This window comes from Parus major, chromosome 11 (assembly GCF_001522545.3).
Source record: "Parus major isolate Abel chromosome 11, Parus_major1.1, whole genome shotgun sequence".
Classification (NCBI taxonomy): Eukaryota; Metazoa; Chordata; class Aves; order Passeriformes; family Paridae; genus Parus; species Parus major.
Genome location: NC_031780.1, coordinates 12,882,584 through 12,954,672, shown reverse-complemented (window position 1 = coordinate 12,954,672; position 72,089 = coordinate 12,882,584). Strand labels below are relative to the sequence as shown.

The 72,089-nt window shown below is 36.5% G+C and overlaps 2 long non-coding RNA genes across 2 annotated transcripts in view; both read left to right on the top strand.

The window, feature by feature from the left end:
• LOC117244990 overlaps positions 1-1,030 on the top strand; it is a 16,020-nt gene extending 14,990 nt beyond the window's left edge. The window contains exon 3 of the long non-coding RNA XR_004499053.1: positions 979-1,030. This is a non-coding gene — a long non-coding RNA (uncharacterized LOC117244990). The remainder of the gene's footprint in view (positions 1-978) is intronic.
• A 36,258-nt stretch (positions 1,031-37,288) lies between these two features.
• On the top strand, positions 37,289-45,952 carry LOC117244986. The gene is made up of 2 exons (XR_004499047.1): positions 37,289-37,380; positions 45,751-45,952. It is a non-coding gene; the product is annotated as an uncharacterized LOC117244986 (long non-coding RNA).
• The last annotated feature ends 26,137 nt before the right edge of the window (positions 45,953-72,089 follow it).

Here is a 72,089-nt window from a genome sequence, read left to right as displayed (position 1 = left end):
AATGCTTCCATTTTTAACTTATGACAATAATAGAAAGATACTTTTTGACTCCTGTTATTTTTGTTGCTAATAGCTGAGAGCCTTGCAGAGTTTAAAAATATCAAACCTTGAACAGCTTTTCTCTGAAGAAGCTCTAAGGCATGCAATTTGTTTGCCAGCTGATGTTTGCTTGATTTAAGAGCAACAACAAAACTTCTAACCCTGAAGTTAATTACATATTTTGTAAACATTTCTATAATCTGTTATCACCATATTTTGTGTGATATGACAATGTATATGCTAAAACTATGAATTTAACTGAGGGAAACCTTTCCAATTTCTGGCAGAAAGCATAACCCCTCTTTTTCTGACTCTGCAATGTGTCAAAGGGACAGGGCCTTAATGTTTTATGCAAGCAGAGTTCTGACTGCCTGAGTCTGGAGACAGGTATGCCATACCTGGTGATAAAATGCATCTTTTGTGAAGTATGTGTGTGACTGAGGAGCTTCCTGGGGAGGATTTCCCATTGTTCAGGAGAGGATGCTCTTGCATTGGCATCTTTCCCACTGTATAGTCCCATTTTGTGTTCCATTCTGCCAATTCCAGTTGGCTGCACATTTACTAGAGCTACATAATTTTCTAATTTTCCCTGGTCACAGGGTTTTGTAACTGGAGACAAGTCAAAGTAGTGAAGTGCTCAAACAGCAAGAGAATGGGATTTTTTAATTTAGTAGGGACATTCTTGCTGTGCTTTTCTGTAAGGTAAAGCCTGTTTATCATTCACTTCCCCCAGCTTTCTCCTTGACTTGAAAACATGTATGGGCAAGACCTGTGTGTATTTAAATGTACGTAACCTCACACTGTCAGCCTCTCAGAAAAGAAGGAATTAAACAGAACAAAATCTCTAATGATTAACAGTCACTATCTTTAGTGATTCACTTCTGATGACAAAGGGTAAAGCAGTTGGGTTTCTTGTATTTTGCTTCCACTTTCTTCAAGGTAATTGCCTCCCAGTGAAGGTAGCTGAGCTTCAAGACCTAATTTCTCCCAGTTTGCTACCAGGTTCTGAAAGACTTGGTCTTCAGAAATTATCATTGGGCACCAGGTTCCAGTACATACAGATGCTCTGGTTTACAGAAACAAAGGTAATACTTGTGCTCAAATTCTGGGTGACAGTGCAAAGTTATTCATAGGAAACTGCTGTGGTAGTTTCAAATCAGAGCTACAGGAACTCATGAGGGATGTCTTCCAACATCCACTTGGTCCATACACGAGGTAGTAGCATGAGAAAATGTGGTGGATAGTAACTACTAGGAGATTTTTCCTTCATTACCAATTTTGTGGGTCATGAAGTGTGTAGTCCATTTCAGATAAAGGACTGATGTGCACAATGTTATCTTCAGTAAGTTTTTGGCAAAATTGGCTTTATTAGCTGTTTCTATATTATTAATATTCAGCAAAAGAATTAGGATTTCATCTCATCCAATGTAGAACTAAAAGTAATTTTGTTGACTGTTAATTCTTTTATCAGGTTATGCATCTATGATATTTTGAAAACATAAAACCTAAAACAGCTTCAAAGCAAAAAAAATATTTGTTTGGACTTTGTTTTAATCTAAATACTGTAAGAATTATTTCACAGAACTTAGTCCAATATACCAAGTTACAGAAAGAGATAATGCTGCAGGTAATGCATATTTTGTATATACATAGGACCTATAGCTCTGAGCATGGGATTCTGCATAGAAATCTTGTGTTTATATGAACCCCAGGGATGCATACACACATCAAATGGACTGTTTCCTTCTTTCCAGAAATAGTGCAGAGACTCATGACTGGTGTCTTACAGACCCAGGACTGAATATTGTACATTAAACTATACTTATAACAGTGATTTGCAGAGGCAGAGTCATAAATGCAGATCCTGAGTTTCTGAGTTAAGTTTTTGTTACAAATCCCTACAAACTAGGGATGAGAACCTCTCTTGAAGGAATTATTGACTTTATGTTGAATCTTGCCGAGAGCAGAGCAACCACAAAGTTAGAGGAGTCTCAGTCAAGCTGAGAATTGATAAAGCAGAGCAAAATGCTTTTCTGCCTTACCAATGATCTCCTCTCCTTGGCTGCCTTTGCAGTTCGTGGGGGTGTGAGCTCATCCATTTGTACACCAATGGAAAGATTCCCTGCTCCCAGGGAGTGGAAGAAATCCATAACAGTTGTGTTTTGGCTCTTTCACTGCTCAAGGGCAGAATTTCAAGTACAAAAGAATGCTGCTTACTTTTATTAGGACTAGTAAATAAATGTCTGGATTGTAATTTTGTTTTATCTGCAGAAGTGCTGAAATTTTGACATAAGCCCAAGAAAAGAGTTCTAATGCTTTTCCATTCTGACAACTCTCTACAGTTTATACAGGGGCAGTGAATGTGAATATATAGATTTATAATCTAATTTCTGTGAAGCCTATGGCTAGGGAAAGTTGAAGTGTTGATGTCACCTGTTTCAATGTACTGAGTCTGATACATCTCTGGTTTTGTATTTTTTCTGAAGAGGTCTTGTAAGGATGATTTCTTGGTGCCTATGCTCTGCACACAAAAGGGCAGTTATCAAGCACAGAGTAATTATCTGGAGCCTGTTACAATGCTGACTCCCAGTTTTGAAACCAAGTGTATTTTTGAACAATTGACTGAGAAGTCCCTTGCTCTGTTGAACCAGGAGAAAGGAGAAGCCATGAAAGTAATAATAATAAAAAAAAACCAAAACAAAAGAACCCAACCAATCAAAGAAAAAATCACCTTCTGTTTCATCATCAACTTTTCCATCCTTAGTGTGGAGGAGATTGCAGAGACAGGAGAGGTCAGCTTCCAGGCCTGCTGTCCTCTTAGTGTCTGATAGCATGGATCCCAATTAATGTCAGTTCTGAACGGGACTTTTAAGATGTAAATTATTTTATACCCAAAGCTGCATATAATATAATATTATATTCTTTCATATAGGTCATCTAAACAGCTGTTGAATTCTTGAAGCTTTCAGCCACTGCTGATCTGAGTCAGGTCTGAACTGATGACCTGCTGATGAAAACCTAGAGTCAGATTTCAGTCCCCTGAGTCATTTAGACTGCCTGCAAATGCATAATTAACATTTAAGATGCAAGTCTTTTTTTAGTAGCAGGAGATGAGCGATGAAGGTGGCCAGTGTTTAATAGTCTAGATCATCCTGATATAACACTGTAAAGAAAATGTCTGTACAGCTGGAAAGTTCAAACTTTGATGTAAGAAAAACAATGAGCTACAAGTCAATCAATATTTCACTGAAATAAATTTCAACACTTTATTTTCTTAACACTGTTTGTTAAAGGATTAGAAGAGAGAGGCATAGGGTAGTTAGGACATTCATCTGAAGTATTGGAAATGTATTCCATTCAACTTACTAAAACAAGGTTCCCCACATCTTAGGAAAGGCCTTCTAAACACACTTACATTCTGTATAAGAGACTAGGAGACACCACTCTCCTACATAGGCGTCTCTTCAAAAGATGGAGTTCATCCTTGTGTGGAATTGTGCTTTTGGTTCTAATTCAGGATATTTTTGCAGGAGGACGATGAACGTTATGCTGTTTGAGCAAAGATGTACTGTAATGAGTTGGCCAATGCCCTTCCAAAATAATGTTCACTGCATCAAACCAAGTTCATTTTAAAATTTGCAGTGATGGAATTTAATTTTTAGCATCTTTTGGGAGGCTTTCTGATAGACTAAAAGATTTCAATGTCACTGAGGTTTTGCTGATAAACACAGTATCTATATATTCTCTTAATATTATCCTATGACTCCTGATTATATTCACCCAAACTTTTGCCCTATTTTTTTTAATGCCCTTTAATTTTTTAACACATTTAATGTGTTTGCAGACTTCTATACCTGCAGATTTTCATCACAAATCATGAACAGTAATGGCCATAAACAGAGACAAAGGCCAAAGAAAGTTATAATCCAATTTCACACAGGAAGAAATGTATAGAAATGTGTTAGGATAAATGAGAGACTGTGAAAGGCTTGCTGTTTACACTGCTCAAACCCCTCCGAATCCAAATAGGACTGCCTGCCTTGTCAGCTTCTTTTAGATAGAATTTTTCATGTTGAAGTTGTAATTAAGCTAGAAAGATCCTTCAGCAGGGATATGATAGCAGATGTTTTTGGGTGAAGTTGTGTTTGTCAGACTCTGGTTCCCAGCTGGTGAGGTGCTGTGCTTGTGATGAGCCTGTGCAAATGAACTCTACTTGCTCTTACTTGACTTTAGGAAGAGGAACATTTTCAGTCCTTCTGCAGCATTACTGAGTTTAGAGTGATGGGATGTGTGTTGAAAAGGCATCTGGTCGCTTCTGGAGAGTGGGATTGTTCTACCTGTTGTGCATGGCAGTAGAGCTGCTGTCAGTGGGTGGAAATATCTGCTCCCCAGGAAAGAGGCCAAGGAGGAAGAGGAGCTCTAAGGTGGGGTAGGAATGAAAAGTTTGATCTAGTGAATTGCTAGCATTACCTGAATGTTTTGCAACTTGATTTGCAAGGAGGAGATGGTTTATGAAAGGTTTTCTTGAAATGAGCCCTTTGATTTATCTTACTTTAGTTGTGTAGGGCCTTACCCAACTAACAGACTGATTCCTGGTTGTGTGTGATGAATAGGGCAGAAAATAAGGCATCATTACAAGTGGTTTCCTCACTGCTTCAGTTATTGAAAAGCGCTTTTCTAATTTTTGGCTCCAATTTATTCACATTCTTGGCTTGAATTTATTCACATAGTCTCCTTGCATTTGGTCCTTTGGCACTATTGTTCATTAACTTAGAGTGCTCTTCTCTCAGTGATGCTTTTCTCCCCTCATATGTGGAGAGAGCCATCAACTTCCCCTCAGCCTTCATTTTGCTGGAGTGAGCGAGGCAGATTCCTTTATTAACCTTTCTCAAGCTCTTCATTCACCTTCTCAGTCTAATGCCCTTTCTGACATGTTTCTATACGAAGTTGAACTTTTTAAACAAAGGTCGTGATCAGTATTGTAGATAATATTTCAGATAAGACTTTATTTTCCTTTCTCTCACAAAAAAGATTATTCACTTTGTACTCTCACTGAGAATGTCAGGGTTTTCCACAGGTCTGAGAGAAGTATCCCTACTTATTAGAGCATTCACTTTGTCTCCTGATTTCTGTTACTTGTGATTATATGCACAAGTATTTTTTCACTTACAGGAACAAAGGCAAAATATAAACTATTAATTTGTGAAGGATCATTCTTTGCTTTCTTTTATCTTAAATGGTATGCAAGAATTAAGCCACATATATTAATGTTATTAATAGAAAATACAAAGCAGCCATCCATGATCAGTAATTAACAAACAGAAAATTCTTAAAAAAAAATTAAAATAATTTCAGCATTTTAAACTCATATTATAAAGTGTTCAGGTAATTTTTTTCTGAATGGAAAAAAGTTAAGTTTTCACAACAATCTATTTTTAGTAAAATAGTTTTATTATTATTTATTATTATTATTTAGTAAAATAGTAAACTAGTTTTATTAAGGCATACATGACTTATGTACCTAGATTTAAGAAGAATAAACCTTTTAAGGTCATGGTATATTACTTTTAAAATGTCCTATGAAAGATAAAGAAATATAGCTCCCCACTTAGTTTCATTATATGTCATACTAGTGGAGATAAATCATAAGGACGTGAATCAAAAATAACTATAGAAATTCATAGAATTACCTGTGATATAAGATACAGCCTCCTGAGTGGTGTTGTACCTCTATTGAAATCTATGGGGTTTTCCCCTGACAGGACAAGAGAGATTTTTCAGCTTAAGTGTATCATAATTGAGGTTTATGGCTGCTTGCTGTGACAGGCAAAGTCACCACATTTAATTTACTTACTTTATAGTAAAAAAAACCCAACAAAAGGTTTGTTTTTTCATTTACATGCCTAACCAAGAGCAGTTAAGGCTTGCATAAAAGAGATACAGGATGAGCGCTGTAGCAGAGAATAGTCATACAAGATGCGTGTAGAAAAATGATGAATTCATGCAATTGCATGAATAGCTAATGTAACGTTTACTTACATAGTAAGGAAGTCAATAATACCAATAATAATGACTTCCAGATGGATTGTTAATGAATTACTATTTGCAACAGCAGTGGAATATTTTTAATGTGTCTGCTCCTGAGAAGTCAGTCCCAGACCAGCAGACCAGCACTGAGTCTTTGCATCATTTTAATCCTTAAGAAAAGGACTTTGGAAAACAGCAATAAGTAGGGAAAGGGTTAAGGATTGTGCCAGTGGTCTGGGAGTTGTACTTCTGTGGGGATATTGGTGCTTAGTTGTGTCTCATTACAGTCACAGCAGAATGAAACATGTTCTGATTGTTTTTATTATTTTCCTCTGATGGTGGAAGCATTCTTCTTTCTCTTAATTATATAATGTTTCATTATATATTCCAATTGTGAAGAAGAGGTCTGGACAGTAAATGCATGTAGAGAGAAAAGATTTGGTCCACACAACATAATTTGTGTAAATTTAAAAAAGTCCCTTAATACCAGGCTTTTTCAAGACAATATTTACATTGTATCAACTGTTTCTATCAAAGATAGAGCTAAGTGATTTCAGGTACATTTGCAAGTGCATCCTTTTTTTTTTGCTAACCAGTCTTATGTCAGTCCAGATTGTCTCTGAAATGAAGCCTAAACTACAGAATGCAAGAATCCTGCTGTTCTTATCCTTTCTAGATAAAGACCAGCATCTGAGAATCTTTAATGCTTATTAATAGGAAAAGATATTAAATATAGTCCTCACCTTCATGTCCTGACTGCAGTGAAAAAAGGTCAGTGCTGAGCTGCAGAGCTGACACTGCATATTACACCATTATGCTGTAAACAACTGTACACAGGTTTACTTGAAAATTGTAGTATTTAGTTTGCTGCTTGAAGGAGAAAATATAACACCACTAAGAAGAAGCAGACATCAGGTAGCAATTTCTTCTATTTGTTCTCTTTTATTATTGGATGTATTTCCCCCATCCCCATATTTCAAATATCAGTTGAAGGAACCATAGTTAGAAAAACATGGGCATCATGCCCCTTCCAGGTTACACCTAAATATTTGTGTACAAGATGCAAGGGCCAAAGAGGGAGCCATCACTGACTTTCTACAGTTTAAAGTCATTTAAAATGAAGCTACCCTGCGTAAAGAAAGGTTCACCTGACACTGAAAAACTGTTTTTCCTAGAAATAAAATGTCTGGGTCTTTTTCAAGTACTTTTGGCAAATGAAAACCTCTATCAAAGAATTTCAGACAAAGAATTGGACTAGATGTGAATTAGACTGTGAAGGTGTGTAATGTAACCACCTATATTTGCAAGAAACAAATGGAAAAAACCCAAGAAATGACACCAAATAACCTTCTCACCTTCTAGAGGATGTTTAAAGCAAATTCTCTGCCAAGATTTCTTGCAAAATTTGTGCAGCCAATGCAATACCACTGGCTTCAGCAATGGTGAAACACTAGTGCAGTCTGAATCATCTAAATTGCTTTGCAGGAGTGTAAGAAACGTACTGATTAAGCCCTTACAGGCTCTCAGCATTGGCATTGCTCTAGTTGGTGAAATTAACAGATACAGCAGGTTGTAGAAAATGTAGTCTGGTGCAGCTTTTTAGTGTTAAAGCAATTTTGGAAAAGACAAACCCTGGTTTTAATGCAAGGAGTTTAGTGCATGAATTGTGCCAGGCAGCCAAGAGAAAGAAAAGTAATGATTTCTGGGCTGCAAGCACATGTTGCTGGCTCCTGCTGAGCTTTTAGTACTCCAAGTCCTTCTCCTCAGGGCCGCTCCCAATCCTTTCTCTGCCCTGCCTGTTCCTGTGGCTTGGCGTTGTCTGCTCCCAGGTACAGGGCTCTGGCCCTGCTGAATTGTGTGAGGTTCTCCCAGGTGCATCTCTCGAGCCTCTCAGTCCCCTGGCCAGCATCCCTTCCCTCCGGTGTGTCACCTGCACTGCACAGCTTGCTGTGCCTGCCTCTGGGGGGCTGGTAAGGTCCCTGCCTCGCCGGTGTGTGCTGTCTCTAGCTCCTCCTCTTTATTCCCTGTGACACATGTACTTGCATAGTCATTGAAGCTGGACTCCTGATGAAGCTGACCTACTGGCTAGAGTTGCTGGAATTCCTCTGTGATGTCCTTCATGTGCTTTCCTGCTGATCTGCAATCCCTTTCCAAGGTCTGGGCATCTGTTGCTGGTGTTGGCATTGGACTGGTGGGAGTTGAATGGATTGAGGTGCTCCTCAATTTCAAAATTCCATTTCCTTCTAGAGAGGTTTACATTTAGCTACCAATCCACTGCTGCTGGAGTTAATACAGTCCACCAGAATCTATAAGAGATTTCTCTACCAAATTGAGAAATATGGAAGATATGGCACAGATTTGCCCAGTCTGCCTGTAGTTATGGGAGAAAAATAAGTACTTTCAGAAGGTGATTAACATCACCTTAGCACAGAGATCTCCAGTAACATACTTGACTCTGGAGGTCTTTCTCTTGTTCCCCTTCACCCTGTCCTCTCTGTTAACTTCAGGGGTAATTACAAAACTAGCTAAACTCAGATTCCTAAATCTCAGTCAAATTATCTGACATGTAGCTTTAGAGAACTTAGCATTTGGTATGTAGATCATCAATTACTTCCTGAATTATAGTGTCTTGGGATCAACTGAATAGAAATCTTTACTTTTCCTGAAGTTATGTCAGATTTTTGCCATAACTTTTAAGAATTCTTTCTTCCCTTGAACATTTCCTTTTATTTAAGACTTCCCACCAAACTACTAATTGGACTATATTTCATTTAGCTTATTAATTTATGGACATATTGATATCAAAATTTGCTCCACTATTTGAATTTGCATAGTGATGCATGCATGAGATTTGTATGGTTATTATGCAATAATAAGTTTTGTATTTCCATAATTATGTCATAAGCAATTCTGCCATGAGTAGTGTCAGTGAAGTCAAATAGGAATGACATTACAGTCATAAAACATGAGAAAAACACTTGTCTGCAATAATATTAGTAATGACCTTACAGCTTCTGTGTCCCAAGTGAAAATGGGTTATTGCAAACTGCATAGTTTTATGCATGCTATAAGTGGGTTTATTAAAGTGAGTTTTTGATTGCAAGTTTTCCATAAACACCATTGCAAAACAACATGTTTATGCTTTTATTGAAACATCTGAACAAAATTGGAGGAAGCTGAAAATTTCTGTGATGAACTTCAGTCAGCCCAGATCATGATATCCTGAGTTGTTGTGAAGAAGATAGGATGACATTTAGTAGTGTTTGTGTTTTGTTTTGTTTTTTTTTTTTAATTTTAATCTTCTCTCTAGCTGATACATAAAACATTATCTGTATCCCTTTCTCCTCCCATTTTTCACCTTTTGCTACTTTACAGAAACCTAGTTGGAGATGGGGTTTCTATTCTTTGGGGTAGACCCATTTGTAATTTAAGAAGTTGTACAGGCAGCGCTTCCAGGCTTATACATGTTTTTTGTTTCTTGGAATATGAGAATGCTCTCTTCTTTAGCCCAAAGGTTGGCTTAAATGAAATAAATCAGAATGCCAGTGTTACTCTGTTTTTCTTTTATTGTTTTCTCTTTAACCTTTTTTACAAACACCAGAAAAATAGAAATGTGGAGGCTCTGCTAGCAGTCAACAGGTTTTAGAGAGAGAAGGTGAAGGGAGCAGGAAATGTTTAATAAGAGTAGGTGAATAAACAGCTGACCTAAACATCTGAGTGCTCCTTTCACACAGGTAATGCAGACAGTTTATTTTCAATATTGTTACCATATCAGATCACTGCTTGCACAAGCATATTTTATTATTTATTTTTTCTGTATTATTTTTGTTTATAGTTCTGCACTTTACTTTAGTGTTTTCCCAGAATAATAATTTGTTGTTATGAATCAGTAGCATTTGAAGGTCATTTTAAGATACAAATATGTTATGTAATGTAACAAAATAGAAACTAATTTTTAGTCAAGTTTATTTTAATTGCACATATTCATTTACTTGTCTGTAAATCATTACCCTGGTTTTGAATCTTATGCTGTATCTTTATCTTTAATATACCATCTTTCATTATCAAATGACTATTTGAATATTATAACAATGACAGTCCCACAATTTTTATAATGAAAAGCAAGTGTGATAGAACACACACTTAGTCAGATGTTACTTGAAAAGTCAGTAATGATGATGCTATTAGAGATGTTCCTGTTCAAAGAATCAAAAAGTATCAGAAATCTTCTGAGCTTTATTATCAACCATACTTAATTTATTCTACACAAAGATATAGAAAAAAATACAATAAAAAGACCAGTCCCTTTGAGATTGTAAACAAATATGGCTGGACAGGTCTATGTTGCACAAACATGAGAATTAACGAATTTGCATGTTCACACATGCATTTAGTCTCAACAGAAACAAAATTGTTAATGCAACTGATCATGTGTGTTATTGTATTATGATCATTTACTTCTACATATGAAATTGGTTATGCTGACTGAAAAAATGTCATTCATCCACACCTTTGTCTATTGTCTGATTTTGCCTCTAAGGAGCAACCTATGTTTTTAAAGAAATGACAAATTGGAACTAAGTGCATATTTCTCTCAATGTTCCAATAAAAGCTTTTTGAACCAAGGGCACAGACTGCCTGACCAGTGAGCCGTGTGATAAAGCACAAACAGTGCAGGAAATGAAAACCCTGGGAGTAGCAGATGATGTGGGCAGGAGGCACAGGTATTTCACTCAACTCTATCTGGTTCACTCCCCAGGCTCTCAAAGAAAACTTAAACATTATTTACTCAACCATGTGCTAGTTAAAACCAATATTTCTAGACCATCTGTTCAGGAAGATGACCTCATGCAACTTTCTGCCCCAACATTACGTCAATGTAATTCTGACTAATCAATCTCTGCTTGATCACATTGTCTTACCTATAGAGAAGAAAAAGGTCGACTTAGATTTAGCTGGGTATTTCAGCATCATTTTATGAAAAAAAAGTAAGACCCTTAGTTGTGATAAAGTAGCTTGGCTCTCCTGGATGATGAGAGCTTCTCTGAAATGTGCCAGAGGAAGGGCTTGGGCCATGTATAGTCAATATATCAAACTAAAATTTTGCAATTTTTCAGTGTGAAATATGTTCTTTTTCAAAACACTCTTCAGAGATATCTATGTTTGTGTCTTCAGGATTTTCTCATATCTATCCTTTTCCAATTATGTATTCATATTAAAGTGGGGTTGCTTTCACAATAACATACTGTGGTGCTGAAAAATGGCTAAAATCCTGCACACTACTAACTTTTCAGTGTGAAGTGCAATTGTGCATTGTGGACCTTGTATGTCAAAATGGCTGTCGGTTATAACCAAAGAATCTTGTAAATAAATAAATTACAAAGTACCAAAACAGTTCCTGAATGGAAAGAAGTGCAAATAATGATCAGTGGTTTTCCAAATTCCGTGTGTGAGTGCTTGGGTTTCTAGTTTAGCACCAAAATTGATGCCTGATGAGCACCCAGATTTGAGCCAGGAGTTTTGTGATCACTTCTACTTCATCTAACCAGGTTAGTGCTGGCTATTTAATCTGTGCATGTACTCAATATCTAAACTGATTAGAAAATAGTCATTAATTTGCCTTTTCTCCATATTTTATATTCTGCTTGTTTTGTCAGCTCCAGTTTAAATGTATGTGCATGAATCTTACTTTGATGAGGAGGATTTGATTCAATGTTCCCCTTGAAATGGTGTGAAAGCCTGGTTAGACATTCTAGCACTGAACATGGTTTTACTGAGTATTTTCACATGTCCCTGTCACTTCTGTTTATTCATTCACACCTTTGCTCCTTTCTGATATAGTTCCTGTTTGTTGCCAGGCAACTCTGGCTGTATTATGCAGGTTCTGCAGTACACCCAGAACTAAATGGCAGTGCACTGCAATAACTGATGGTAGGCTGTACTTTTTTCTTAATCACACCATACCTTTGTTTTCCAACTGTTTGTTTTTAATCTGAAGGTTGAAAACTTTCCAGCAATGTACTCAACAGAAAAAGATTGATCAGGAACACAGTGAAATATGGAAAACAAAATGAAAGGCATGTTTATATTTAATCATGAATCTTCTAAAATACCTTTGGGGTGTGCCATTGTCTTTTGAGACATTGCTTTTTTGATGTGTGTTTTCACACTTCTCAGCGTAACTCTCTGACATCAGATTGTTAGTGGGTATCAGCAGTACCTAGAGATAGGCAGAGATCCCATGGGGTTGAATAACCTTTTTTTATTTACATTGTTGTGGAACTTGAGGCACAAAAAGGTTGTGTGTATATATTTTTATAGCACTGTGATATGTGGTGACTGGGGTTGTTCTATCCATTAGAGCTATAAACTTCTTTAATCAATCTGAACAGGGCATTGCGGGGAAAATATTTTGTATAACCCTGGAAAGTCTAAAAAGACAAATAAGAAGGGAAATTTACAGTTGCTGTCAATGAATACATGTCTAACGCTGAGGAGAATAAATCTCACACACAGGAATTCATTTACATACTATTAAAGTTGACATGTTAATATCAAAGCATTAAAATATGTAAATAGCATAAGCATGTGCAAAATCCTAATTACTGCTTTACATTATCAACTCATTTGCTCTCTGATATTTTATGACTATTCAGCTGTGTCAGCAAGCAATTATAAAAATCTACTACAACTTGGTGGTGGTGCATTTCTGTGTATTTCCTTTTCTTTCCAAAAACATTCTTCTAGTCCTGGAAGAGAACAGCATGGAAAAGACTCATATTGCTGAGTGTCCTTTTTGCATGAACAACATATGCTTTGAGTTTCTAGCGGTTCAGTAGTCTTTCTTTTATACTGCTTACCCAAAAAGGCAGATTTATTTGCAGGCTAATGAGAAGTGACATTTCTTACGCTCTCTGCTACAGTTACAGTGCAAATTTAATCCATTGCAGGTGTTATATCATTACAAAATAAGCTGGAGGCATATGAGCACTGAATGAAAACTTAACAGTTATTATCAGGGAAAAAGATGCTTCATTTTATAAAGCATTGTAACTTTTCAGTCATAAAGTCTTTACAGCAGGGAAGAAATTTGTCATAAAATCTGTACTGCCAACCTGTAATAAGACAGTCTCTTTTTTCCCCTCCCAATAACTTCAAACAGCTATTGAAAGCAGACAGCAGTGATGTGATATTTCTTGATTTTGCTAAGTGTCTGAATTTTGATCATGCTTTAAATTAAATGGAGACTTCTTTGGCAATGTAATATTGCTATTGTGGTGCGTCTCTTGATTTATAAAAAGCAACATTTCATATCACAGCGAATTGAGATATATCCGATTCTGTTCTGTCAGTTCTTTAGTGATGTTAAAGAGCTGTTGCATAGGAAAAGCTAAATCACAGAAATATAGCATGGCATTTGTTGGAAGGGACCCCAAAATCATCTGGTTCCAGACCCCCTGCAGTAGGCAGGGACACCTTCCACTTAGACCAGGCTGTCCTATTCAACCTGGCCTTGGACCCTTCCAGGGACGAGGCAGCCACAGTTTCTCTGGTCAGCCTGTGCCAGGGCCTCATCACCCTCTCAGGGAAGGGTTTCTACCTAACACTTAACCCAGACCTCCTCTCTGTCAGTGGGAAGTCATTTCAGCTTGTCCTGTCACTCCATGCTTTTGTAAAAAGTCCCACTCCATCTTTCCTATCCTGCTTTCTTCAGGTAGCTGCAGCTAGGTCACCACAAACCTCCTCTTTTCCAGGCTGAACAACCTAATTTGCTCAGCTTTTACTTGTAGGAGTGATGCCCCATCCCTCTGATCATCTTGGTAGTTTCCTCTGAACTTGCTACAACAGTTCCTTCCTGCAGTTCCTAGACTTTGTATAGAAAACGTTTCTGTTAAAACTAGAGTTTTGTATGTGTTATAAAACCATATTAGAACCCTTATTGGAAAACTTACTTTTAATTTTAAAATTTACTTTTTTTTAAATGCATTCTGAAATTATTTTAATTATTACATGGTCATTAGAGGGTTTCTGTAAACTGCTCAGTTCTTTTTGCTTTTCTCTGAGTAAATATGAAAGGAATCAAACTGTGGAAGATTAGAGCTGTAATCTGAACCTATGGTATTGCTGTGGAACTGATGTGGTAAAGAAAATAAAGGGAGCTAAGAGATTGACAGGAACAACTTCTGTTAAAGAGGAAGTTGGAGTCAAAAAATTAACACAAAGCTATTTTAAGCCCAGGGCAGATTACAAGATTCAGAATTTATTTATTCTATGGCATTTACAACCTTAAATGCCATAGAATCTGCTGCATGTACAGTTATAGCATGAAGTTTGTACTGTTGCACATCTCCATTTTTTAAAAGCCCTTGAAGCTTACACACAAATTTAGTCACTAGGGCTCAGAAATGAAGCCCAAACAATTTTATATTGTAGCCATCATCTCTTCCAGATTAGATTTCATTTTAACTGTGGCAGTTTCAAGCTCAGTTTTCCTAAGAGCACAGATGACTTCCAAGGAATTCCATTTTGCATCCTGCCAGTGGCAGGGTCCAGGGCGTGACACCCAGGTGGCCCCAGCAGTAGCCAAGTGCCTGTGAGCTGTGCAAAAGTATCTCCATGCTGTGCCTTGGAAATTTCCTCTCCAGCCTGTGACTGCCTCTTGCCCCATGCTCCCTTGGTTTGCTCTCCTCAGTTGCTGGCTTCCTCTGCAGAGATTTTGATCAGCCACTGTTTCCACTGATGTGTTATTTTGGTTTCTCTGTGTGTTTGCGTTAGGGCTGCATTCAGGTCTCCAAGTAACGGCTCTGTGCCATTTTTGTGCTTAAGTGCCAGAGAGCTGAGACTGATTTAGATGCTTGCACTCAGTTTTGGTAGACCTTGTGGGCCAGTGCAGATGATGGAGAGAGCATAACCAAAAATGATGGTTTATATTCAGATACCTGGAATGTAGTTGTGCCTTATGATCTCAGGTAACTCTCTCTATAGTTCTTTTAAACATATGTTGTGTTGGAGAAACTAATATCCATCCTTTTTCTGAGAGCAGTATTCCAAACAAAGCTTATTCCTATTTTAGATCATCTGAAAATACTGACTTTAAGATATATAATTATCTATTAGTGCAATAAATTAGTTTATTAATAATAATTTTTCAAAGAATGCTATTTCAATGGGATGAAATTCTCTACTTGTTGCTACATGCTGAGCTTGACAAGGCATTACAGCTGCAATGAGAAAGTGCAAGAAAATTTCAGTATTTATTTTCTACTTTTCAAACCTTTTGATTTTAAAATTAAAAATTACCTTTTCAATTCCAAATTGATACATTTTACAGAATAAGTGTAGGAAAATAATTATAATTTTAAAGCAGCCATTTCACTTCAGGGCAAAAAAAAGATTTCTGATAATCAGAATTTATTTCCATTTTATGATTCAACAGCTAAACCAAAATACACATCAGCTGCTTCATTTCTTTATGCTTCTAATTTTTTTACATTTTGCCTTGAGGTAATACCCTGATCCGATCTAGCCTGAAATGTGTTATACCCAAGCTAAAGGATTGCATACCTTTGTAATAGAACAGAAGTAACAGAGGTATTCAAGGTTCTGCTTTTACTGACTGTAAACGAAGGGATTTCCGATTACATCACAGCACTTGACAGTAATTCCTGCTGGTGTGAGTGGTCAGTGCTGCTGGGGCAGCTCCTGTGCTGGCCCTGCCCGCTGCTCAGCGCATCCCTCGGAGCCATCTGGCAGCGAGTGCGTGCCCGGAGCCAGCACGGGGCCACTGCTGCTCCTCCTGGCCCGCCATCCTGTGCTTTCCCTCGGCTTTGGCAGCAGGGACGAAAGAAATTCTTGCCATCCATCCCTCTCTCTGCTCTGCCACTGTGCATGCTGGAGGGCGAGTGGGGTGTAGCCTCTGCATCTCAGCTACTTGTAATGGAAATAATTGTGGGCGGGTTTTGGTGTGGATGAAATGAGAATTTTTCCTTTTGTCCTTCAGGAGTGGAATAGAAGCTCAGTAAATTCAGAAGAATATATGTTTCAGCACCCAAAATGAGGGGGGCTCATTACAAACACATGGAAATCTATTTTGGGGGGAGGTATAGATTATTTGCTATACATTAAATGCTTTACACATGCAGTGGTTTTCTACACAAGTCTCAGTTCATGTTTCAGACTAACAAAAAAACCAGTGCCATTGTGGAGATAAAGGGGGACAAAAAGTGATGATGAGGTTGAAGATGGTTATTTTATTCTCTAAATGTGTGTTCCCAGCTCTACATACATCAAAAGGAGCGAAATGGCAAGACTGTAACTTAAATACATGGGAAGCATAGAGTTGAAACATACTGGTCAGAGCTGAGGAAGGGAAGAGAAATGAGAAGTCCTTTATTTGCTTACTTTAAAATGGGAGCACAAAGGGGTGCCTACTACTTGTATATTTTTCCCTCTCCCAGCTTCTTTAGTACAGTATACATACAGGAATAATTGACTGGGGTTTTGATACTTGATTGTTTTACACACAGACCTTTCTTCCCTCCCTTTAAAATCCCCCATATTCTTAAATAGAAAGCTACTTTTGCCTCTGTGCACTCTTATATTATTTTGAGAGGTCTTATTTTTCTGTAGTAGTATCCAGATGGAAAGAGTGTGACTTCTGTAATAAATAATACAAATGAGATGCTACCAAATGAAAAAACCCTGGAAACTGGGGAAAAAAAGACAGCTTGAAATCTCCCCTGAAGTCATGCAGTTATAAAACAAATATTCTCCACAAATATATGAATTATAGATAGAGTTTGAATCTTTGTTGAAGTGGTTTTGGCTTTTCTTACCTCATCTCAAGATCTCATATTAATAACTGCAAATCTATGTGTAGTTAGGTGTGTAAATATATACCTGGACCAGAAGAATTATCATGGGGAGATGGAATTTCTCATACAATCTTGTGCACATCTTGGGTTCCACTCGTCATCCATTCCAGACCAGATACCGTTTTTCTAAGAGTGCAGTTTTACCCCCTCATTCTGTCTTATAATACAACACTGAAATGTTGTATGTTTGTTCAGTTGCTCAAAATCAGAGACCTCACCTGATTTTGTGGAAAGGGAAACAAGTCCCCTGACTTTTGTAAAGTATAATATTTGCAATGCACTTTGGTGATAGCAACTAATTAATTACCTGGTTTTGAGATTAGGTGGGGATTATTTATATGCAATGGATATGGGCATGGAAAAATAGCTAACTGAAGCTACACAATAATTCAAAAAGATTAAATTTGCAGGGCCTTTGTCTCCAGTTCTGTGAGAAACTTGTGCACATTCTAAACTTTAGGTATCTGTGTCCTTGCCTGTTCAGTAGGCTGTGAAATGCTGTACTGTGAGCAGCATGTATCTCGTCATACTCATTGTCTCCTATAAAAAAATAAATTAAGATATCACTTCTGAAAGAAAACCAAGGTAAAATCTTCAGAATTGTTGTATTGGGTGTATTAGGAACAAATCCCCTCTGACAATGCTTCATTGTTTGACCTTGCTAAATTTGTTGCCTACAACTCAAAAATAAATGCACTGTGAACTGCTTTTTGGCCTTTATCTCACAGAATTTCTCTATGGATTTACCTGAATTCAGCTCAGTGTTTAGTTCTGAGTGGATTGTAACACAGATAAATGCAATTTAATGAAAGAGAAATTGTTGATCTTCAGTAATAATTAGCAATGTGTCTTTATATTAGTGGGTGAAGTGTTGCAAATAAGTTAGTACATGATGCTTACTAGGAGAAAATTAAAATAACTCGTGTACTACACAGCTAAATGGTGTCCAGCTGGGTGTTTCTTCCCATGCTGAGTTAGCACTGCATTTTGCTTTTTTTAACAGGTAAAATAAAAGACTAGGTTATGAAATTAATTTAACTGAAATTTAATAAAGAAACAAAATATATTTTTTTATGTTTTAAACTATGAAAAATACATGATTGTTTTTAATAAGTGTGTTTGTGTTGGTCCAAGAAGGGAATTGAAATTGTAATTAGTTCTGCTACCATATACCCTGAGATTTTTAAGGGAATTCTCCACTGGTTTCCTGCTATTTGGTTAGTGACATTACTGTGCTTGAGAAGAGTGACAAACAAAGAGGGATTTTAATATTTGTATGACTTAGCCTTACTATGTGGTGTTTATCTTTTTAGCTTAATCTTAAGATCCTGAAAAAATACTTCCCTTGCTGTTGTAGTTGGAAATCCTGCCTCCTAACTCAGGGGTTGGTAGTAAGATATTATCTTGTCTGCTTCCAAATGGTTGTTGCCAAAAATAATCTGTTGCCAAATGCATAAAAAACCTCTTTATGTATAAAACCAGATTAGGTGATATGAGCAAGGATGCAGATGAAAGATTGCCAGGTGAAAATACTAATAAAAACTTGGTGGACTGAGTTACTGTCTTCAGCTGAGTTACTTATTTTCTGCTTTTTCTGGATAATTTGACATTTTTTCATATGGGAGCAGATATGGCAGGAAGTCTTGTTGCTCTTCAGTATGTGAGAAATTGTATAACAGAACTCAATGTTTTGATGCAAAGGGTTTTTTCACTGACACAATTCAAAAATTTTCCACAACTGTGCCTTGAAACTTGACTTTGTTTAACAGTCATCTTCACTGTAGTTACAATTTGATGTAGAAATAACAAGGAAAAACAGTTCAAATCCTTTTGTGGATTTTTCTTTGTATTTGAGAGGTTTGTGCATACTTGGAGGCTGGAGAGATTTCCAATGAGCTTCTGAAATTTTGGTCGTTCCAGTTGCGTTTTGCTTTCACTTATAGTTTGTGTGAGAAGGCTAGACTAATTCTGTCTAAAATATGTCTAATAATCCTGAGGAAAAAACAGTGTAAAATATTGTATCACACAGTTTCATGTGTGTTTTCAGTGGTAAGAATCTTTCCTTGATATATGGAATTTTTTAGCTAAAAAAGAAGGCATTCAGGTCTGCCAGTGAAGAAAGTTTGCATAATATCCTGTTGTATTCAGTTCCTAAACAACATTGAAATTCTTCAAAGTGATGAAGTAAACATAGAATTTTAGATATTTTGTAAAAACTCACTGAAATATAATTTGGAGTTTATTTCCTCATTTTGCTGTAAGAGTGTAAAACTTTGCAATGATTTATGATCATAATGATCAGCATTCATGAAAATTCACACATACCTAATGTGTGATGATTTTATCCTGTTCTAAATTGCTGTCTCCCATAATTCATCATTTGTTTTAGGTCAAAGATAAATTACAATTAATATCATCTGTCTTCACTAAAGTGTAGATTTTTATGCCCCCAAGCAGTAGAATCCTGAATTCTGAATTCCAGTGGTGCTCAGGAACCAGATTTCTGCTTTACTGATGGTGTATCAATTGTACCAATTGTTTAATATGAAATGCAAACACCTATTAAACCTGGCTTTTATTTTTAACAGCATGTTAACCCTACAACATGTACAGACTATAAATAATACATCTTTTTATTAGCTAATGCAGTAAAAATACCCAAATCCCATTTTTTTTTTTAATCAAACCCCCTGGTGCCTGGCTGCTGTAGCCTGTACCTTACTGGATTGTTTGATGCACAAGCAGTGCACTGGATGGCCTTGGAGCAAAGAGCATCTTCCCTCTTTCCCACCCTGAGGCCACATAGTGCAGGTCTGCACTTTTGACCAGCATGGCAAAGGGCTTTCTGTTTCTGGGAAACTACAGATATTTTCACCACTTTAGAAATAGTCAGAAACATCTATTTTTGCTTTTCCATGACTTTAACTAGGTATGAGGTTGCTAAGATTTTTTTGTGAACAAATCTTGGGTTTTGTATATCAGCTTTAGTTTAATGGGGGCCATTGGTTGCAGTATTGCTGAAAAGGCAATGCTGTTTTAGCACTGATGCTAGTAGCAGTATCGACATTAAAATAAGTGCAATCAGACATGGTCATTGTTAAATTATCTCTTTTGCTGTTGGTCTTAGAACAACATTCTGTATGAAAACTCAGTCTTTGCTACTGATACATGAACTCTTTTAGGGTGAAAACCAAAAAAAATTATAAGAGACTTTCATACTAATCAAACTGTGGTGAATCCTGAAAAAATTTGCAATCTGGCCTTTGAATTCTGCATTTGAATATTTGCATTCAACATTATTAGCCCTGCTCACTAGTAGGCTAAATTTAGTTCATGAGTATGGATCGGGTCTGTTATCTAAATGAGTAATTCTTTGGTGACAGAAACTGTAAGATCACACAAGGAAAGACAAAGATATTTTTATTTATTTTTTTACTCTCACTTCATCTTTGCTTACTGTAGATCTCTGCTGGGTGTTTCTTTCTGCTGTTCCACAGTTTCAACAGGTCTCTATTATTTGCAGATTTAGGCAGAACAGCCTTTCTGGCCATAAATCCACATACCGCTAAACAAGTTGTAAATGTACATAACCATGGAGGGAAGAAGCCTGAAACTCTAGAAGTTGTGTTTTGATGATCTGTTGGCATGCTGCCTCGTGCTGCAAGCAGCTTGCCAGGAGTTGAAGGTGCTGATCCTTTTCTAATCTGTAGAAAAATTTTTCATACTACTCATCTCCAATTATTAGTAAAACAAGAAAAATTGTTAAGAATTAAATAAGTCATGAGAAATTGTGTGATATAAACAAAGTTAGAAAACATTAAAATTGTTGAAAGAGAAGAAAAATGTCTTCTGTTGATTTACTACAGAAGCATGAACAGATGTGATAGTCGTAATGGCCTTCTGTAGAATATAAAAACTAAACTGCCTTTTCTTCTGACAGTTCTTAAAGTATTGTGAACTGTGTTTAGGGACAGCAAGAAGCAGATGAAAGAACTTCAGCTGGAGGTGGTTTAGAGAACAATTCCAATACAACTGTGTGTCTCACCTGAAGGTAGAGGCACAGAAAGTATAACTGATGCTCTCAGCATTCTAAAGATCTGGAGCTTCAACATCTGATTACTGCTTTCTTTATCTGGACCTTCTGCTATGAAAGTGCAGATAATTAACCTTGTTTCAATTAAAAAAATGATCACTTGAACCAAGTGCAACTTGAAATGCATCTGCAGCCCTCTTAACCAAGGCAAGCATTTAACAACATTGCAGAAACTTTGCTCTGAAAGATGCTGAGCTGCTCTGCTTAATCATATCTGTGGCTTGAATGGATCTAGGAAACAAGAAGTGGTTTTGACAATACTTTCTCTGAAACATTTCCTGAATACTCTATCTGGTTCTGCTTTGTGGAAATACAAATGGTTTCGGAAATCAAATCCATTTATTCAGATTATTCAGTAGCTTAAATGCAGCTTCTCTCAGATGCCTGATTGTGGACACTGGGTTCAGTTTGTCTTTTTGAGTGCATCTGATGGTGGCAATGTGCTACATTTTTGTATTTCTCTCTTGGGTTTCATTTTCTCTTAGGTTCTGCAGATAAAATGTCATTTGAGAGCAGGCAGAGCAGCAGAAGCCAAGCACTGTCTGCTTTGAGAGTTTAGAATACATGCAGACATGAATGATAGCTGGTAAGACCTTAATAAGTATCTGGGGATGTGTTATTGCTCTGGAGTGTTCCCTGGACTTTGGTGGCAAAATCCTCCAAGAGATGTGTTTCTGGAAGACAGTTTGTGTCCAAAAATTATATTTACACAGCTCCACCTTCTCTAATCTAGCTTTGAGCGTGAATTATACCTTCCTATCCGTTTTCCCTGCCTAACATCTCATTCCCCAGTGATGTTTGCCTTTGGCAGGATGCATTGCCCAATAAGCCACTGACCTGTACAATCTCTTTTACTTTAAAGGCCACCATCAACACAGTCTGAACTAAAAAAAAAATAAAATAAATCAACTTCCTGAACCCTGAAGTACCAGAGAACAGAAACTCAATCAGCTCTTTAACTTTTGTTGCTGTGTAAATGAAACAAAAAACTGTGGATGTGTGGTAATACCTTTCCTGTATACCTTATCTTATGAATTTGGTGGGACTTACTGTGCTTTGGACCCACTGACCTCTTCTTTCTTGAGTGTTTTTTTTTGGAATGAAGAGTTGATTTCACAGGGCTGGTTTTCAGTCCATGGATTTTTCTGGCCAGAAAGTAGCCACACTTTCAGACATGAATTTCTGGTTTTGTGAGCATTGTTAACTTTGGCTTGAAAGTTATGTCAGAATGATCCTTAGTTCAGACACAGTTTAGTAAAACTTTCAATAAGGGAAAAAGAAAAAAAAAAATAAAAAATTGAAAGAAATAGAAAGAAGAAAGGCCTGGCTGGTGTCCTTATAATCATGCAGTGTCCATGGCTGGGAGCAGTGGTTCAGCCACAGTTTGGCAGCTGAACTGCAGAGCCTTGTTGGACTGAAGCTGCCTGTGCTGGACTACAAAAGACTTAATTTATTTCTTCATATTCCAAAGCAAATTCTTTGTCTTCAGTGGTGTCCCAGGAATGTGTGCATTTGTTCCCAAACTATAGCCCTGACACACTTACCTAGTTAGGTAATGGCTTTCAATGGAGTCATACAAAACTGAAACAGAATAATTTTCAATTTTATTTATTTGACACTGTATGATATCACTGTAGCTGTTCTTTCTATTCCACTCCTTCAATAAAACTGTAGACAATACCCTACAGGAAACTTTTATACATAGTGAAAGGGCTTTTATTTTTAGAAGACTATAGCTCTCCACTTTGTGGTCTGCCTGTTAAAAGCAAACAGTTTAGAACACAGCTCAAACCAAACATTGAATACTGGCTATTCCACCCTTGATCCAGGGGCCATTGGTTTCTGCAGTTTAATCTGCTACATTGCGCAGTGGAAAATTGTTGTTATGTTTATATATAATATATTTTAAAATAGTAATTCTGCTGAACATAATGGTAAATAAAACATTTCCTTACAGGGATTGAACAATAGCTGGGTCTTAGCATAAAATCAATCTGCATGTCTTTTGCAGACACCTGACTGGGTGCAATGGAGGGAGATGGGATAGCAGCAAATCCTGAGCAAACACTTCTCTAGAGGTGGAGGGTACAGGTTTGTCCTGGTGTTAACGTGGTTTTATCAATTTGGTTCAGATGAAATGGGAGAGAAGAGAACATTGTGTATGAAATACTGCATTGGTATATTTGGGGAGGAAGTGATGAGGGACAGAGTGAAAGCCTTGAAACTTAAAACAGGAAAAGAGACATTGGGAGGGAGAATGAAGAGTAGTGGCAAATCCCCTGCTGTTTTTTTACCACATGTTGAGAACATAGTGCCTTGGGTCTGGGTCTCAGAAATATTTAATTTTAAACATGTTTTTGCTGTTCAAAAGAGCATAGTGCGTGGTATTTTTACAGCAGATCTGTGTTTCTGACAATAATTTAGGTGAAGCCAAGACACAATATATGGGTGTATTTTATGGTGCTTTTTCAATTTCTGCTGGTTTTTTCTGTTGTGTATCACATGGTAATATAGGATTCCACCATTTCTTCTGTGACACCTACAGAATCCAGTCTCATGCTTCCCCTATGTGGTGTGCAAAGCAGCACAGTTCAGTGGAAATTTTGTTTTAAATGTTTGTTTATAGCAGTGATAGAGGGTAAGATGTAGATCTAAGTCTGAAAAAATGTCAGATTGTTTTGTGGAATTTATTGTGGTGAAAGGAGGTGAAGAGCACAAGAAATTGAACTTGAGAACACTTTGGATGTAGAACAGTTCATTGCAGGGCACAGCCCTTCCAGTGGAAGGTTGGACTCTTGGACATTGACATTTCGGGGTGCAAAATAATTCATAAACATCAACTCACTGCAAGAGGAAAAAGGGAATTTTCCAGTCATTTGTTCTCCTTTGTGGCATTTTAATTTGTCATTACATCCATACTTCAAGTTGTGGTGGCAAATGTTAAAAATATTTACATTGGAGCTATTCCGGTGGATGCCTTTACTGTCCTGAATTTTGCTAAATCAAATACATGAATATTTAATATTCCTAAATGTTTCTACAAAGCCTATAGCCACTTTAAGGGTAAAATTCAATTGCCTCTGGCTCACACTGAAGAGAAGCTCCCTTTTGAAAGAGCTATTCTTAGAAAACAGTGCTATAGAGCATGGAGCAGTGGAATTGCTATGCATAATGTTAGGGCAATTTCTTTTTGCCTTTAGGTGATATGACCAGCTGACATTTCAGCACAAGGATCCTTCAGAGCAATACAGAGAATTTGATGTGACAGTGTCTCTGAGTCAAGCACTGAACTTAAAAAAGTATTCCTTATGTATGTAACATATGTACTAGCCTCCCATGTAATCTAAAAGTTTTCTCTGGCTTGTTTCCACATGTAGTTGTCTCTTTTTTTTTGTCCTCATTTTTATTTTGACTGGTGCATACTTAAATGATCTCACTTCCCATGCACACACCACCCCCTGTGCCTGCACTTTGCAGGAGATATCTCATGTGTCGCCGTTTCTGCTTCCCCACCTCTCGTGTTTCAGTCAGGTTGATTCTCTTGCCAGGACTGTCAGCTGGGGCAATACTGCAAGTGCAGGAGAGCTAGCAGCTCCTTGCTTCCGAGAGGGTGACAGCAGGAAATGTCACAGCCTGTCCTCATCAGTTTGGATTAAAGCTGGGTGGAATATTCGGCCAATGCACTAAACACAAACAGAGCATGTTGGAAATGTGCAGTTTGAACAGTTACATCAGCAAAGGAACTGGCAAATAAGTCTTTATGAAGAAAATAATTAGACAACCTGAGTTGACTCTCCCTAAATAAAAAAGTTTTATTTTGGTGGGTCTTTTTGGTTGGTCTTTTTTCTTTTCCTTTTTTTTTTTCCCCTCTGAAAACACTCTTCACCTAATATTCCTGAAAACAGATAATGAAAGGAAGAAATTTTTAGGATGCTGGATTTCAGTTTCTTTCAGTGAATGGGATTTTGAAGCACATAATTTCTCCACAATGAAATCTTACCCCATTGCTCTCTTGAGTTCACAGTTTCTTAATTCCAAGACTCTCTCTGGTTTATTTGATAAACTTGATGGGTTCTTCTGCTTTCCCAGAGCAACAAACAGTTTTTCTGACTGGGGGAGGGCAGAAAAGATGCAAACCCAGAGCAGTTATTTAAAAGCATGGATTTCCTCCTTTGTGGCTTGGCAGTCTTCATTCTGGTCAACCTAGCAGTATCTGGGTGAGAAAGGGCTCTTCAGGGATTGCAGTTTGTTTCCCTTTGTTTCTTTGAACACCAAAATAATGCACAGGTGACTCCAAGTGACAATCCCTGTAGAAGAACAGATATCTGCTGTGACCTTCTAGTCAGCTCTGACTGGGTCACTAATTGACTTGGATTACAGTGTTAGCCATTTTCCATGTTAAATAATTTTTGTTATTTTTGTGTTGCATTGTAACAAAGCCACCGCTTTTTGATCTCTAAGGTGGATGATGCTGCTGTTCATAGAAGCAGAAAGTCTGAAAGTCATAAATGATCACGAGGTGTAACAATGCTGTACTGTACAGATGTTTTACTATAAACAAATGGGACAGAGCATTCTGTAAATTTAATGGCACATCACTTAAAACATCATATAATTACAGGGTGTAAGTTGGAATAAAAATTGCACCTTTGCAGGTTAAGTAAAGAATGGCTAATAAAATTGTAACAGACATACATTATACAGCATGGGGTTCATAATGAATAATTGGTAGGTTATTAGTGCTTAACAGATTAAGGGTACTTCCATTTATTACTCTGTTCCACTAAGGATGAGCATTAATTTTTTTTAAAAGCAAATTCACTGGAAACAGACAGTTTAAAATTTATGCTTGTAATGATTGCTACATGGTCCATTAAGACCACCTCTAAGTGAGCTTAATTTGTAGCAGATAAATGTACATGTCTACATATTTTTCAACGTAGTTTATGGTGCATCCTGCACAGCTGTGCCCAACTGATTAAATCCTCACAAAATTTAAATAGGAAACCCATTACATAGACAGTATTATATCCATTTATCATACACACATTTTCAATTTAACTCTCTAAGTCTTTGTGCAGGATATTTTCACTGTTTCATTAAATATGTATAGCAAGGCCATTTTCTCCTCTAGTTTGTTTTGTGCTTTTGTTTCCTGGGTTTGTTTGGATCCTCTTTTCCAGTTCTATCATCAAATAATTAAGAACTTCAGAAAATTGAACATCATCTACAACAATTATCTCAGTAATGATCCTAGATGTGACAGTCACTTAAAATCCTAGATCAAGAGAGCTCTAGAGAAGACAAGCAGGGCTATAACCAGTATGTAGGGAAAGGTGGTTGGTGCTAATACGTCACTTCTCTGTCTGAATGGATTCTGGACTCTGGATTTGTTTGGAGAGATAAACATGCTGAATGCTGATAAATGTTGGGATTACAGATGTTTCACTCCCTTCTTCAGCACTTCCTATTAATGAACTCTGGGCATCTCCTGATTTTGTTTAAATCCTTTCTAGAATCCCATTCTGAACTGCCCAAGTTTATCTTGGCTTTAGGTGTTTTCAGTTTTGGCATATAGAAATAGGATTAGAAGCATTTGTCCAATTTTAGGGAAAATTTTAAAGATCAAATTTAGTTGCTCTGAATTTGAAATCGCTCTTATGGTCACAGACTACAGAGTAGTTTAAAGCTGTTAACTTCACTTGCCCTGAGCCCTATGTAAAATAGATGGTATGAATTCCCTGTCAGTCAAATACTGCTCTGCTTGGTGCAGACCCACAGAATTTTCTCTGGATCTGGTGAAAGTCTTGTTCTTCACATTCTGTGGTCTGCTAAATTGTGCCTCTGCAACAGGGCACACATTTATTAAGGTCAGTAGAGCCTGCTCTGACAGAACACTGCAAAATAAGGGACAACTTTTGTTTAAGGTGTAGGACTAACTTTGTTTATCTGAGAATAACAATAGGGAAACAAGACGTTAAAAGAACAAGAATAAATAATACTTGTTCATTCGTGTCTGCATTCCCTTAATTAAATGCTGGAGACAGATTCTGTACTCCTCTACAAACTGAACAAACAAACAGAGCCACAAGGAAGGTGTTGACCTCCAAAATCTTCAAGAATTCACAATTTATTATGAAATGAAATGGCTGTTTAAATACCACATTTTTGGTAGGTGGCTCTGTTTTCTTCATATGTGTATAAAATCAAATTATATGGCCATCTTTTAGCAAACATGGGTATTTTAGAGAGAAATGAAAAGGATTTGGTAATTTTTCTTTTCTTGGTGGTGCAAATAGTGGCAATGACTTAATCACCTTCCAGTCTGTCTTTGAAGCCATTAAATGTTTTTTTTTCTCCCCAAAGTTGAGTGTCATTTCCTGTTCCACAGAAACACCAGAACTGCTAGGCACATGAATTAGTTTACAAACCTTTCAGATGACAGAATCTATTTTATATCCCTGTAATTTGAAATTTCAGTATATTAGAACTTTGATTATACATTAATAAAGGAAATGATTGATTTTTAAATTTTTTTTTCTGATGAAAATTCTGGTGTAGCACTTTACCAACTTGTATGACTTTTCCATAGGATTTTAATGTGGGCTAGAGCTAGTCCTGATGTTTTTCAGAGCTTTTCACACAGTTGCTCTGCTCAAGCCCCTTGTTTTGACTTCTCATTTCATTTATTTTCCTTTTAAAAAGCCAAGTCATCTCTGGGAAGGAAATAGGATTCCCAAGTAAGAACACTCAGACAGTTCCCATCTGTTCTTCCAAACATCAGCTTTGGCATAAATACAAGGGCAGACAGAGCTACATCATCCTTGGAACGTAGTGGGGAATGAACTTCCCAAGTCTTGGAGAGAGAGTGGAAATGTTTTAGGACATCTTAAGAGAAAGGAAGATGTCCTTTATGTGAGATTGTGGGGCAAAAAGAAAACACTGTTAAAATGCTGAGGAATTATTTCAGTTTTGCAAATACTCAGGTTCTCTGGGAGCAGACCCCACACCTATAATCAGTGCTGTTGCCTTGGGGTGGGGACTATAAACACTGGGGGAGCCAAATGCCTCTTGTGAAACAGGAAAGTGTATCTCTGAATAAGCTCTATGAATGTGATACTATGCACTTGCTATCTTAGAAGATTAGAGAAATGCTTAGGAACAGAGAAATCAACCCATGGAAAAACTGTCCCAGTTATTTTTTTCCAGTCAAACATCACACAGCTAAAGAAGCTGGCTGAGCTGGACAGCTCTTGAGCAAGCCATAGGTGAGGTCAGCTTGTAAAGACTGCTGTGAGGATTTGAACATCAAGACCTATGCTGCAGTTCATTCTGAGACAGCAGTTACAGAGTTAATTTTTCTCAGTAGGAATCAGCTGTGACCAGTAAAGTGCTGTTTTCATGGTCTGGATTGTAGGTGGGTTCCTCAAAATGTTAAAACATGTTTGTCATCACAGATGTGGGAATCATTTTAAAAATGTATATGATATTATTTCTAGATTTCAGGGGGAGAATGTTTTAAAGGTTAAAGAATTATAGGCAAGAAGTTGCTTGCAGGTAAAGTTTAAAAGAGGAAATCTATTAATCAGGATTACTAGTGGCTCTCCAGTATCTGGTGATTTTTTTCACAACATTGTATCATTCAGCTCTGCATGAGTTTTTTGGAGCCTGGCTTGTGATATCAAGGAATTGCTGTCTGTGAGAGTCTAGTGTTTATATAGTCACTTCATCTACATAAAAATGATATTTGTGCTTGTGATGAAACTGTTCTTTGCATGCTTAATGGGTAAACATTTCAGCAGAAGTGTTTATTCAAAAAGGCAAAACAGTGCGACTGTATGAACCTGAGGAGGTTTGTGTCACAATCTGTTATCTTGAAACCCTACCAAGACAAACTAACTTCAGGGGAGTCTGTTTTATTTTGCTGCTGGCAGCAGAATGATTAGTTGCAGAGAAATCTTAGAGAGCTGGTTGCTGATTAAAAAAATTAGACTGCTCTCTGTTTTGTACTTTCAGAGTAATCTTCCTCATGTTTTGATTTTTGAGGAATAGCTAGAGCATTAGTACAATATCTTTAAATAATCATTGCACTTGAAATTATTAACATAGCTAATTAGAGGTATCTAAGAATCTCCCTGCCCTTCAGTCTAAGGTTAACTTTTTACAATAAATAGATGTATGAAAAAGACAAACTAACTGCCTATCAGAACACAGAGGACTATATAATGTTTTTTGTAATATTTCCAGAGCAATGGAAGAATAATTAGTAAGTGGTTAGCAAAAAGAAGAAAATGACCCTTAATCTAGTGAGGATATTGAATGCAATAACATTTTGGGTCCAAATTATATTAAGTACTTAAATATTTTAATTCTCAGGTGCTAGGCTGAACTGTAACTCCAATTCCATCTTAGCTCAACCTTTCTAGTTTAAATAAATTTGTCAAAGTATGGCCAATTCAGAATGCAGCTTAAGGTGAGACTGCAGCCCCAGCAGAGTCAGAGGTAGGATCATGACTTAAAGCTGAGCCAAACAGTTTAAGCTAATTCAGTGAACAAGAAAAAAATTGTGTCAATTAAAATAAATATAGAAAATATTTTCTGCATGAGAAGGGGACAAATGAAGTTAACAGTAGTTCTTAACAGGTTTTTTTTCAATGGGGATATTTTTTATCCTCCAAATGATAACCAATTAAAATATATTCATGACAGAAGCTGACCTTCATGAAAATATATATTGTCCTCAGAAGCAGGAGGTTTGATAATCATGTAGTTACCACAGCACACATAAAACACCTGGCTTGGAAAGCACAATGAATCATGTTTAATTAAACTTTGTTTCAATTGAGTTGACTTGCAGTCAAATCGGGAAGGGCTTCCATATTTTAACAACAACAACAAAAATCTTCAAATTATAGGAATATGCAAGTACTACATCACTGTTCTAGAGGAAGCTGTGGTTAGGACTATTTAGGATTTTGGTGGCTTTATGGTGTTTGTGGTTTATATCACATTGCATTAAATGGAGGTGTCATGAGTTGTATTCTTTGGCCCCCCTGTGTGTTACATGACTTTTGATTATTCTACAGTTTTTCTTTTCCTTTCAAAGTATCTATTTTTTTTAAACCATAACTAATACATTGTGTCCAAACATTTCAAACACTGCTTACATATGGGAAATATGAAATGTTTACACATAACTCTGCAATGTGATATTAAACAGATTTAACACAGATGTAATGCAAACATAATAAAACCAAGTTCCTCTTAATTTAAGTCTCCTTAGAACATGAATTATTTTTAGTTAGATTGAAAACCGAAAAAAACCACCATTTTTTCTGCATTGCTAAGCTGTTCTCTATTTGTTTCCAAATCCTTCTTTAGAAGCCTTTTTTTTCTCCTCTGAAACCTTAGTGATTGTCTCTAATTTATTTCTTTCTGAATCATTGTCCCAGATCGTGTGCCTGCAAGGCTTAGCGAGCTGCTTGGAGTGGATCCCCCGTCTGTCTAATTTAGGGGCTCTTTACCATTGTGTGCCAACAGTTTTGCCTCTGTTTTGGCCATGTGTAAAAAGAACAATGCAGAAAGTACTTTGGGTATGCAGTGTGCATAAACAGGGCTAAAGAAGGTGATCCATAATATCTCTCTGGCTGAGCAGGGAGCTGTCCAGCTGGGACCAATTTTGTGGTGTTGCCATCCTCTGGAGTATATTTCTTTCTTTACAAGTTCTTGGGTCACAAAAAAAAATGCACAGAGCTGGTGCAGAGAAAGCAGAAGGGAGAAGAATGAAGTGTTGGCTGGGTGGCAGTGGAAGGGAAATGCTTACAGGTCCTAAACCTGTAAATTATTTATGTTTGGGCAAAAGCCACCACTCAGTGTTAAAGGTCTGGTTCCAGTCTTGCCCTTTGAATTTATCAGCTTTCATTTCCTAATTTCCAGTGACTGTGAGCTGTGGAAGTTTATGGATGTACATGCTGGCACTTAGATACCCCAGCAGCTTCTGGACACCTGCCAGCAGCTGGATATTCTGAGTAACTCAATCTGTGCAGTGGAGCAGGGCAGAGGGGCTGGTTCTGCCTGTTCCATTGGTGCAGGCACACCTGGTCACATCCAGTTAAAAAATGTTCACTGCTCAAGTCCCTTGTGGCCAGTGTCATCTTCTAAAAGCTTCTCAAGAGAAGCATATTCTTACAGAGTTCCCTTTGGCAATATGAGCAATTTTTTCCTCTATATTTTGTGGCTCATCCTTTAAGGATATGCTCTGGGCTGAAATCCTATTTGCACTATTAATTTTTATTCTGTATTAACTCATTTAAAAACATCAGATGGTCTCTAAATAGGTGTTTTATTAATGTTTTGTTAAAAAATAATAAATTCTGTTCCTGTTAAATCAGGACTCTGCAGCCTCTGCAATGTAACCTTGACATTTCAAAACTCTTTTAAAGACCTTGCAGAGCCTTCCTGATAGATTGAAGAGTTTATTGTTTTATCAAAGGATACACCCAGAGGAACTGCTGATTTTTTTATTCAAGTGCTAATGTCTTAACCCTGCTTGCACCTCAGATGTGAGTTCTGTATAAATGTATAATAAATGTATAGTGTATATAACAACATTTATATTCTTCAGAAACAAAAATGGCTTGCAAAATAATAAATAAAATAATTATTTAAAATAAATAAAATAATTAGCTTTTTCTTTTAATTATGCCTGATTAGTTCCAGTTATTTAATTTTGAATCCATTGTTTTCTCTGATTAATTTTGCAGTGTAAGTCTTGAAATCTAATGTAGTTGTCTGAATAAACAATCTGTTTGGAAGTGGGAGGTCACTGATACTCCTTAGTCAGGCTATTTTCTGCATGCAGTTCAGATAGCACTTAGAGTAGTGCAAAAGTTAATGAAAGCACTCAAAATCTTATGAGAGGAGTTCAAATGAATTTGTGCTGGCATATAGGAACTTGTTAACCCATGAAAAGTCCGTCCTTCAGCTCAGAATTTATTTAATCCAGACAGAAATCCTACTGCCCGTAGAACTTGGTGAAGAGGAGGTATTTTTCTCAATTCCCTTTTACCTAGGTATATGGCATTTCTATCTTTGCTACAAAACACAAATTTAGCTTGTTATAACACCCTCCTTGAGCAGTGATGGAGTCCCACTAAAATATATCTTCTGACTCAAAGTTTAACACTGTGCTTCTACTGCTGTAGCTGATATGTTGCTGTGAAAACTCTTGGTGAGTACTTATCTGGAATTTTTGAAGGACTCGACCTTCTTCTGTGAAGTATTAGCAACATTATGAGTTCTTTTTTAATAGTGTTTTTGTTATCTCTGCCCTTGTGAGTCGCTTTTTCCAAATGTTATAGTTTATTAGTTTGTGTTATTTCCATTGCAATTATAGCCAGAAACAGGGAAGGTTTTTTACCTTTTTAGCACATTGTCACCATGCATCATTTTTAGATCCTCATTTCTCCTTATTAAGGTTCTTTAAACCCTCAGCTCTCACTGGATATTGAAGCATGCTTATGATATAAAGTAGCCAAAGTTTCTGGAAGGATGTTGTTGCATTGGTGATACTCTGTGGTGTTTTATTGGGGTTTGTGTGTCATACATGTCATAGTCGCAATAATTGAAAGAATTTGGTCAGCTGCTCAGAGGATAAATCAGCCTATGGAAAGCACTGATTAAAACCTGGTCCCCACAATGGGATGTTCATGTGGCTTCAATGTTCTTGGAGCTGATGTGGCATTATTATTTTTTAGTCTGAGAGGACATATGGATTAAAATTGTAAACTCAAATATTAGGAGAGACTGGTCAGAATGTGTGGTTTCAGAGCCCTCTAGAGCAATCTGTGATACAAGATTATATTTTCATACTATTCAATCATATTATTAAAATATTTTAATAATATTTTATATTATAAATATTTATATTATAATATTTTTATAATATTTTGAAAATATTATAAAATTTAACTATTAAAATAATTATAATAAAAGCTGATTACTGTCTCTCTGAACCAATTCTGTCTGATTTCCCTGAAAAAAGGTGTCTATAGACCAGACTTAACCTTTTCTAACATTGTCAGTGGTATATAATTAAAAGAAAAATGTGACTATTTAATTCCCCAAGAAGAAATAAAAATGGTGAACTCTGAAGAATATGTATTTGGTGTATGAATAGTTGATTTTTCTTTTAAATTGGGTTTATAAGGCTATTGTTAGTAGTGTCATCTCCTATTTCACTGCATCCTTGAGAGTGGGTGTTTGCAGATGCACTATTACGAGAGCTACTTATTGTAATATCCTTTCTGAGTAAAGGCAGGCAGCCTGTGCTAATTGCTTTACAGAGACACTCTGTGATGTAATATAAAATGTCACTTCAGCCCTGTTCATAAAGACCTGAGTTTCCAAATGTTCAGTGCATTACAATAAGTTTTGGGTTGGGCTAAATTGCACTATTGATTTTTTTGTAATTAGGTTTTAATGAATTGCATTCACTAAAGTTTACACTTGTCAAGGGACTTCAAAGATTGGCTTGTGATCATTTAATTCATTTTATTTATTTTTTTTTTGTGTGTGTGTCTAACAGTAGAGACTTCCTGGAAATATTTTTTTATAAAAATACACCAGTATTTTTGTGTTAGCTTTTTTAAAGTCCAGCATCTACTTTTCTCCCTTATCATATTGCTAAAATATGTAAGATTATTAGAATTTGGTTTTTCCAGGAGTTGTTGAGGTATTCCACATCTGAGAAATTTGTTTTCTTATTGTTTGCTCCCCTGTATATTTTGGATTAAAGTGCTTGACCGAAACTGGTCAATAAGGGTTTTGTTGGACTTTTGTTCTTTTATGGTGGCTTCTATTTGGATTAATCTTTATCATTAGGCACTGAAAAGCTGTTTTTCCTTGTTAATGCTTAATCAAATAGCATGGCAGCAGATAATCCCCTGTTCTGATTTAGTAACACACACTGTGTACCGGGAGATTTTCTTATGCTGTTTTATTAAGTTATGTGCTTTTGTAAGAGAAACACATGTTCTACATCAGTCTCAAAATGCTAATTTAATGATCAGCTTTTTTTGTTCTTGAAGGGTCAGGGTCTGTGCTATAACTTTGTATTTATGATCCATTTCATCCTCCTAATGGAAAATCGTATCTTTTTTTATGAAGTAGTTAGATAGCTTAAACATCCCTAAACAATTAGGGATTAAGAAATTAGGGATTCTGTACCCGTTTGTGAGATTTTCCTTTCTCTTTCCCATGCTAATTTACTGTATTTTCCCCATGCTGGACAGTGGTGATGAATAATTTTGGCAGAGTGCAGTCATAGGTCAGGAGGGTTTTCCTGTGGTCTGAGGCAAGGCTGGATGGGTCAGTGATCCCTTCGGGGCAGCACAGCCTCACCTCTGCTCTGGGCAGCCCTTCTCTGTAAGGAGTGCTCGGCCCTTCACTGCACTCCCTGGGCCTTCTCTCTGTCAGTGTTATTGCAGCTTGTTCCAAACTCAGCTGAACTTGTTCTTCCAGCTGCAGCAGCGTCTCTGCCCATGAACGAGCATCTCCGTGTGTCCTGCTTGCCAAGCTCCAAGCAGAGGTGTTGCTCTGTCTGCCCAGCCCAGGAGCAACCTCCCTCACAGTTTTAGGGATAAACCAAAGCTAAAGCATCCCAGAGGGATGGGACATATCAGCTTCACTCTGCTTTATCACTTTTGGATTGGAATTTTGGGATGGAAAACTGATTTGCAATATGGAGAAACTGATGTACAAGTGGCTGGATAGAGGGACCTTCATGATATCTTTGATGCTGACCAACTCTGTGATATTGAGTAAATAAATCACTGAATCTTGCTGTGATTTTCTTCTTCCTATATACCTTCATACCTTTATTCTATATCCAATCTGCAATATTTCAGTCTTTCACACCAAAAAAGTAAATGTTTCTTAAAAGAAAATAAAAATTCCAGGTCGTGTTTTATTCTGTGTGATTTGCACTTACTTAGGTAAGAATAAGTCAAATTAGACTCAAACATTCACAATAATTCTAGATTGCTGAATTTTACAATTTCATTTTAGTAAACACATCCATTATGAGGATTTTTTATCTTTCAAAATAAATATGATACATAACTTCAGTTTATTTTTAGACTTAGCCATCCCCCTGGTGAATTTATGCTGCTCTCCTTAGCTGGGAATCTATTATGTCTTCCACAATTATTTGGGCATAGGAGCCTGAATTAGGCAATTAAAAAAGACACAGTTTTTACAACTGCACCTAAATACTACTTCTAAATTTGTGCATGGCCATTTCCACATAGAAATATGCACTTTGTGCGTGCGACTGTGCAGATTAAAGCCAACAATTTAGGTTTATGGTGTGAGTGCACCTGCATGTAAGCCTTTATTTTAAAATTTGGTCACGCACCACTTTGCTTTTTAATTAGGTTTTCTATTTTTCTATTTGACAAAAATTTGCATATCCATATATTTGCATATTTTGTATCTATTTTTAGAAAGTGTGACTGTAAATTGAACTTAGAGAATATTTAGGTGAAGTTTGGATATATCAAAATATGTAACTTATGTAAATAAAAACAGGAATAGGTGTCTCAAAGTGAAACAGGTCTGGCTAAAACGTAGAAAAGTTCTTTGCCCTTTGGCTAAGGATTAAAAGAAGTTTCAGATAATAAGAATGTGTTCTTTGTGCTTCCTCATGTTTTCTTCTGGAATACCTTTTCTTTAAATCGCAGATAATCTTGTTATAACTATCAGAATGTTTAATACTGAGGTTAATTTCCTCTCTGGCTATGAAATAGTTTGCCAGTAATATTGGTTGCAACCATGGCATGAGGCACTTGTACAAAATAGCAATAGACTTTATTTGTTGAGATATTAGCAGCTGTTTACAAGGGAGGGCTGGTAGCAGGGTTTTTTTTTTTCTTTAGAGGTTTTTTATATAATGTTAGTAAGAGTATTTGTGAATCTCTGGGGCACGACATTAAAAAAAGAGGAAATATTTGGAGACAAAAGCAGATATTTCCAGATGAGCAGCTTCCTTCTTCTTTCCTCTTTGAAATATATATTTATTTTTTTAATGGATTTTTTTTAGAGATTCCTTTCCCTGTGATAGCTTCCTTCAGTTTAAACCCATGCAGTCTAGCAGGACACAGTACAGTACCAATTAGCTAAAGTGAAAGGGCTATTTAGAGAGGGGGGGAAAAAATAGAGAAGCAACTCATTCTGCTCAGTTGGTGAATGAATTTCTAAACTGGCTAACCTTGAGTTTGTATACATATAACTTTCAACCTCCTGAAAACTATAAATATCTGGTGTCTTCCAATGAAGTGAAATATGCCAGAATGAAATTGAAGGAAGGATGGAAGTGACAGGAAAACAATGGAACAAAAAACTATGAAGAAAACCATAATTTTCCAGCAAATAAAATCTGGAAATCATAAAATTTAAAAAAGTGTTTAAGTAAACAAAGTTTACATCATTACCTTGTCTGTTCCAAAGTCAAAAAGTTCTTTACAACAAATTTCCAAGTGTTTAATCCTTTTTAAAATACCCTAAATGATGGTGTTTCACAAGCATACTTAGAAGACTATTACATGGTCAGATGCATCTAATTATCAGTATTTCCTTTTCAAATCCAGCCTTTGCTGTGTTTTGCAGCCCATTATTCCTACCCTTTGAGCCACATTAAATAGGTTTTTCTCTCTTCCCTGGGATGTTTGGGCTTAAGACACTTAAGGATACCTATGACTGATCCCTTAGCTTAGTTAAGAGAAAAAAAAACTGCTCCAATAGTAGAAGATGCAGAGATACAGCATTTTTTAACTGCTGGATATAGTCTTCCTACACTGTACTGCCATGCTTTTGAATAATATGAGGTATTAAAATAGTCACTGTGTTCCTCCTTAATTCTTGGGTTAAAGTGGATTTTTTAAAACTTGATCTTTTCAATTAACTTGTGTTACAATGGTTGGATAAGGCTGAGGATTTTCAATATGTGAAACTTGGCCTGCTTTGTAGGTTAAATATCCTCTTAACTGCTTGGTTATTTCTTCTTGATCCAGTGTCTCCAGGGGACCATGTCCACCTCATTTCCAAGGAGCAGATACTGAAATGATTTTCTGTGAGAAGTGTTGCAGTTATTTACAGTACACACACACACACACAGTTTTGTTGAGGATATAATTATTTCCTACCATCAGTGATTATTCTTTTTCTCTTGTTCTACCCTCTAGTTATCAATGTTTTTGTTTGTCTTGGAACTGCAATTTTCTATGAAAAAAAGCCTGGTTTAGTCAAGATAAGGGACCAAAACCATACTAGATTGCCAACATTCTTGAGGTAAGAAGGTTGCTTTTATCTTTGACACTTACTGATGCTCTTGTCTGCTTGTGTGTTTATACTCCATGGTGAATTGTCCTTGAAGCCCTCTCCTGTTTGAGGACAAGTTCTTTAACTGAAGACAAACAGCTTCTGCATCTCACACACATGAAGAGATTCCACCTCCCTGTCACAGTAAATTATCATGTGTGAATCAAGAGATTTTCAAAATGACCTTTGCAGGCTGCCCAGAGGTCTTGTGGAGTCTCCTTCCCTGGAGATATTCAAAAGCCAACCAGACACAGTCCTGACTAACTCTACAGCACCCTGCCCAGTCAGGGAGGTTGGACCAGAGGACCAATATCAGTGATATTTTCCAACCTCACCCCATTTGTGATTCTGTCCTTCAATAAGAAAGAACCAATTTCCTTTTTGATATTATTATTATTATAAATGTTCCCCACTTTTAGAGAATAATTTCACATAGTGTTTAGAAAATACAGTCTGAGGGAGTTGTATAAATATCATTGGCATTAGATCTGCAAGCATAAAGTAATTTAGTAATTACTGCCCCAGCATGGTTTATATTTAATATATTAATTATATTTGCATACATCAGGTGTAAATATGGAGACATCAATGTCATCTCGGTCAGATTTCATGAATCTGTGAGTCAGGTAAACATCTACAGCCAGCACAAAAGTGTCCTTAGTGACGTGATTTATCAGGACCAGGAAAAAACTGCTTCTCACAACCCTTCCCTGTTAATTGAGCCCGAACATAAAATCTACAAATGTTTGACTCTTGATCCCAAACCAAGGAATCACTGTCAGGCTGTTTGCAGAGTATACCTCAAATGTGATGTGTTTAAAAAAGCAGTAGAGCAGACAATTGAATACAACATTCCTAAATACTAGAGGTAAGGCCAACTAATTAAAGTCAATATTAAATATTATTGTTAAATCCAGGTTTTTCCTTAGTTAAATATACATGGCTGTTGCAGAAAACAATGTTATCCTGACAGGAAAAGTCCAAGGTTGTCTGCAAAATATTTCTCTTTTCACATTAATTGGTTTTTGTCTTGATAAAATTAATGGTGATTGTTAATGATTTTCATAATCACTACCATAAGCCAGAGCTGAAGTTCTATGAAGATAAGGAAGTTTGTAAAAGTAAATATGATTTCAGATGATCTTCACCTGCACCTAAGTACATTCCTCCTTTTTTAAAATTGTTCTCAAGCTGCCTGTGCCCCAGCCACTCTTTGCTGTTTGCCAGTTACCTCCCTGGGCAGTGCCACAAAGCATTAAAAACCTGCTCTGTAGTTGCAAGAGGCCACAGTGATCTGAGCAGGCAAAACACTCCGTACAGTGTCTTTTTCATTTTAATCAAAACCTGAAATACTCCAACATTAAAAACTGAACTTTTGTCAGGATGAAAGCTTTGCCTAAGCAAATGACATTTCTACTAACAAACGTATTCTAGAAGCTGCTTATTAAATGTAGGAAAGACTGGTGCAGGCAAATAATTTGAACATTATATTGGGTGAAAGTTGCACATATTTTGCTGGATCCTTAGACAAACTAATGTGAACTGCTTGTATAGGCTTGCTGGGCTTCAGTAGACACAAGGACAGCGATCTCTAGACAGTATATTCATAGCATAATTAAAACATTCATTTCAGGGATTCCCCCAGCAAGTCCCAACAGGCAATATCATTATCACTTGAACTAACTTTGCTACTTAACAAGTTTTATGTGATGAGCCAATGGTCATGTGCTCATGGTCATGTCTAATTGGCTGAACATCTGTAAGCATTTCACATGAAAATGGGCTTGAATTTACTTGTAGAATGTAATTGTGACAAATATTAAACCTGTAATGGTAATTAGGCAGTAAACTAAAGAGAAGGGTTTAAAGACTCATTTTAGATACAGATTACAGATGATGGAGAAAGCATCTGTTTTTGAAAGTCACATTCCTTACATGTGAATATAACTGCTGTAGCTATTTTCTATTCTAATGAAGTTTCTGAATTATAAATTTGTTTTTCCTGCTTCCTCGATCAACAGAGATGGTCAGGATCCTTATTCTCCTCTTCACATCATCTATCTTTTGTTTATCACATTTTACAGACTACACTTTTAGTACTTCCTTGCTTCTCTATAAGAGGTCAAAAGAGAAATTCAAATGAGTCTGGGGATAAGTAGTCAAGTCATCTAGTTCATCTTCTTTAAACTGACTTTTGTTCATCAGTTGAGGTGCTGCTTCATAGACAAGACATTCTACTTAGGCACAGAGAAACATCATCCAGGAGTAAGGTACTGATCTTCAATTTTAATGAAGTATTATGGGAGTCTTAGTCTTAAACATTTCATTTGCCATTGTTATGAGAAAAAAACAAACTAGGGCAATAAATGGTTCATCTGGATCAGCATTTTAGAAAGTTTCTTTTTGAGAAAGAAAATTATTTTTGAATTTTCAGAAGCAGTATTTACAGCAAAATAACATCCATTTTTTTATGGTACAAAAATATCTCTTGAAAAAACAGAAATTCCCACAACATTTAAAAAGTAGCTGTGTTATATATATCAATAGACATTATTTCTTAAAACTGGAAACACTTCTATCTCATTCTAGCTAGATGGGTCTCTACAGGAACTACTGGAGCTTTTTGTGTTTTCTTTCTATAAAACTAGTTAAATATTAGATGTTATTAATTGATCTTAGTTCTGAAGGTGATGTTTTCCTCTCCTGTTTCCCGTAGTATCTGCAAAGGGAAAAACACTGCCAGTATTAATGAAGGGAAAGCCAGTTGATGTAATCTTTTGTGATTTCAGTAAAGCTTTCCATACTGTGTTTTACGGTGTCCTTCCAGACCAGGCATCCCTCATTCAGCTGGAGAAGCACACGGTGTGAGCAGCTGGCCCAGAGGGCAGTGCTGAACCAGGCATGGCCACGGAGGGCATTGTCCCGCCCCGCTGGGCGTGGGGCAGCCTCACCTCGAGGGCTGGGACAGCTTTGGGGGTCACAATACAGGAAAGACACTGAGCTATTGGAGTGTCCAGAGGAGGACACGAGGATGGGGAAGGGCCTGGAGGGGAAGCCGTGTGAGGAGCGGGAGAGGGCGCTTGGTCTGTTCAGCTGGAGCAGAGGACACTGAGGGGAGACTCCTCTGAGGTAACAGCTTCTTGTGAGGGGAGCACTGGCACAGCCCTGATCTCTGCTCTGTGACAGTGACAGGAGCCGAGGGAATGGTGTGAAATGCCTTGGGGAGGAGGTTTAGGTGGGACATCAGGAAAAGGTTCCTCACCAGAGGAACTGGGCACTGAACAGGCTCCCCAGGGCAGTGGGCACAGCTCCAAACCTGACAGAGCTCAGGAAGCTCTCAGGCACAGGAGGGGATTGTGTCTGCTGAGGGACCAGGAGTTGAGCTTCGGAGTTCTTTGTGGGTCCCTTCCAACTTGGGATATTCTATCAATATCTCTGTATCCTGTGATTAAATACAGGGTACTGAAATTTATGCTTACATTTTTTTGAGAAATATAAAAAGTGAGAAATATAAAGAAATCTAAATCTAGTGAATTAGAAACTGACTTTTTTGTATGTGTAAAAAATCTGTACCTTCCTTCTGACTTTATAGCGTTGTTTATTTTAAATTGCTACTTGGAAAAACTCTGTTTTAAATCTCCAAAATTCACTCAAAGGGAAAAAATGCAAGTTCAGACCTTCACTGAAATGAGTGTGTGACCTTTGGCTTTACCTGAAGCTCACGAAGTACTTACTTTTGGGATGCATTGGTTTACTGTATCCCAAATAAAGATGTTATTATATGTCAGAGAAATTGCCCTCTAAAAATGCCCATTTCTTTCCATTGCCTGTAAAGTGATTTCAGGCAAGTAGCTAGATACAGATGTCTGTGCAGATTCAGAGACTCGGTAGACATGGGGAAATCCCCCTTTTATTCTACCCCTCCCGTTTTTCTCACTTGACTTTAAGGACTGAGCTCTATTGTTTATCCTCAATTAATGCATGAATGGAAACGTGATTTTTGTTTGCTTTCCACTTCTATTTTTAGAAAGGAAACAACGGTTTTGAGGGAAATCTGGAGTTGGATTATATTAGTGCTCAATTACACATTATTCAGATGAGGGTAAATATTAGGATTGCAGACTTCAACACAAGAATAATAGATTTTTTCTTTCTTTAAGGAAAATAGCCTATTTGCTTTACTGCCAAGCATTGACTCTTTCAGTATGTTCAAGCCTAGAAGGCTGAAAACAACAAGACAGATGTGATTCACATAGGGCTCACCAGCATGGTGCTTCAGTGTTCTGGCTTGTTGGAAAGCTTCCAGGGGATTTAGGAAAAGAACATACTGAAGAAATGTGAACCATTATTTTGCCAATTAGTTGGAAAGATGTATTTTTTAAGCATGACTCGAATTCACTTTGTTCATTTTTGCTTTCATCAAAATTTCCCCACACAGAACAAAATATTTAGTCACAGACCTGTTATAATGGTTATGTATCCATCCAAAGAATTTTGAATACCCTGTTTATTAAGCGGCTTATGTGTCTCCTAGGTGATTGTAGGAATAAAGTGGCAGTATACTGCATCACAACAAGATAAATCCATTATTACTTTAGAAAGGTAGTTGTTGGAGCCTAGCTTGTGTTTTGTTCAGGGAGTTCATTTGACTATTTTAAACCTGTAAATACTATTCACAAGACTATATGTAATAGGTTCTTCTTTTCTGGAACATGATTACTAATATATTGGCTTTGTGAGGCGCTGAAAAGGACTGCAGGAAAATATTCTTCAGTGATGCTGTTCTCCTTGCCTGGTGTCCCTAGGAGCTGGTGTCACCAAAACACAGACCAATGTGTAGGCGTTTTTTCAAAAGTGTAGTTAAGTCATCATGGTTTATGTAAGATTAAGACATACAAAGTTTTCTCAATCTTTAGATGAATCTATTAGAGATGTAAAATTTTCAGATGAAAATCAGGAGTGATTTTACAGGGAGGACCTTCCAGGCTTTCGACATAGTAATAAAATATGATACAAAGCAGCACGGTGTCAATAAATCTACAGGATAAAGGTCAGGTTTACATTGATGGACAGAGCCAGCAAATACATTTGTTCCTTCAATGTCTGTGTTTTAAATGCCACCCTATGATGAACCTGGTGCAGAAATACACTTCTGAGTTTGATGAGATGTCAGTTTTGTTCAGTGCTGATCAAATAAGATGAATGAAAGTGAAACAAGAGCAAAAATATAACTTCTGTCATTTATTTTTTATGCATTACAGGAAGTGGGTCAGTCAGTGAGATTTCTCTTAAACAAATAGCAATCACTGCACAATATCACCCATTGATCTATTTCACAGCAGGCAATGGCCTTTTTGTTAGAAAGGACACACAATTCAAATACCACAGAAGACGCAGAAATGCCCATGACAGGTTTAAAAAGTGTCTTCCCCTCCTTTTACTTGCCAAGCCATTCTCCACAAATCAATCTTGGCTGTAGAGGCAGGGCATTGCAAAACCACTTCCACATCTATAGGGAAGGCAGATATTAAAAAAATTAAAAATTAGAAGTGTAATGTAAATATTGTCTAAAGTAAAGAAAATCACCATTTAGCAAAAAATAATTTGTTTTCTGATATATACATTACAAAACCCACCCTGGTGAATTGCAATTCTGAGTCATTTTGTGTAACTGTAGAAATTTGAAGACCCAGTACTAAGGATGAGTGATGTGTCCTGTCATTAATTCATCTTTAGAAAATGTTATCAAATGTGAGAGTTTATATATCCCATAGAACTGTAAATATTTGTTCAAAAATAATAATTTGTGGATAGACTACTCTGAAAATGGGATGCTTCCCTTTACACTTAATTTGCTTGTGAAATTATTTAAAATTATTTAAGTGCAATATCCAAATTTGAATGATTCCAAGCAACTTTCATGTATCTGAAATGAGGCAACTAAATTCGAATATCACCATTTAAATAAATAAATTACTTGAGTTCCTAAGAATTTATAACCTACATGGAGGTAAATGTTACTTCCAATTTATCACCTGTGTGTCAGCACAGCTGAAAGACAAGACAAGAAATTCTCTCATAGTATTTTACAGTCAAATGTGTAAGGTCTCCTATAAAGGACTTATTTATTCAAATAACTGAATTATTTCACTTTGCTTGACAAGTTGCCTTTGTTGACCATAAAATTCATAGATTATATATTCTTCTGAAGATGAGTGTTTTGATGCCATTGCACCCATAAGAGCTGTGTTATTTGACCCATAAGCTTCAATTGTTTTGATTTCATTCTGAAGACTTCTGTCTGTTGCTTTGGTATAATACTTATGGGAGGTAAATAATAAAACATAATGGCTATCTGAAATAACATTTCTCTACTAATGAACCAAAATGTGTGTGAAATACTGAGAGCTTCTCAGATCCAACTGAAATCCAGGTTTACAGATAGCCTGCAATCTTCACTTTATCATTTTTCTTTTCAGAGGCAAAAATAACTCACTTTCCTCTTCAAAAGAGGGGAGGAGGATAACTGCACTAAAGAAACGCAAAGAGGGTTATAGAAGCAAGTTAAATGAGGAGAAAGAAACCTTTATGTGGCTGATTTCTTCCTGCTCTGTCCGCTTGTTGGAATATATACAGATATTTAACTATTTACCATTCAGTATAAAAAGCCTGCAGACCTTAACCATGGTAACCATTCTGTCACTTGCTATTTAATATACCTGCCTAATTCTTGCAATTTCCAGCGAGACAATTAAAAGCATATGTCTTCAAAAGTGTGATCATACTGTATAAAGTTTTCAGGAAAAAAAATCCATACATATAATACATTTTACATTCTCAGTAGTTCTGCAGCTTTTCACAATCTTTTTAAAACTTGAAGCAGCCATAACAAGAGAAAATCTGAGAATGACTCTCATTAGGGCAAATCCTGAGCCCATGCAAATGACATCTTTTACTGTTTCTCTCCGCTGTATTGTAAGGACATAGCATCACTTTTATTATATCTTAATCAATAAAAATTAAACAATATTGTTATTTGAGGATTTTTGCTATGCTTTCCTTTATGACTCTTCATGAAGGACTGGAGAGTATCTTTACTTAAGTGATATACTCTTATGAAATTGTTAATAAATTCATAACATTTTAGGGCAATGGTACAAGATACATATTGCTATACACACTTGTATTAAATAATGAGCTAATACAGAAGTAAAATAGAACCAAGACTCTTTTAAAGAACAGATAGAGATCTCCAAGATACATACCAGCTATTCTTAATGTGAAATCCTTTCTGTGGTAGGAGGATATCTACATTTCCCTCACTAAGGCCCTGTTTTCATCTCTCAGATCTGTGAGATTGTTGCTCTCCCTAAAGCACCTTCCTTGCCATCATTACCATATGTAATTGCCCTTTTAGCATTAAGGGGGACAGAGAGGGTGTGGTAAGGGAGCTTTGTATATCCACACAGTGAGACTTTTGGCTGTGTTCTCTTTCACGTTTGCAGAGAAAGTGGTTGAGAGTGTTGCAGTGACAATGAGCTTGGTGGCTGTCTTTGGGGCATATAAATAGTTTAGAATATTTTGAAGACAGCCAGCATTTGATGAGTGTGCAGTGGGCTATCCCATGGATTTCTTCTTACAGTGGCAAATAATTTAACTCACCTTTGCTGACTAAGCAGTTGTTTTTATATAAGATTTCCAGTAGTACCTTATAAATGACTTTAATTTACAGTGCATTACATGTCTATGCCCCTAAATCCCCATGCAATAATTTGTATCCTTTCCCTTGATAGTTTAATTGTTTGTAATTTTTTTATGATAACTTTTTGATAATCCAATCCAACAACTTCTTTTCATTGCTTTTGAATAATAAATCTTTAGGCATTTTTTATTCCAATTATCAAGGTACTTATTTTATAACGCTCTTTAACGTGGGTAACGCAAGCAGTGTTATTCTTACACTTCCTTGGGGAGAAAAAAGCCACAAAAATGTATTTCTTTACATTAATACAAAATAGAACATCTAATTAGATTTGCTAGTGCAGCTGATGAATGATCTGCATGTCCTATAAATGGGGCACATATATCACAGCTGCTTGCACTTTAGTTGGAGCTTTATGGTGTCTTTATACTGGATAAACATCTGTGTGAAAAAAAGGGTTTAGTTCAAAATAATAGATATTCACCTTACTCAAGTCTTTACATGGGATTTTAGTATGCAAAACTCTGCAATACGATCCCTGGATTTTAGATTAATGAAAAAATATTTGTGTAAAGAAAACTTTGTAAAAAAACCCAAACTAAACAAGTCTAAATAAATCTGCTCTAATGTCCCTACAGTTTGCTCCAGATGGATCACTGAGCATGTGAAACAGGATCTGGAAATTCCTTGCCTGTCAATGGGATAGCAAAAAGGACTTTAGGGAGACAATATCAGTGGTTTGTGGGACAGTGAGGTTTGAATTTGGATACTTGTGTTTCCTACTCATCAGTTGAAAGAGGTGCATTGAAGTGGAAAGCTAATAAAGGATTAAAAACTCTGTAATGGTCATGTTCTAAGAAGAAACTTTCTCTTTGCAATGTCATTACAGAACTCAGAGTAAAGCATTTCACATAATGGGCATGGAACTCCAAATATAGTTATAATATAATAAAATATATTTGAAGGATAAGTCAATCCTGCCAATTTGTTAATGGAAATTTTTTTACGTTTAATTTTCCACACCTGACTCTAATGTCATTTCCTGTGGCTTCAAGGATGAAAAAAGTACATGTAATAGTTGCTTTGCCCTCATTACTTGATGAAAAGGTTTTTTTAAAAAATTAGAATATTCACTAACACATACTAAATGCTTTCTGGCTATTAGTGTGATAGAGCATTTTTGAAAAATCTGCTTTGTTTGAGAAGAATTATAAAAATTCTGTATGTATGTATCCAAATGCAGGCCAACTTTGTTATAGTCTTTTAAGCCTTGTGAAATGAATCTACTGTTTTGTACAGTTGCTAAATACCTGATATATTAAGCTCATGCCACATCTTAAATCTTCTATTAAAATCTTCACAAAGCTATAAAATGAAATTAATGAAACAAATTAATGGGCATAATTCAGTCCATTAAATTTGCCCTTTCACCCTGTGTAAATAGGAGTTTGCCAATTTTTATGGCAGTAGTTTCTAAACCCTTATGGGTGGATGTAACCTCTTTGTAATAGTTGACATTTTATGAATTCAACTCTTTTACCCTTCTTTCTTTTATTGCTGTAGTGACTTTTTCCATTGGAATATGAAATTTCTTTCTGAATTACCTTACTACCTTCAAAGCATGTAATTCCGAGTGCAGAAAGTTCTTCCTTTATCAGTGAAAGCAGGAAGGGAGTAGAAGTTTATGGGTGCTTCTGTAAGTAAGGTCATCACACACTGAAGTTAAGAGCATGTGAACAGACATCCTAATAAACATGGAAGGTTTAAATGAGGGAGACAGGTTTTGCAGGATGTTCATAGTCCCTTAGAGGCAGGTTTGTTCAATTTTTTTCCCTCCCAAAGCAAAGCCTGGCATTTAGAAATTTAAGGCTTTTCAGTTCTCTAAATACTTGGCATTTTTCCATGTTTAGATTCAGATTTCAGGATGTTGAAAAGGTAGGCCTGTCATGATCACCAATAAGTGGCAACTTCTGTGACCTTGGCTTTTGTATATTGCGGACAGTAAAAAATTCAAAAGTAATTATGGGAAAATTTGATTCATCATTTATAGCCTCTGCATGCCCAGTCATCATAAATAAGTAGGGAAAGGAAGGACAAATATGCAGAAGGTCAATTAAAACATCACTGTGTCAGTTAGAATAAATTATCATCATAAAGAATTCTATTAAAAACAAATTTTAGGATAGAAGTGTTTCCTAAATTTCTGGCAATACACTTTACTGGGTTTTGCCTCTATTCTTTTGGTGTCCCTGGTCTTAGGTAACATTTCCTTATGTGCTGTTTAATTTGTTCTTACTTAAAAAACTGTCCTGATTCCATATTAACAGACATAAGCCATGGGTGATAATTGAAAATTGGCAAGAAGTTGGATGGCTTTATCATCATCCTTCAAAAAAGGACACAGGATCTTACTGGCTGTAATCACAGTTACGGAAATAATCATTAAGACAGTTTTCCTACATTCCTACTGCTTTTTGCATTCCTCACATAAATACAGATGCACCTAGGCATACATGCCTGCAGGATTGGTGAGATGTAATAAACAGGGCAATATTTCTATTCAGGTAGGATTTGTCTTTTCTCTAGTGATGTCACATCACTTTAAAATAGGTTAGTGGCTCTGGGAATAGGAAAGGAAAGTTCAGTTTGTGTCTGTTTTCTCTTCTGAGTCTACTGAAAGTGCTCTCCTAGCAATGTGGGTATTCTCTCTGGTCAGTTCATCAGAAGTAGCTGACTCAGATATCATAAAATAACTAACCCACATGCACTTGCTAAAAGCTCGGGCACATCATACTCATTGTTTAATTTCTTTAATAGCTACAGGTTTATTGTAGCAATAAAATATGCTGTAGCTGTAGCATGTCAATTCAGAAACACTGTTCCCTCTTTGTAAAGAGGCTGTTCAGAGATTATCAAAGTACCACTCAAGAAATGAGATGACTGTGTTAGTGAAAAGACTGAGAGTTTTCATCTAGAGCTGCAGAATTTATCCTGGAGAAATTTGTGGTTCAGAAAGCTGAATGTATGTATCTACATTTTAATTAGAAGTTACAAAGTTAGAGTCCTGGCTCTACTGAAACTTCACTGGATTACTATTGGAACAGCTACAGCTGATGTCAATAGTAATTTTCAAACTCTGCTGAATCTGAAGGAGGGTGAGAGATTAGTGTTAAGTGAGAAGTTACTAATGTAACCCTCATAGGCATAGCTGAGAATGTTTGTGATGGAGTGGATCACAAAAGAAAATGGCTCTCAAAGTGTTTATGATTACTGAGGACAGAAATGGAGTCCAAAGAAGATGCTAAATAAAAAAAATTGTAGGTGGTCATACAAAATCAAGACAACAAGTCAGATGTAGATGATGTTCAATAGAAGATGGCACCAGAGAGAGTAGTCACGCAGGAGATATGTCTGGGAAAGAGCCTTATTGATGGGAGATTTTGCACTGCCAACTAAAGTTATTAAATCAGAATGTAGAGAAATCCTGAGAGAAGAAAAGCATGTGATTGATGTAAAAATATTTTGAAGAAAATAAAACATTGTTGAATAATATTGATTGTGCAAGGAAAATAAACCATATCCATGAAAAGCTGAAGTAACATCTCCCACTGAAAGGGTTGAAAATACATAAATCAAAAGTGAGTTATATACTACAAACTTAAAATTGATAAGGGTACAGGGAAGAAAACTGGACTGTGACCTTCTAGTTGGATGAGATTGACATAGTGCAAAGAAAAGGCGGCTGGAGGAGTGTACGAACTACCCAACAATTTCTGTAGCGTTGCATGTCAACTTTTTAAAAACTGGCAAAGATTTAAAAGAAAACAGTCAATAGAGAGGGGAAGGCATGAAAACCTCATTTATGAGTGGAGGGAAAATTGTATTATTGGTATTTATAACTGAGAATTTGAGTGACTCCCTTACTGCTCTCAGAGATGGTTATTGTGGTGAGAAAGATTGAGTATGAATACATAAAGAAGGTGTTGAAGATTAGACCAATACCAGAAAAATAAAGAGTAGTTTAATTATCACAATCAGAAGCCATTAAAAGATTTTCAGGAGTAATGCTTGAGTGATTTGTCTAATAGATGAGTGATGGTTTGGAAAATATTTTAAGAATAATTCTCAGAATGATTTGGTTTTCCTTAACATTAATAATCCATCTGTAACATAGTTACTTCTCTTTCAATAGTACTTGAGTAATTTATCCTTTAAATCCATTGTTAGCCCAGCCCAGGATGGCAAGATGGGAGCAAACGGCTAGGTAGAATGCATTTTAAAAGATCTGTAAGAGGAAAGAAGCAATCTAAGTTCATTTTCAATGACAATTTAACAAGCAGTTTTGGATTTAATCTGAAATAAAGAAAATTTAGTCTCATTTCTTGCCCTAAATTTCACTTCATCTTTTCCCTCTTTTTCTTCCCACAACTGCACATCTCTGTACCCTTCTTTCCACCCTCGTATTGCCTGCTAAATCTGCAACATTTTAATTTCATCAAGCACTTGATCTTCCCAACTGCTTGGGAATTTCATCAAGCACTTGAACTTCCCAAGCACTGCCATTCCCTGTTTCCTTGAGACTCACTGGGCAACGCCAGCGAGAAGTGGGAATGGAAGGTTAAGGAGTCAGGGGTGCAGTTCTGCTTTGAGTTGTGTGGTTCTGCTCCTACATGGATGAGTTTCTCTTAAGGACTCTTACAGGAAAGTCCAATAAGTTAAAAGGCAGGGATCCCCAGTAGTTTGTTGTGTGCCAGTTGTTTGGTGTGCACTAAGTTTTGGGGCAACGTTTTGGTGCTGAGATGGTGCCCTAGAGAAGACTACAGTCACCCCAGCTGCCAATACTTGTCTGCCTGGTACCTTCCACAAATCTTTCTTAAAGTTAGGTACCGTGTTTCTGCTCAAAATGCTGAGTTTTCCACAGTGTGTTTGGCCAGCAAATGCTTGTTTTTTGAGATTTTCCGTAGCCTGCGTTTTGAGCTGTGCTGTGGAATCAGCTGAACATATGTTCCCAGCTGAAGCTCTCTGTGGCGGGGTCCTGTGGGACTGTGCAAGAAGGAACAGGCAGCGCTCATGGCAGAGCTCACTCCAGGTGAGGAGAGGAAAGTGTCTGATCTCAGGTCTTGTCCAGGAATCACATCCTGGGAGGTGCAGAGCCCCGTGCACTCTCAGCTCTTACCTTGTTGTGTAGGTTTGTGTCTGCCCTGAGTGTGTTCAGTAACTCTCTCTGTTCTGGCACTCCTGACACACAGGGACTTTTTCCTTGTGCCGCCCATTGGAATGGAGACCTCACAGCTCTGCAAAACACTGCAGTGGAATTACCAGAACAGACTTGTCTGAGCCTCCAGCTGGCACTGGAGAAGCCATCAAGGGAGGAGCAAGGATGACTCTCCATGCTTTACTCTCTGATCCTTTTTGCTCAATAGAATTCTAAAATTACTTGTTTCTTCTCCATCTAATTTTCCCAGTTGCTCATATTGCACATTTGATGATGTTTTGAATTCATTCTGTTATTACAGTTCCTTTCCATCTGAATACTCTCTACTCCTTTAATAGGGTATTCCTTATTTTATAAGAAATGTTAAAAATATATATTTTCCGTGTGCTGTTATTTTTCTTAAATTCAGTTTACTTTTCATACTAATCACTGGCCACACAGGGACCTCAAAGAAAATAACAAAAAGCAGAAAAATGGAAATTTATGCTATGGATGTGTCAGCTGCTATAGTCTAGGAGATACTACACAAGCACAGAGAACTTTCAGCCATTTTTAAGCCTGGACCTTACAAAAACTGCTTTTTCTATAAAGTTTTGGATTTTTAGGAGTTGTTGTTGTAATATCTTTTGTTTTTTGATTTGCTGGGGTTTTTTTGACAGTAACTGAAACATAAAGAATCTTTTCCTACAAGATTTCAGTCCCAGTCTTAAAAATCGAACATTTTATAATTTATCTTATAAATTTAATGGAACTTGTGATTCTACTCTCTCTTTTTAGGCACATTTTACCTGACTTCCACTAATAACTCACATTTCCTTCTACATCTTTATAGAGGATCTGCATAAAAACTTGTCTCAACCAGACCCTGAAGCCCTGGGCCCATAAATACTGAGAATTTTTTAGAAGGCTAATTCCTTCATTTCTCCCATGTCATAATTGCTTTGCTCATTAAGAGATTGCTGCATTAAATTTATATTTGTATTTTTTGCATCTTATATTTGAAAACATGAATGTATAATGTCTCCCTGGAACTCTGCACCATTATGATGAAAGATACAAGTGGAATCTAAGACAGACATGTTTAATTAGTGAGAAAACTTGACATTTTCAGTGTTTAGATTAGACAAGGAAAAAGCCAAGAGCAAAGAAGTGGTTTGGGGTGATTTTTTTAGATTGCTGACAGAAAATAAATGTTTTAACACAAATCAAAATGAAACTTTTCGACTTTTGTAGTGTATCAAAGGCCATTAGAGTTAAGTATCAATGCTTAATCACAAATCTAAGTATTCCAATTCCTACCTAAGTAGGAGGAAATACTATATCATTTTTGAGTGACAACCACTCAAATTCTGTAAGTGGCAATTGAAGATCTATGTCTTTATTAATAAAAATATCACTTGGTAGATCATTAAGGGTGTGTGGTCAAGTTTTGGGTTCAATTGCTGCGGTCATTTTTTTCTCAACTGGCAATGGAATTTTCTATCTTTGGAAGTCAGTTATTCTTTGATGAGGAATGAGTGATTCAGTAGAAAGAAGAAGGAATAGTTCAATTTCACACAGCCTTCTAATTCAGGGTTAGAGGATGAAACAGCAGAACCTACAGAATCTGAGAGCTAGGGCCCTTAGGATTTAGCTAGGGCCAACTTTCTCATCTGTGAAGTTGTGTTTTTCATTATATCTGACATTTTTTGAGGGTGAGTTTTGTTACAGATTATTAGCCTATGGCACTGGGCTGGGAAGATGAGACTTCACAGAGATACAGAACACATAAAAAAAGAGTGAACAATTGAAATTACAGGGTTATTGTTATCTTGTTGTCAAGGTAGCTTGAGGTTGGTTTTGCACTGAGAGGAATTCAGCTTGCTTTTATATGTGATACTATGAAATGAATTCAGTGCCCAGTATGCCCCAACACTAATTATAAAAGTTTCTATAAACAAGGAATAAACCCCCACCAACTCCTTCCAGCTTTCTTTCACTGTTTAACTCTTCTCATGCATCCCTGAAACCACTGTATTGATTTACACAATTGAAGGCTTTAAATGTGATTGATTACCTGCACCATCTTCTGTCCTGGGTTATGTATATTCATGGAAGGAACAGAAAAGATAACTTTGCATCAGAGCTTCACCTCAGGGATGTTATTTAGGATGTTTAGGAGTAAATACTGGATTCACTGCCATTAGCTTAGAAGGGAAATAAACCCATGTCAGCAAGGAACTAATAACTTTCTGGGTAGCTGCTGTGCAGCTAATCAGGTAAGAAGCATATCAGTCATCAAATATTACCAGTTTATTAAATATAGGGGAAGAAAGGAAATTTCTAGGAGAATTTAGGGAGAACCTGCTTCGAAGCCTGGGGGAATCTTTGTTCAGTCTTCCTTGGTATGTGCAGGGGATGAAGCCAGTGAGCAGATGCTCTCTGGAGAACATCTACAGTCAACAGACACAGAAATTATCAAAATTGGCAAATAATGTTTGGGAAAAAATTAGAATGTAGTCAAACTTGTATATCTTCAAGGTACTGTGTTTAGGCAGGATGGCAAGATGGGAGCAAATGGCTGGGTAGAATGCATTTTAAAAGATCTGTAAGAGGAAAGAAGCAATCTAAGTTCATTTTCAATGACAATTTTACAAGCAGTTTTGGATTTAATCTGAAATAAGGAAAATTAAGATACGTTAGTGGGAAAAAAACTTTTAAAAGTAATGATAGCAATGCCTTGGAATAGATTGCCTGAAGAGATTTTGGAATCCTTGTAATTGGAAGTTTTTAAAAAGAGAGTCTAGACAAATATCTGTCAAGATTAATATGTTTGATCTTGCCTTGGAACAGAGGATGGATGAAATGACCTCTTGAGGTCCCTTCCAGCCCTGTTATGAATCTATAAAATAATGTTTTAGCTCCCAGGGGAGAAAAGAACTATCCAAGCACAGAGAATCTGCTACAAATGACCTTTGATATTTTTATTGACAAGAATTCAGAAGCGATCTCAGTATATAGCCAGTAATGAAATAAAATTATTCAAACTAACATTAATCCCTACTTTCTTCAATCAGAATCCTATATAAACATTTTGAGGTTAAATTGGTATCCCTGTCACTTAAGACTTCTTGTAGGAAATAGAATTTGGATTCTGTTTGCAGGGTGAAGATCTTAATTTGAAAAGTTAAATAACTTATTTGTTGTCCCACTGCCATGGAAATTTTCCTGTTCTCTCCACACCAAGGTTGTCAAAACTGTGTACTGACAAACTTGACTCAGTCTGGAAAGTGGCTTTGTGCAGAACACTATACATCTTATTTGTGAAAAAAATCAGTGTCCACACTTCCTGTCTCCAGAGACAGCTGGAATTTAACTTTAAAAAGAGATTGCTTGTAAAGCTCTGCTCACTAAGAAAGCTAATTTATTTCTATAATTCTCTACACCAATGGTTTTCAACCTTTTCCAGTTTTAAAAATTCCTTGGAAGGTACTGATTATATAATAGTGATAATAAGGTTATAAATCAAAAGTCTGGTGGTGGGAGATCTGTAACAATAATGGAAAGAAACCCCAGCCCGAGCTCACAGGTATCTGCAGCCACAGCCCAAACCCCCCTGCTGCTCATCACTGGTGTGATAGGGGCAAAACTGTCTGTAACTCACATAGGAAAAGGGCGAGATCTTCCAGCAACAGCCTCAGAGACACCTTTCTATTTGCATTGTAGCTGAGTCTTCCATGGGAAATATCATTAAAATGTAAGGGAAAATAATAAGAGTGAAAAGTTTCTATAGAAGAACAAGATATTTCAAATTGGAAGAGACCCCTGGTGATCTCTACTTCAGCCTCCTCCCCAAAGAGGTGCTAACCCTGACAGACTGGGTTTCCAGGGCTTTATCCACAAGTGTCTTCAGAATTTCCAGGGACAGGAGATTGCACAGCCTCTCTGGGCCAGCTCTTCCACCACTTCCCTTTGCTCTTGTTTTTGTGGGTCTTTGCCATCTTTAGATCCCCCTCAGCCTTTCAAGGGTGAAGGAAGATGTTTTTCCCAGCAATTAGAGTATCTGTGGAACACCAGCAAGAGCAGTTCTCAGTGTGCTTAGGAATCTTTGTGAACAAAGCATAATATTTAGTTGCTTTTGAGTATTTGAGAACTGTATTTATGTTAATTGAGGTGTTTCTCATACAAATAAAGATATTTTACTCTTGCATAAAAAAAGTTTTATCCTGTTTTAGATCTGAAATATTCAAAACTGAAAAAATATTAGCCCAAGGACTAATTTAATAAGAAAATGCAAATACAGTTATCTCTTACTGAATGAAAGAACATTGAGATTATCAAAAAGATTAATCTACTATGTGGAAAAAAGCCTTATACATCCATTCAATTGAAAAGACTTGTGTAATTGATTTCATTGCTTTCAAATAAGTTGGTTCTGGAAATACAATTAGGTATCAGAATGCAGAAAAAATTAGTGTATTTTGAATCATCAAAATAAAAAACAACAAAGAATTGAGTATACTCCCTATATATGTGAAAAGCTTTTTCTAAACAACAAGATTCATTCATCTTTACCAGGAAGCAACAAAGATAAATAGTTCTTCTATCTCCAAAGAAGACAGCTTTTAAGTAACTAATATTCTTGAAAGAAAATGGATTATAATTATTTTTTCAAATAGTATAATATAATTTTGAAGAATTTTCCTTTTCCTGAATAATTTGCATAAATATTAAATTAAAGAAAATTAATGAGAAAATATCTCTTAAATTCTGAGCCAGTGTTCTTATCAGTCAATAGTTTCAATGAAGATGCAGTGAATAAACACATGCAAATAATATACAAGCTGAAAAACAGTTACAGAATGGGATGGGGAGGGAAGGGGACCAGGATGCAGGAACTGCAGTCTAAGTGCAAGATGATGCCAAGTGCTCAAGTCTGCTCTGAATATAATTGTTATAACTGTCTGGTAACTCAGAAAAGCAGGGAACACACACAAAAGGAGGTTTGCTGTTTAAGAATCAAGCCTGAAAAATTGCAGGGCACGACAGCTCACCTGGTGGGGCTGAGGACAAGCTCTTAATTTGTCCAGGGGTCAGGATCCCTCTCTGAAGGTGCTTAAGGCTTTTAACTGCAGCCATACAGGACCTGATGAGGGACTTCTCTGAACTGCTCACATTGTTTCATAAATATTTTCAGGTTTAGAAGAATTCCACCAATGTTTTTGTAAATCACTTGATTGAACTTGTGTTGTCTTAGAACAATGGGAGAAGTGTCCTGTTTGCTGCAAACTCAGCTCTGACAGTGTGTTTGCTGCTGCACAAGTGGTAGAGGACTTCTGTCCTTATTTATTCATTGGCAACAGTTTGAAGCAAAACTGTAACCCCCCCTTGGGACACTTGACAGGGTTTTTCCATCACATAAAACATGTTCTGAAAGCAGCAAAATGTTTGCTTGCCAGCTAAAACAGATGTAATATGCTGCTCTCAATTTGCTTTGCCCTAATTCTTAAACCATGTAAAATTTGTTATCTTTGATAGCACTCTCAGCTAGCTCTTTAAGAATATCTTAGAATAGGACTTAATATGTTCATTTTCTCTGTGCTACTACTTCAGTTTCTATCCTCTATAATAGATATGAGCTTTTAAATTATTTATGATGGGCACTGTTGCTTAGAAGGATTTGAATCAAAATGGTAGATTTTGATAAATAAAATGATAATTTTTCGGTCTCTTAGGAATCACATGAATGCAGGTTGTCTTGCTTATTTTGACAGAGAGGAGAGAAAGAGAGGTTAAATGACTTTCCTACAGAGATCAGAGAGACAGTTGAGGTGCACTCACATATGTGATTAACTTTCTCACAACAAAATAAGGCATTTGGAAAGATATTCAATGCCCTTAAAAATTAAATCTCCTTTGGTCTGGGCTCTAGTAATAACTTGAACAATAATATCAAGTAGAAGAGGAGAATCTGCTAGAATTCTGTCAATTTATGCTTGAATTTTCCTCTCTGTTATTTTTGTTTATGTCCTCAGGCTGAGTGGGAGAAAATGGCCAGTTTTCAGAAGCTCTGAGGGCTTTTTCCATTTGATAAACAGACAAATCAATGGGGCAGCACTCTTACATCTTGCAGTTCTTTGGCTTTACACAATAACAGCTTTAAATTTCACTCTAAATAACTTTTGAGATAAGCAAATATGTGTATGTGTCCCACTTTTTTCCCCCCTCTGTTTCTCTAAAAACCTGGAACTGGGGAGATTTATTTGTAGAATATAATAGTATACATAAGTATCAAATATAATGGTATCAATGAGTATTAAGCAGCATTAGGAGGCTGCAGTTGAATTAGGCTGCAGATTAGGATTGCAAAATCAACAGCTGATTTTATAATTAACAGAAAAAGAAGTTCAAGGAACAAGGAGTCTTTATTTCTTCTCTCTGCCTTGAAGTGGACTGTTGCTCCAGTTATTCATGGTAGACAAAAGACTGCCAAAACACCCCTCATTCAGGACCTCTGTTCATCTGACAGAAGCTGACATATGTAGGGTTAGGATTTCCTCCTCTGTGACATTTCTAGGCGTGTAGGACACAAGAGATAAGCATGAGCTAAGACAGCTTTTGCAATCAAACCCCGTAGCTTGATGAATGCATGGCATTTGGGTCTATTGATCAGTGACACAAGAACAAGGAGAAAAGGCATTAAGATACATTGTTGTCAAAGCTATTCAGAGGTTTCAATTTTCCTTCTGATAGTGCTATTTAAGCAGGAAATTTATACAATGAAATTGAGAAAATACTTGTAAAGGTACAGCTTATTAAAAAGAAAATGTTAAAAAATTGTGCTCCTGGTTTGCTCTAAGAAAAATGTTTTAAAAACTTTTAAAATGCCAACAACCCAAAATGTCAATACTTAGCCAGGCTGAAGAAAAAGTCTCTTTTTGACAACACTTCATATTTCGCTACCTGCATATAGGAACACAAGAATACTTGTTACTTGGGTAAATATTTCAGTCATTTGCCATAAATTCTGAAATGTTGTTTTGCAAAGTTAACCTATAGCTTCTGAGACCCTCAATATTAATTAGTGTACACTGAGATTTACATCTGGAGCAGTTATTCTTTGTCATGTATTGTTATACACGTAGTAGGTGGTTTTCTTCTTAAAAAAAAAAAATTACTCTCTGGCATGTATTTACAGTATATTCTCTATATACACTGCCAAATATGTCTGCTTCCTGGCAGAAATATCTTTAGGTATGTAACTTGAATGATTATTATTTTCTTGTCATTCCCAGTCAAAACCTAGGAAATGAGAGAAAGGAGCAAAAAGCAGGACATTTTATGTGCTTTTTTAATACTTCCCTGCTTTTTTGCTGACATAGATGAGATCAACAAAACTGAATAAAACATCTTTCAGCAGCATAGAACACTGATTTTTTTCTCCACTATTTATCAAAGCTGAAATCTTTTATACACTTGTATGTGCCACAAGTAATGTTTATTATAGAACTGCTATGTATTATAGTAGCACTTCATATTAATGGATATTTCACCTGCTGTACCTTAGACCTACATAGGTGTGACAATATATTTCAAATGTTCACAATTTAGGATTTTCTTTTCTGTCTGTAGGTAACACCTGTAATTAAGTAGAAGAAGTTAAGTGCTTCTTATAACTTTGGGAGAATAAGAAGAAAGGTTGTGACATTCTAAGGTTTGCATCAAACATAGTAATGAATCTTGATACTTAAATATTTCTTGGAGAAGATCAGATTTTTGCTTTGTTTGAAAAAGGAAATCATGAAGAAATGGTTTTGTGTTTTCTAGTGACTGCAAAAAAACCCTGCTAAAATAAGTATGCACATCTTTCCCACACTCTGGAATTTTGGCACTTCCCAGCTAAAATTAGAATTGGTTTTGGTTTTTGGTTGTTTGAGATAGTAGTATACTAAGCAATAATGAAGTAACTTAGAATATGGGAGAAACAGACATGATCTCTCATGAGGTGTCAATTTTTCTAATCCTTAACTGTAGCCCATTCTTTGATGACATATAAGAAATTAGAGCCTTACAGGGTATACTTTCTAAACACCTAAGAAGTTATACATTTATTTGATTTAAAATGAAGTCTCTTTGGTTGGTTTATTTGCCATCACAAAGAATGTGAAATAAGTAGGAATGTTCTTTGCTCTTTACTCCAGGACAGGTAATATAAAAACCTTTAAATATGATTGTGTGCTTTGGGTTTGAAATATTGGAACCTATCTGAGAATACAAACACACACATGAATCCATAGCAGTGACAAATGTACAGCCTTGCACTATCTTGGAGCCCAGAAAAGGGAAAATATACTTATTGAATGAAATGATTACAGTGTTAGTGTGAGCTACACGTGGGAATCAACTCCTGAAAAAGGAATGTTATGCTCTTACATAGTTCTGTTTTCCTTTGTAACCTAAAGAATTGAACTTTGGTTCAGTGTAAGTACATTTTCAGTTGAAAATATGCTAGGGAGTTTAAAGCTCTGTGCAGCTTCCATTTGAAGTAAATCATATTATGTGTTAAAGTTGTTCAAATTACACACTGAACATAAAATGAGGCTAGGTTCTAATGCTTACTGTAATCCATAAATGATACTGTGTAATTATTTCATGGCATAACTGAGGATAAATTTAGTCCTGTGCACATGCATACCAAGTATATACATTCAGCATGACTTTAGTGTATACATTAAAGTACATCTTAATTATTGAGGAAGTATTGCAACTTCACTCTTTTTGAACAGTACCTTAACTCTTCCCCACACTTTTCTGTCCTTCCATTAGTTTGAACATGTTCTTGTTAGCAGACTGTGTTTGCCACAGTGCTGGCTTTATGTGCCAAAGACAAGATGTGCGTGTGTATTGCTCTAGGCAAGACTCTCAGTTCATGTTGTTCTTGAACTTCACCTTTATCCTTCCTGATTTGGGGAATTTGCAGAAAAGATTTAGATGAGAAATGAATGCACTGCTGACAGAATGTAGATCTGTTAGTTGTAGAGAATAGCTTGCTTGTGTCCAGCTTCATGAAGGGAATCTTAATGGAAATTGAAATTAAATTTTCAATTCTAAAATGCACCATCGATTTTAAAATATTATTTCCCTTGTTCATTTTTCGTGTAACAAAATTTATGTAGAATTAAGCATTTTTCCAGATATTTATTCACTGTGGAACATAATTTCTCTGTGTTTTCTATGTATATGATAGACTCACAGAATAGCTTGGGCTGGAAGGGACCTTAAAGCTCATCAGGTTCCAACCCCCTGCTGCGGGCAGGGACAACTTCCACTTGACCAGGTTACTCAGAGACCCCTCCACCCCAGTCTTGAGCACTTCCAGGGATGGGGCACCCTGTGACAGGGCCTCTCCACCCTCCCAGGGTTTCTGTGGGGGTGTTCCCTAAGTTTATTCAAAATGCAGTAACTCAGCATCTCACTTCTCCACAGTCAGTGTTGCCTCCTGCTCTCCCGGTGGAGCATATGGCTCCCACAACAATATTGACTTAGTGTCTACAAATCACACAACGAGGGCTGAACTGTGAAGAACTGCAGATGATGAAAAACTAGAATTCCCATTTTGCAATTCAGCCTGTGTCCCATTTTCTCTTTTTATTTCACCCTGCTTGAATAATTAATGTAGGACTATTTAGGAGATATCTATAAAAGTGTATTCAATATAATACAATTACACAAAAATTGTGATTCAGATATCATATATTTTCTGTACAAAACAGAATAACTGGCAATGTTTTCCTAATGTCACCTTATTGGTCATGATGATGGGTTTGTGGACATTACCTTCTTCTGGAGTTTTTGTTGTGGGGTTGAGGTTTTAATGTTTTTATCAAATAAGATGAAATTTCTCCAGTTGTCTAGGAAATTATTGTTGCTTCATTTCTGAAGTTACAAAGTGATATGGAGATAAATAAGTTTGGGGCTGAATATCATTGTGCCATTAACAGAAATTTATTGGCTTGAGGACAAGCAGACTTCTATTCTCATGTGGAAGGGGCACTGCTGACAGCAGGCCAGATTCAGAGCCCACAACACACAAAGATACCTTCTGGAGCAAAGCATATAAATGGGTGTTATGAGAGCTGAGCTATAAAAAGGCTGAGTGAAACATGGCATCACTAAAATGCATAGCAAAACACAGTGTGATTTCCATGCTGTCAGAATTTCATTCTAATTCAGCAGAAGTTTCTAGATTGAGATAAAAGGTCAGACACACAAACGTGCATAAAAGTAGAATATAATAGATTTCAGTCAAAATTTACTTTTATTGACATGATATTTCCTAAATTTTAACATGGCCATGACTCTTATACTCAGAAATTCTTGTTTGAAATAAGATTTAGAAAGTGTTGATAACTTTTTATAACTAATCAGAAATAAAATTTATGAATCTGTGGAAAATTAAACTGCAAATTGTAAGACAAATTTGAAATGAATTTCATTTAAATTAATGTCTAAATTTGGAGGCAATAATGTTACTTTAAAAGCAGCATTTCTGATCTGACAACAACACAAACAAGAAAAACCCTTAAATATACATTGCTGCAAGTCATTTTACCAGTTGGTCCTTCTAGCACACACTGTGAGATAGAATTCTCAAGGAACAGGTACCTGCCAGATTAATTACATCTAACATTTACTTTTTTGTAAATGTGTTAATGTATTTTAAGAGTTCACTAATATAGACCTGATGATATTCAGAATGCTACTGTTGGCTTGGTATCACTGTTCCCTTTCCAATCAAAGAGAGGAAAATAGAGAATAAGAGATAGTACTTTGCTTTATAGCAGGCAAATCATTGTTATAGGAGATACTGAAGTGTTTCTTAAATGGTGAAATCTAATTCTTTTGGTGTCTACAAATACCTAACAAAATTAAAGTCATCCTAAAAACCTGTTGTTTGGGAGTAGAATAAAATACCTTCACCATTTGAATCACTACAAAATTTCTAGGGACTTATCAGAAAGTTATGGGACCACTCAGAGTCTTTGTATCTTTACTGGACTTACTCAGATGCACACAGAGGTTGTGTTGGTTGCAGTGGGATTTGCCATCTCATTCTGTATTATTGCTGACACCAAAGTTAAAGCTGCATGAGCTCTTCAAAGCAGACAAGGCTTTGCTTATGTGGTTCTTACCATTTATTTGGTGTGAATCTTCTGATCATAAACCTAAGTGTTCCCATCAGGCACACGTTTATAAGTGAGTCTAAAATGATTCTTACAAACAATTGCAAGAGCATGTCAGTGACTTACTTGCCCACATGAAAGTCAAACTCAAATTGTTCCTTAGATGGAATCCAACAGAGCTGAAGGAATTGAAATGTTCAGAGTGAGATCTACAAATCCCCATTTCATTTTCATGAGTATTATGAAGATTCCTTTGACCCTTAATAAGGTATTTCCTGAAAGTATTTTATCCTGCAGAACTTTGTGGCTCTCACCTGCTCTGATGTACAGAGCATGCTGGGAAGGACCAGCCTTCAGAAGGCTTAGGCTGTTCTGTAGATGTGACTTACTGAGCACTTGCCTTGCTGCCACAGGGAACACCAACATGCCAAGTTATCCTTTTCCATTGATATCTCTCCTGTCTGTTCATATTTTCAGTTTATATAATGGTAAGGGGGAAATACATAAGCAAACTTGAACCAGCATTTCTGAAAATTATTGAATTCTTAATTATCCCAATCTTTTACTCAACAGACATCTTCCCAACCTGCTTTTCTCTTCTTTGAGCTTTGTTTACCAAAGCCCTGCCAGGGTCAGTGTGAGAACTTCATACAAGAAGCTTTCTTCTTTGTATGTGAAGGAAGAGGGACTTAGGTTTTTCTTGCTTATTTTATGATAACTACCACCAGCACGGGGAAAAAAAAAAGAGCAAAATTATGGATTTCTAAACTTACATCTTCCAGTAAAATGGAGATAGTGATGATTGTGAGAACAGAGATGGGAACAAACACTCACCAGGTTCAAAAGAAAGAAAATACACAAATGAGTCACCTCATTCTAGACTTGCGTCAGGCAACACAGGAGGTACTGAATCTCTCTCTCTCTTTCTTTTATTTTGAAAAAAATTTCCCTAAAGTCATTATAAAACACAGCTGAGGACTACTAGCAATTTTTATTCCACATGCTGGTTTCCCAATAAGGCTCAGATTTAGCTTTCTGAATCTGATTTTTTTATGGAATAAAATATTGCTACCATTTCCTACTTACAAAATAGAAAATCATGCCAGGATTTTAAAGCATTTAATCAGTTGGAACAGAGTATAATAGGCTCTGTCTGCTGAAATCTTCTTAGATGCAAGCACTAGTGATACAAATAAAGTCACTCCTCTCTTTTTGTCTAATATAACTTCCCTTTCACTTGATCACTATTGCCATGATTTCTGAGAAATAACCAAAAATTAGAAATAAAGATACTCCAGAATCTACCCCTCTTCTGACCTTCCCAGTGTTTATATTGCTAAATTAAATTTCTGAAGAGTTTTCTGTGAGGAGTGACAGGAGCCATATGGAGAGAAAGGCAAGCTTCAGAGGAAATCCTGCACTTAGTTCTGAGCTAAAGTGTTCTCACCTCCAAAGACCTCCTACAAAGTTTGACTTTTCCAACAAGTAAGAGGTATATCCCTCAGATCCTCACTTCTCAAGAAACAACATTTTATTGCTACAGCTGTACTGTTTTTTCATCTGTAATTTTTAATATAGGCAGAATTTCCCTCCCTTGCTGTCATCACCTTAATATTTAGTTCAGAGCTTCTTGTATATTTAGTGCCCTGATTATATCTTTGAATTCCTAAATTGTGCTGTTATTTCATTATTAACACTTACCTACACTTATTTACAGCTTCAAATGATAAAGTTTATTATGAAAGATTGCAAACAGTAAGGGCTCTCTACAGAAGATGATGTAAACACTGCTGCAAAAACCCTCTTCAGGTTCCATAACATTGTAGTACTTCATGTCACTTGAACATGGATTGGAAGTAGGTCAGGCTTTTGTAATCTCGTGTCTTTCAATCTGCTTTGATCACAATAATATTTCAAAAGAGGAGGGTCTCTGCAGGGGCAAGTTTTAATGAAGACTCAAGTAACACAGAGGACTTGGGCTTTGCAGGTTGATTTTGCACTCACTGATTTGTGTACAGGGACTTCAGGATTCCTGTGCTCTACAGAAGTCAAACTTGTTCTTGCTGAGGTTTTAATGTGTTGACAATATTTATAAGCTATTTGGATAAAGTATTTGAATAGGACATTGTTTAGGAGTTCTTAGCCACATAGGTGGTTGGTGCTGATGGTTCTGTCCATATTCTTGGGCTTTAACTCTTGTATTACACTTTTGCTCTCAAAACACCTTGGTATTGGTTACATTAGCTGTGCTGAGTTACCATCACAGGTCTCATTTCATAGACAAGAAAAGCAATGCAACAAAGCATGTTTAGTCTAACACCACAAATTCTGTAATAAGGCAGCTCTACTTAAAATTAAAGAGAGTGATTGTTAACCTTAAGAAAAGTGATGTCAATTTTGAGAAGACAGAATAAACTTGGCTTTTGTTAGGATTAGTGAAAATTCAATAGCAAGAGGGACCAAATAAAGCTGTGTGAATTGCAAGCTCTGCTGAGATTCAGAGGAGGATTTGCTGGGTGATTACTGAGGTGAATTGCCCTTCATTCTGTTACCAGTGTAGTCCATAATGACCTATGGATGTTTCGTCTGGATAGGTAGAACAAATTCATGTGGCATCTTGCAACACCTCACAAGACAGAAACCTCCCAAGCTGCCTTGAAGAAGGTGAAATCAAAAAGAAAGAAATGTGAAAGGGTTTGAGCTGGTTTCTTTTCTTTGCTAAACAGAGATGATGTCAGCACCAGAACTTTAAAGCAGTTTATTTAGTTGGTGCTGGTGACTCTGTGCAGTACCAGAGAGGGAGGTTTTCATTTCATGCTCCTCCATACTCACAGCAGCAGTAGGAGACTATAATTGTTAAGGATAAACTCTTTTTTATTGCTTTTCTTTCACAATAAATGATTTTTTGGTAGTAATTAAGGTGTTTTGAAAAAAATCATAAACATTAGCATATTGCTAATTTAGAAAGCAGTTCCTAAATAAATGCCTGTCATGCAGTGCACATGTTCCACTGTGCACTTTGCTTGTGTTGATGCTGCTGTTTCCATTTTTATTTCAGCTGAGTAAGAGAAGTCTACCCAAAAACTTGCTTTCTAATCAGGTGGGTGGGAAAGGATATTCAGGCATATAAATTGCAGAACTGATTAAGGTGGATTTGCAGCAATCCACCTTTAATCTGGAGGGATTTTACTGTGTGAATCTCCAGGTCATTGCACATATAAAAACCTGCAGAGCTAGGTAGCTACTCACAGGCAGAGAGAGCTAATTTTCATTTACCTCCATTGGTACATTTCTAGGGAAGGTATTGAATCTGAGGCTTTCAGAAATGCGTGCCTTTATGATTCTAGGGTTTATGTTTTTAAAGCTAATCAGGGATATTGATTTCAAATTCTCTTTTAAATCCATTTAATTTTTTTGAAAAAGCTCATCATCAGCAACTATTGATTTTAACAGATTAAATAAAATTTAGAGAAAAAACCCAGAATTTTTTGTGAAAGTTCTGTTTACTAACTTATGTTTCCTATGTAAATAGATGAGTAGTGCTGTGACAAACCACTGGTATGTGACTTCCTATAGCTAGAAATAATCTTCTCTCAGAACCCTGTATCGTCATATTTTATTGCTTATTTCCCACTGTAGGTTAGCACTCTAAGACAGACATTGCTAACATTAAAGCTAATATTATTTCAAAGATCCCTCATTTCTTGATAACAGTCTGTGACCTTGCTGACCTCTGTGATAAATAAGACTCCTGAGCATCTCTTTTAATTTCATGTGTTGAAAGGTAGAATCTCAAGTTAAATAGGGCAAAATTATTAATAAATTCCTTCAGAAATGTTAAAAGTAATGGAATCAAAGTAAATTTCAGAACCAGTTGGGCTTTACTATTGGAATAAAGGTCTGCATAATAATGTGCAAGCTTAGGGCAAACCTGTGTGAATGTCCTTTGTTGGACAGACTCAGAACGGGCCTTGAATTCTCCCCTGTGATTATTTTGATTTAACAGCAAAAAATTATCCCAATTCTAAAGCAAATTCTTACATTAAATTCTTTTAATTCCTAAATGAAACAGATTGTCAGGTTTTTTTAGGGATGTTACGATCGCGAACACAGATCTCGATGCTTATTGAAGATACTTCTTTTTAGTTATTCCTTTATGTTTAAAAGCATGCAGGTTTTAACAAATGTAAAATACTGAAAGGAACACAGAATTCATATTACATAGCATGTCCTGCTGTGGCCTTGCTTTGCCAAAGAAATGTAGCAAAAATGTACTGGTAATATCCTTTGTCTTCATTATAAGGATCTGTGTCACTACATTCTTTCTGATGTAAGGCCATTTACCTTGACTCCCAACTACATTTAATCTCATTACATTCACTGTCATTATAGCAACATCTTTATTCCACTTGAAAGACTTTAAAGCTCTGGAGGATGATATTACAGTAAGGGTAGAATATGCTTTATTGAATAGGGTCCTGTGTAAATTCCAGATATGATCAAGCCATCCATTTTTATGAGCCAGTTCACATGATTCTGGGTTAATGCAGCAACTGTGCTTCTTCCAGTTAAATATAAGGATGGAAAATCAGACCATGAATAAGCATCTTAAATATTTTGATACTGTGTAGACCAAAAAAAGATGTATTAAGAGATCTTAATATAGATCTTGACTTAAAAAAGAACTCTTCTTTTCCCACAAATGCTTCTACAAGATGAAAACATGTATAAATACAAATGCTAATGTGAGAAATAAAAGTAAATTCATTCTGAGACAGGAAATGACATCACTAATGTATCCTTAGTCTTGAACTCAGTATTCAAAAGATCATATTGGCTTTTGTAATATTTATAACAAAATCTACCAGGCTGAGTTGAATAAGCCTTACCCACTGGAAAAAGAAAAATTAAAAAAAATCTGATTTAGGATTCTTATTAGGGAATCAGCATTACATTGGAAAATTTCACTGATAAAATGCTTTAGAAAACTAAAAAAGTCAGAGACAGTATTGGGATTTCCAAGTCTTGTACAGCTCATGAGGCTGTTCAAGGTGACCTCAGTGCCAAGTGGCAGCAGGACTCCCAGTAAGGTGGTGGAACACAACAATCTGCTGTCTCTGCTTCTCTCTGTCCAGCTCTCTTAGGCCTGTAGATTTCTGAAAATATGTCTTTGTCCTGGATTCCCTCTTTCACCTTCTCTACTCCTGCAGGTGGCTGTACAGAATAGCAAGAACAAGGGGCATGGGATCAGATCAACATCTTTATTCATGACTTGTTCTAGACAGTAAAATAAATAGCTATGTGAAATTAATGGCTCATAAGATCTTTTTGAAAAAACAGTCAGAATTTCTTAGTGCTTGTCTGAATAAAGCATTCTTGAAGTACTCAGCATGACCATGCTGATAAATAGACTTACCAAATGACTGAAGGGCAAATTATTGGATCTTGCCTTTGGTCAGTGATAATGTTGTATGATCTTGTCATTTATTATGGTAGATTTTATTAGGTGTGTTATTATAGGCTGCCCATAAAATTTTATGTACTAGTAGAAAATAAAATTATACTTTATCAGATTATTTCTCTGCCTCTGACTATTCTAGATGGGTAAAAACAGAGATTTGCAAGGTGTAGAACTTCTTAATGAATACAGATGTAGAGGAAGATGATGTTAAAGATGATTCTGTCAGTTGTTTAGTGTTTGAAGCTACAGCATCCAGTGCTAATCCAGCGACTGACCCAAGGGAAGGGTAACATTAAACCCTCTAGTTTTATAGAGATAGCTTCTAAAGATTTGATTTTCCCTAGAAAGTGGCTACATAATGTAAATACTGGGTATGTCTGAGGACAGTATATGAAGAATATATTTCATATTTTTTTTTCAGGGGCAAGCTTTCTGTTAGATTAGTTTATGTAAATATCCATGTAGCTAATTGGTTCAGATAATTTAGGTAAATGGTGGTTTTTGAAGATAACTTACTGTGCAAGATTAGTCATATGAATAGAAATAATTGCCTATCTAGCCATCTCAGTAACCTCTGCTATTCACTCCTTTTTATCTCACTTTACAAAGCAACTTCATCAGGCCATAATAAGCGTTACTCAAACAGAGCCTGTAAGCCTTGCTTTGAAGGGGCATATAAATGATGAAAGGGGAGAGAAGACAGGCAGGAAATAGAACTCAGTGAGGTTACAGATTCTTGCAGATTTTTCTTGCAAACTGTTATTCAGTAAAAAAGGTTTCCCTTTCCTTCATGTCACAGAACCAAACTTCTGTGCTAGCTGTTCCTGGCTAATCCATGGCACAGTATCTTCATCATTTCTATTGAACTGGGGAGACATAAGATCAGGCTGACACAGGGCTTCCTCACAAAAAGATGCATTGGTTTTTTGCCCTGAACACAGTTCTCATTACGGAGGAACACAATCTAATTTCCACCTATACAATGGATGGGTCCCACAGTTCACAAAAATATATGGAGGGAAAAGGTGTCTTACAAATGTATCACTTCATCTTTGGTCTTTCAGAGTTTATTCCCAAATGAGTTCAACAAAATGCCATTTGTATTTTCTTTTCATATGTAATTCCATACAGGCTTCCCTAGGAGTGACTTTTGTACCAGGGTGCAGAGTCAAAGGTTTTTACATGACTGAATTCCTGGTGCAGGTGTTGGGGCTCTCTGGGATCTTCTCAGAAAGATGATTCCCTATTGCAACTCATTTTGATAGTCCTGAAAAATCTTTTCTGAATCACTGTTTTGAGTGGTGTTTATATGTGCTAGTATTTAATTTCCTATTTCCTAGTTATTTTGTTAAATAGTTTTGCTCCATAATTAAGCAATGAACTTGTTACTTTTCTCCATTCTGATCAACAAGGAAAACAATTTTTTCATTCTGTGTTCCCACTCAGATACACTCTGCTTTTATCTAAAATTTAAGAGATTTGATCTTGTGGGGTTTTTTTATCCTGTATTAATCAGATCTGGTTTAATATTGGGAGATACCAAGTAATCTCTGTTTAGAAAGTTTTGTGGAAATGCTGGCTATCACTCCACTGGCTATCAAATAGCAACAGGTTGGCTGCTTTTGCCACTGGTGCTTCAGCATGCTGGGAACTGTTCCTGCTTCAAAAGAGTCCAGTGAGGTCTGTTGGTTTTGTAGTTCTAAAATCATGCAACTAAAACCAAACTGTTGATACAATTTTCCCTTTTGGGAAGAGAAAACCTGAAAATGGCAGCTGTACAAACTTGTAGAAGAATTGTTAATTCTACAGAAAAAAAAAAGTGACCTAACATTTTTTCTCAGACTTCATGTGAATTTATTTATTTAAAAATTGGAAAAAGGAAGCACGCAAGGCATTCCCAGTAGACATGCTTTGACCTACCCCGATTGCTTTAAATTATTCCCAAATTCATAATTCTGAAGGAACATTCTTGTGTTCCTTCAGAAATAAAAATAAAACAATGATTTAAAAAAAGGTAGCTAAAACGAGAGAACGTGTTTGTAAAATTGGAATCTAAATTACTTGCTGACACAGAATTGTTTTACTACTCCTCCCAACTGGATTTTAATTCAGCAATTTGAGAAAATTTACAGAACTAATCATTTGCTTTGATCCTGTGAATACATTCCCATTGAATCAAGACAAAATTAATAGGAGGAAACAATTGATAAGAGGCTGAAAAACCATTTTCCTATGCCCTAAAAATGTAGCTCTCCATTGACAATTGGGGGCACATTCTACAATCAACTTTTACGATATCTCAAAGAGAAAGGTGCAGAAAAAACTTATGAGGGTCTGTCAGTGGAACACGTCCATATGTGTGCTGGAGATGACTCAGGTTCACTTTGTCCTTCCCCACACTGTCACCAATTTTCCTGCCTTGCGCTGGCTACTGGAAACAGTTTTCTGTTTGCCATTGATACATGAGAGTTAATCAACACCATTAATCTGCATTCTAGATATCTGGAAAGTGCATTTCCTACTACCAGTACCATCTCTCCCTACCCCTGGCAGCCTATGGATGGGTGTTTGTATGATCCTGTCATTACTGTCAGATTTCCTTGATTGTAGTAAAATTACTTTATCTTGTTCAGGAAATGTTTGGGCTTTCTATGAAAAAGCCCTTTCTAACTCAGCTGACTCCCTTGGGTTTAATCTGGTCCAGATAATTTCCTAGAATTGCCACAGACACATCTGGATCCTCACAGAACAGTGTTCTAAACAATTTGCAAGCTTTCAGTAAAGTCCCAGCAGACACTGCAGCCTTAGCAATTGTAGTGCTGGTACAGATCCTCTCTAAACATCACAACCTCAGCATTGAAACCTGAGTAGCAAAGAGGTCATTCTTTTCAGGAATGGCACCTAATGAAAAGAATTTCCAAAATTGCAGCTAGCAGTATCTTTTGGGCACAGCTACCAGAGGAATATTTTGAAGATAAGATTTATTAAACATTAAATGGAACTAAGTCCATACAGTCCTTTGCTAATTATGCTTGGTCATCCCACTGTGCTATAGAGAATACAATTTTCTCGCTACTCTTCATATATCTCTTGGGGGAAATATGTCATGATTCTGGTTGTTAGCACTGATGCCAATAGCTGAATTCTTTTGCCTACTTTTTGACTTCAGATATCCTGAGGAGTAAGCAAAGAATTCATCAGTCTTTGAAGTCCTTAAAAAATTTCCATTGGAAATCTAGTTTTTGCCCTGAAACACACTGGCAAATATGAAAATTATTCACTTTTTGAAAAACCATCTAGTATTACTTGATACTCTACCAAATCAGTTTTTCTCCAAAATCTATTTCCATCCTTTAACTCTTTACTTTATGGTTGTTGTCCCCAAATACAAGAGTTAGAGGAAAGTTTTTAGCCTAAGGGGAAATTACTGTACTACAAAAACAAGGGAAGAGTTTGTTTCTTTATCCTGTTTTCTCACCTTTTTTAATTTACTAATCTCTCATAAAAGCTTAACAAAGTGGCTGGCAGAATGCAGCACTTTGTACAGTCAGCATGGACAAGAATGTTAAATTTATAAGGAAAGACATTAGCTACAGCAAATAAGGAACAAACACAGAAACTGTAAATTTCTTCTTTACAATGCTTATCTTTTATCAGCTTCCTGGGTCTCATTCTCACATGATTTAATATTATTATAATTACCAAAATATGTGATGCATTTTTTACATGATCTTTTCCTATATATATATATATACACACACATATATATATATATATTCATTGCTTTCTTTGCCTGCCCTGACATTTTGTCTCTGCTCAGCTCTGCACTGAGCTACCTTCACTCCTCTAGCAGGAGGCAGTGACCTCTCTGAGTCAAACTCCTGCCCTGTCTGCAGTGGGGCTGGAACTTCCCATTATTCCAGAAAGTTCCTTCTGCTGCCTGTGCAGTCCCAGGAGGAATAACTTGGCAATCGTGGGGTGCCATGGCTTGTATGCCACAGAGCAGCGAGCATGAGCCAGGATGTGATGAGGTTTTCCTGGTTTGTGCTGAATCCCAGGTTTATTGGAGAAGTCTACAAAAGATGAAGATATGCTGTACATCACTCAGGAAGGACTCAGAAGTTTCTGTGGTGATACTTTCCTGCCCTAATCCCTGACAGTGTGTCCTAAAGGTAAACGTGTGTAAAAATGTAAAAGTCACTGAAAGGATGACTTTCTTGAGACTGTCTTGAATAGCAGACCACATATTTCTAATCATCTTCCAGAGCTTGTGCAAAAGCATCTTCAAAGTTTTCACCACAAACCTCTACCCAAGAGAAAGTCCATGGCTAAAATTCCCAGTCCTCCAGACATACATTCTTCCTTTTTTCATTTGAAAATATAATAAAAGGATTATACAAGATGTTTAAAAATATTTTTATTTTATTTTTCATTCCTACCTCAATCTTACTAGTTGCAGAAATCTGCTTCTGCTGCTATTTCTTGCAAAGGTCACGTGCTGCTTTTAATTACAACCTTATTCCTTCCTGAGGCCTGTGCAAGTATTACCCAGAGCAACATTTTAGCCTCTACATTTAGGCTGGGACAGGAGCTGATCTTCCATGTCATTGTTTACTGTACTGGGTTTATTAACAACTTCACAATCTTCACCAGTACTTTTGAATTCTTTAGGTCAAATTAATCCTAATTGAGGTCAAGAAATGTGAATTCTCAGCCTGCTGTCTAATTCTGCAACAGGCAGAATTCTAATTCTCTGGTATGAGATGAAACTTCAGAGAGGTGTGTCTGCATCAGAAAAAAGTAGTGGTTGTAAACACTGATGGGCACAATAATTATCCATTAAGGATCAGCAGTGAATAAATCTGGAATAGACCCCAAAGAAAGGATCCCAAGGACAAGGAGTTGAGTTAGGGAAAAGATTTTACTGTGTTTTGTATAGTGAATGATAAATCTGTGATTTTTAGTGAAAGTGCTCCAAATTGTTAGCTCTTTGTTTCAGAATGTAGCTTGCTTTTATACTATGTTTCATTAACTCTGTGAAATATGTGTAGAAGTGCCAAGAAATTGATTCCTTCAGTCACATTTATGTGGTGTCATTGATCTAAGTAGGAAACACATAAAGTGCCATTGATCTAAATG